This window comes from Mobula birostris, chromosome 28, assembly GCF_030028105.1.
Source record: "Mobula birostris isolate sMobBir1 chromosome 28, sMobBir1.hap1, whole genome shotgun sequence".
Lineage (NCBI taxonomy): Eukaryota > Metazoa > Chordata > Chondrichthyes > Myliobatiformes > Myliobatidae > Mobula > Mobula birostris.
In genome coordinates this window covers 30999140-31071228 of record NC_092397.1, presented here as the reverse complement: position 1 = coordinate 31071228, position 72089 = coordinate 30999140, and the positions used below count along the sequence as shown (strand labels likewise).

The window sequence follows — 72089 nt, the reverse complement described above, 5'->3', positions numbered from 1 at the left end:
CGGGTCCGTCAGACAGTCACGTCCCCTTTTCTCCCCGACGCAGCTCCCCACAATGTGAATAAATCGAGGAGAGATCAGACATATCTTCATATACAAAAAGGATCAATGGTGGTGCGTAGTGATCGAGAAGAGAAACTGAGGTTAGGTGAGTGACCAGGATGGAAATGAATGGCGGAAATGGCTCGAAAAGCCGAATAGCCTATTCCGACTTCTATTGTCCAGCTTCCAACATCCAACCTTTGTGATCAGAGTCTCAGACAGAAGAGATCATCGTTTATTTGACACTGGTGATGTAGCTCAGTGGAGGAGCGCATGTGTGAACTCCAGGGTAAAAACCCCGAATTTCCACATTGTTGTTTGTGAAGTTTGAAATCTGAGCGGAGAATCCCAGATGAAGAAATTTCCTGCACTATCGTTGACCTTTCATTGCCGTCGTAAAGGCGCCGCGTTAATCCTGTAACCCGTGGGATAGTTAAGAATGACTCCTTGCTGCATATCAGTCCTCCGTAGGGAAATTCTAAAAACACTCTCACTTTTAAGGAAGGGACGAAAGCTCGGCCGTGGTGTTCTGAACATTACAGCAACAACTACAGTTCTCATTGAAACCTACTGAATGTTGAAGAGCCAAGATTATGTGGACGTGGAGAAGATGATTCCTATGGTGGGGGAGTCCAGAACTAGAGGGAACAGCCTCAAAATTGAGGGGCGACCTTTTAGAGTGAGGTAAGGAGAATTTTGTTTTTAGCCAGAGAGTAACAAATCTGTGGAACGCTCAGCCGCAGACTGCGGTGGAGGCAAGAGTATGGGGTTGAGTGGGATCCGGGATCAGCCGGGATGGAATGGCGGAGCAGACTCGATGAGCTGAATGACCGATTTCTGCTCCTATGTCTTATGGTCTTATAGTCTAACTAACTCCCGATGAAGGGATGGTTTGAGGTCTGTGATTGTGATGCGGAAACTAAGTCAGCATCTAAACCCGCGAGTTCCGTTCACAGGGAGACCAGGTGAACTTCTGGTTCAACTTGGAAATCCAACATTCATTCAATGATCAGGACAGGATTAGAACTTCAATGGGACGTCGGGATTGAACGTAGTGATTCCCTAGTGTGGCTCAAAATGTCGTTATTGATAAGAAACCCCACAAGACTGATGAATTGCCCATGTTAACAATTAAATCAGATAAACCACATTCACTGGCAAATATCGGGAACGAGGTGAAAGATGGGGTAAAGCATAAACCACAAGGAGAGAATAACAGGGTGGTCCAGAACGTAAGGAAGAAAGAAACGAAAGTGGAGACAGAATTAACGACCGAAAATGATGTAAGTGGTTAGGAATAAGGGGGAAAGATGGAATTGATGCAACATGGACAGACACAGAGTGAGACCCAGACAAATACAGACATAGACACAGACCCAGACATATACAGACACAGACACAGACCCAGACATATACAGACACAGACACAGACCTAGACATGTACAGATACAGACAAGACCTAAACATATACGCACAGACACAGACATAAACAGAAACAGACACAGACATACAGACACAAACCCAGACATGTACAGACATAGACAAGACATAAACAGATACAGGCACCGACACAAACATAGACAGACACAGACACAGACACAGACTGAAATATAGACCCAGACATATACAGTTACGCAAAGACACACACCCATACCAACACACACAAACGCAAACACACACAGAATGATACGCGCGCATACACAAACAAACGCAAGTAGTTGCACGTCATTCATGGGAGAGCAATGTTGTTTATTTCCATAGCAGAGTGGCGCAGCGGAAGCGTGCTGGGCCCATAACCCAGAGGTCGATGGATCGAAACCATCCTCTGCTATCTCAACTGCTAACAACACAAATTTTCCGTCAGTGCGCTTTAAAACACAAGGCCATCCCATCATTGGTAGATGCAAGGCTGGACAGTACTTTTATATGTTATCCTTTTTAATTTTTGAGCAGGTTTCTGTTTGGTTGGAAAGATTAACCGATTGTGTATTGAGGTATCTTAATGTCATCTATTCTCTGCGGAATCTTGTATAAAAACAGAAAAATGCTGAAAACACGCAATGGGTAGGCAACATTCGCAGAAATAAGAGATTTGCTGTTTCCGGTGGATGCCCGTTCGTCCCAACTGGAAAAGAGAAAAAATAAACAAAATGCTGGAGGAATTTAGCAGGCCAGGCGGCATCTACGGAAAAGAGTACACCCGACGTTTCCGGCCGAGACCCTTCATCAGGACTGAAGAAAAAGATGAGAAGCCCTTGCAGAGCAGCTTCTCTCTCTGTCTCTCTCTCTCTCTCTCTCGATTTTAAAACCTATCTCTCTCTCTCTCCGTCTCTCTCTGTCTCTGTCTCTCTCTCTGTCTCTCTCTCTGTCTCTCTCTCTCTCTCTCTCTCTCTCTCTCTCTCTCTCTCTCTCTCTCTCTTCCAAACCGTTCCCTGCATCGATTACTCAGACAATAAATCCTGCTGGGGAATGCTCTTCATCCCAATGCACAATCAGGCACAAATTGGAGCGTGTCCTCTGGCCAGTGCTCGACAAAGAAGTAGTTGAATCGGACAGGATTCCCTTGACCTCTCCGGCCGCAGAGGAAGAAATGTAAAATGTCTGAAAAGCGCCGGTTTCGCAGTCCCCGAACAAATATCGGTTTGACCCCGTGAGACCTCGTGTGTTCGGACATCTGAATGACAGGTTTACTTTCGCGCTGGTTTCTCGTCACTGGTTAGTAAACCCGCCCGTCACGGACATGAACTTCTACTCCTCTAACTTTCGGTAATGTTTCATGCCTCCTTTACCATTTCCACTTTTCTTTTCCATCTCTCATTATTTTCCTACCTGCCCATCACCTCCCTCTGGTGTTCGTCACTGTTTTCATTCTTCCATGGCTTTCTGTCCTCTCCTACTAGATTCCCCCTCTCTAGCCCTGTATCTCATACACCAATCAACTTGCCAGCTCTTTACTTCACCGGCCCCTCTCACAGTTTCACCTTTCACCTTGTGTTTCTTCCCCCCTCCCCCACCTTCTAACTCTGACTCCTCGTCTTCTTTTCTCCATTCCTGTTGAAGTGTCTCGGCCCCAAACATCGACTATACCCTTTTCCATTTATTCTGCCTAGCCTGCTGAGTCCCTCTAAAATTGTATGTGTGTTGTCCAGATACAGGTGACGATCTCAACAGGCTTGCAGGTGAAGTTTTGTTTCTCCTGGACGGACTATTTGTGTTTCTGAATGGTGGTGCAGGGGCAGGTGTAGCTCATGTTCCGATTACAGGGATAAGTGTCTGCAGTGAGATCAGTGGGGAGGGATGAATGGACAAGGGAATCACAGAGAAAGTGATCCCGGCTGAAAGTGGAGAGTAGGGTGGGGCAAGGATGTGTTTAGTGCTAGAATTCCTTTGAAGATGGTGGAATTATGTAAAATGTTGCCCTGGAAAGGGACACACGGGGGTGATACGTAAGAACAAGGGGAACTGTAACCCTATTATGGCAGTGAGAAGATGTCTGAGAAATGGGGGTATATATGAGGGTGAGAGTAGCAGCAATGAGACAGGAAGGGAAATGCCGTTCGCTGAAGAAGGAAGACATCGCTGATAATCTGACAAGGAAACCCTCACCCTGGGAACAGATGTGGTGGAGGCGAATAAAAGGGACGGCATTTGTACAGTAGGCAGGGTGGGAAGAGGAATAACCAAGATAGCTGTGACAGTCAGTAGGTTTATAGGAAGATATCACTAGATAGTCTGTCTCCAGAGATGGAGACAAAACTATTGAGAAATCAGAGACAGGTGTCAAAAATGTGGAAGTGAATTTAAGGGCACGTGAAAAGTTGGAGTCAAAGTTGACGAAATTGTTTGAGCTCAGCATGGGTGCATGAAACAGCACCAATGCAGTCTTCAGTGTGGCACAGAAAGAGTTGAGAAAGGACACTCAGGAAAGGATAACGAAGACCTTCACCAGGATGCTCCACAGATTAGAGTATAGGAGGTCTGCGGAAGGTTTGAACAAACTTGTGTTCTCCCTGGGACCTCAGAAGCTGAGTGGAAACCCGATGGAGGTGTTTAAAATCATGAGAGGGTAGTCAGAATCTTTTCCCCATGGTAGAAATGCCAATAGGAGAGGACATGTTTATGATAGCAATGGAAGCAGAGAGTTGCTGGAGATTGCGAAGCTTTTAGATGAACATGTGAATATGAAGTGACTGGATGATAAACAGAAGGATGGAATTTAATATGAATTGGCATCAATATTAGTACAATATCATGGGCCGAATGGCCTTTCCAGTGCTAGACCTGTTTGTTTGTTCCATATTCCAAGAAAAGGAACATTAAACGTCATGAGTGAGATTAAGAAAATTCAATGGTATTTTACTGACTGTTAAAACAGGAAGTTTGCAGTGGAGAATGTAGGAGCTCTCAAAAATAAACGAGGGAATTTCTGCCAGAAGCCAAATTATGTGATTAAAATACTAAATAAGTACTTTGCATCTTTATATTGGTAGATGAAATTTAATGCAGACAATTGTGACGTGTTGTACATACATTTCGCAACACTGTATTCCATCTGCCACAATTCCCACTACAATCACATTGCTTCCTCAGCACTATCAAACCCCTCCACCTATCTTCATGTCATCCGTAAACAGAGCCATCAATTCCATTATCTAAATCGTTGACAAACAATGTGAAAAGCAGCAGTCTCAAACTGACCTCTGAAGAATACCACTAGCTCACTAGCAGCCAACCAGAAAAGGTCCGTTCTATTTCTTCATTGTCCCCTGCCTGTCAGCCATTCCTCTATCCATGCCAGTATCTTTCCTGTAATGCCATAGGGCTTTATCTTGTTAAGCAGTTCCATGTGTGGCACCTTATCAAACGCCTTCTGAAATTCCAAGTAAATGACATCCACTGCCTTTCGTTTGTCTATTTTGCTTGTTACTTTCTCGAAGAACTCTGACAGATTTGTTAGACAAGATTTCCCCATGAAGACTTTGACTTGTTTTATCATTAGTCTCCAAGTACCTTGAAACCGCATCCTTAATAATAGACTCCAACACTTTCCCAAGTACAGACATTCGGCTAACTGGCCTATGCTTTCCTTTCTTTTCCCTTCATCCCTTCTTAAAGAGTGGAGTGTGATTCCCAGTGTTCCAGTCCTCCAGAACCATGCCAGAATCAAGCGATTCTTGAAAGATCATTGCCAATGCATCAGTTATCTCCTGAATAACCTCTCTCAGGACTTTGGGTTGTAGTCCATCTGACCCAGGTGATTTATCCGCCTTAATGCTTTTGGGTCTGCCTAGCACTTTTTCCTTTGTAATAACAAAGGCACTCACACCTATTTCCTGACAGTCACAGATTCTAGCACACTGCTAGTGTCTTCCGCAATGAAGAAACAAGAAAAGTACTCATAAAGTTTATCTGCTATTTGTTTGTCCCCATTACTACCGCACTAGCATAGTTTTCCTGTGGTTCAATATCAATTCTCACCACTCTTTTACTTTTTAGATAACGGGAAAAAAAAAACGGGACAAGTTACTTATAGAACGATTATATCACCATCGGTCCATCATTCTGCAGGAGACTCAGGTACTGACTGTCTGCAGTGGTGTATGACGTCGAATGACGTCCCGAGCTGCTCTCCGACTGGTCAGTCTAATTCCTCACTCTGGTGCAGTTCATGTTCTATCCAGTTGAGGTCGCCATCCTCCGACAGACCGGAGAGCACAACACCCAGTGAATAATCACCCGGAATCGGACTGAAGTGGGAGTGATCCCTTCAAATTTCGAAGAGTTACACATCGTTTTCTGCCTATCGCATTATAAAAGCAGAAATAAAATATAAATATGATTATTACTGAACTTTCCAACAACAAGGAATTGGGCTGTAATAAGAGAACTTACTTCAGCTAATCTTCGAGCGAAGTAGGTGACTGAATCACTGGAGAAACCTGAGACACTTCTGGGGGAAGGACACGAGTAAAAGGCTCCAGTATTGCAGTCAACAAACACAAAATAATCCTATTTACCCATTTGTATTCTTATATATAGATGACAGAGCGAAATGCCAGGGGATGTTCCTTGTTAGTGTAGTGGTTGGTATCCCCGCCTGTCACGCGGGAGACCGGGGTTCAATTCCCCGACAGGGAGAATGTCATTTTCCTGCATTTGTATTCAAGAGGAATAATGAATTTTAAAAAGTAAATGCGGACAAGGAATTCGGTTTTGAAGTGATCATTTCTCTGGATATTGGAAAGGTGGAATATCCCGGCTGCTGTGAGCTCGAGAATGTAGCTCCGAGAAGAGAGCGACGTTGTGTTCAACCTCTTTCCTCAAATACAACCCGAGAGTCTGTATCTCAGCAGCATTCGTTGTTACACTCAGTGACGGAGTCTATCACTCCGAACACATTTAAACCGGTGCTGTTGTTGTCAGATATCAACTCCCACATGGTCCCACGACCTTAGTAAAGGAACTGACCAATATCAGTCCTGATGCAGAATCTCGTTCCGAAACGTCTACCGTTTACCCTTTCCCATCGATGCTGCCTGGCCTGCTGAGTTGTTTCAGCGTTTTGTGTGTGTTGCTTGGATTTCCAGTATCTGCAGATTTCTGTGGTTTGTAACCAATATTCCGAGAGCTCGTCATTTGCATCCTCATCTTGTTTTGGTATGCAAAAGGGGAAGCAGGCCCTTTAACGACCTTTCTTGCCGAGGTTGACTGCGCACTATCTGTAAACTTTCCTTTGCCAAGGCGCTACATGAACTTGACTTGCTGTAACTTCCAGACTCCCCACTTCCCTTCCCTCGTCAATGACAACACGGATTGTGGCTGCAGTTGATTTGCACAGAGAATTCGGCTCTCCTCAGTGACTAACTGAAGAGGAGGCCTGTTGAACTGTAATGGAGGCAGCTGTTATTTGCACCATTACTGCACAGAATGATCTCAGGCAGGACAGGAGAACAAGTGTCAAAACCAGCAAGAAAATAACCCTTGCCCACTGTACACTCCAGTTGCAGAATCTTCCGAGCAGGGAGTGAAGCTAATGAATAGACTTCCAAAGGTGATGATAGAGGGGCATGTCTCTCCTGCCCAAACGTCTTAACCTTAATTGCTTCGAACGGGATCTTCATGGCTAAAGTCGGTGATGTTCTCAGATATAGCAAGGATGTTTGTGCATCATTCCAGCCAATGATGGCACAACTACCTCCCCTCTCAGCCAACAGAAAGTTTAATTCTGAAAGGCCACATTGCAGCTTGCTCCCATTTTGTTAGAAATTTCATTGGTGACCAGACTTGTATCATGTAGCACTATAGCAGTGTCGTTAGCCAATCACTGCAACACTGGGGTCATACTGATGCTCTCTCGAGTCTGTCTGGTAGGTGTCCAGAACAGGAACACTACAATCCAGTTACACTCATCGGTCTCCTTCGTCCTTCAATGCTGGCAGGTGTTAGTATTTGCTGCTACGTACACCAAAGAACAATAACCGCTGGACAGGTCCTGTTCAGGCCAAATACCCCATTTAAAGGCAAAGGAATACCCTTGGCAAACGACAGTAGGCCTGCCAGCCAATACTGTAAATGCCATTAACAGAAGTTGCAGGATCACTGGTGAAATCGGCATTACACGTACCATAAGCTAAATCTGATCCCATTACTCAGTGGTTGCAGTAACAGACTTCACCCTTATCCTCATGAAGCGCTTCAGCGCTGAGGATTTATGCAGTCCATGATGAGAAGTTTATTGCCATCGTTCAAAGCAGTTCCACTGGCAAGTGTGATTTCTCTGGGCAGTGCGGTCCACTGCTCCCTTCACAGCTCTAATCTTCTTATCAAAGTGGTAAACAGAATCAAACACAGTACAACTGAGGGATGGGCTTTGTTGTAACTGTGCCTGGGGGAGGCAGGGGTACAGCGGGTTATAGACATTACTTGCTCCTCAGACTCTGTTACCGGTTGGTTCTTGTTAAACACTGAGGTAGATTGCTCTTTCTGTGCCTTTTCATTCTCTAACTTTAGTTCATATTTTTTGCTCTTACTGCGAGAATCATATAACTTTTTTTTTGCATTTCACTCTTCCAGTAAACAGTCACAGGGCATCTGCTAGCTTTATCCCATTTTTCTCCTTATATCTGTACTTCTGCAGGCACTCGCTTCTTCCATTCCACCCTCTTCTCAAGATATTTCCTACTTTCTGCTCCATAACGTGCCAACACACACGCCACCGGAGTCCTCCTGATGTCCAGGACAGGGACTGTCACGTGACCATCAGACACACAATCCAGGCGCTCACTCACACTTCAGAATTCACTTTCTCACTCAATCTCTTCTTTCATACATCATGGGATCGAATCCACCTCGAGGCAGTCTCTATCCATCATGTACCACTGGAATTCAATCCAACATGAGGCATTCTCTTTTCCCATCGACTCATGGGATTCAGCCCGGCCCGAGGCAGCTACTGTTTCCATCTGTTCACTCACCTGATTCGAGCCCAACTAATGCCCCTGTTTTACTGTTGCAGCTTTCCCACATTTGACAAAGGTGATCGACTACTCCACACAGGAGGAATTCTGTGTGAGGACTGATCGGCCAATGGGGCTGAATTCCTTTTCACTGTACAATAAAGTCTAGGGTTTGGTATCTCGGAGGGAACTCCATGTGTCCACGGTCACCATTAGCTGTAATCTGCAAACTCGCACTCGTTCTTCAAATAAACATTAGTTAGCTGTGCACAAGGAGAACGACATGGCTTCTGAAACAAACTGTTCTCAAATTTGAACAAAGAAATATCACGTTTTACAGAGTTTTTTATTCGGTGACTGATAATGACTAAATGGTAATCTTTCCCCCCTCCTCCACCCTCAATCTCCACTTTCCGCAGCGATTGCTGCCGATGCGACTCCCTTGTCCACGACGCTCCCTACTGATCCCCTTCCTGGTGCTTATCCTTGTAAACGTAATAAATGCCACATCTGCCCCTACACCACCTCCCTCACTACCATTCATTGCCCCAAGCAATCTGAGGCGACTCTTTCACCGGCAAGTATGTTGATGTCGCCTACCGTATCCAGTGGTCATGATGGGGTATCCTGTATATCAGAGAAACTTGACGTAGATTGGAATACCATCTCGTCAAATATCTTCGCTCCATCGGGAAGAAAACGTGGGATCTCCCGGTGGTCACTCATTTCAATTTTACCCTCTATTCCCATTCCGACATGTCAGACCATCGCCTCCTCTATTACTGCCATGAGTCCACACTCAGGTTGGAGGAGCAACACCTCATAGCCCGTGTGGGTAGGCTTCAGCCCGATGGCATGAACATCGATCTCCCAAACTTCTGGTAATTGCCCTCTCCTCTCCATTACCATTCCCCATTCTCCATTCCTGTTTCCCTCTCTTACCTTATCTCCTTACCAGTCCCTCACCCTTTCTTCCATGGTCTTCTATCCATTGCTATCATATTTCCCCTCCTCAATCCCTTTATCTCTTTTACCAATCAATTTCCCAGCTCTTTACTTCACCCTGCCCCCATTTCACCTGTCACCTACCACCTTGTACTTCTTCCTTCTCTCCCCACTTTCTTAATCTGACCTCCTTCTTTCCAGTCCTAATTAACCGTCTCAGCCCAAAACGTCATCTGTTTACTCTTTTCTATAGATGCTGCCGGGCATCCTGAGTTCCTCCAGCATTTTGTGTGCTTTGCTTTGGATTTCCAGCATCTGCAAATCTCCTCGTGTTTGCAATGGAACCTGTTTTTGTTCATATTCTCTGTGTCCTTCTTTAGTCAACATTCAAACCAAAATAATACAGTATTGATAGCCAGAAGTATCTGCACATTAAAAACAATGATAATTCAGAATTAGTAAAGGAGATATTACACTATAATCTGTCATTTGCTATAATCGTCATTATCTTGTCTTGGTATGTAAGTGAATCCAGTCCCCTTCTGTGAAAGGGAAGCTCTGCTTTTCAAAGACCTTTCTTGCCGAGAATGACTGCACACTATCTGAAATCTATCCTTACCTGAGCAATAACGTAACTCTTGCCTTGTTGCAAATTGCACTGGTTCACCAACTGAAAGGTCGGTCACTTGGCTCATTTCCGGGAACGGGATACAATGCATAACCTACCCTCTACTTGGACCACGCATGAACTGCTTAAAGAAACCCTTTTAGACATGGCTAACAAATACTGCCCTATCAAATCTATTGCTCCATTAGAGTCCCCAGGCAATGTTGGAGCGGTTCGAAGTTCAACAGTTCCAAGTACATTTATTATCAAAGTATATATACATTAAGCAAATTCGAGATTCGTCTCCTAACAAGCAGCCACAAAAACAAAGAAGCCCCCTCCCAAATCAAGTAAAAAAGACCGTCGAGCACCCAACATACAGAGAAGAAACAAATGCGAGCAAACAACATTCTGAACTGAATTCCGCCATCGAGCCCACAATTCAACGCGGAGCCGAGTGAACTTCGTGGAACAGTGATATGAGGGGCTCAGGTCTTGGTACCCTGTTATTTTCAGTTTGGTACGACACCAAAATCGATGTCCAAATGTCGGGTCTAATCGCCTCGATACGCTCTGGGGCCTGCACCTCGTCGCTTCGATCTGATCCCCGATTCGGCACGGCGATTAATTCTGGGTCCAAACATCGAGGACAGTCGAATCGGTTTGCGCTGGCGCCCGAACGTCACCACCTCCATTCGGCCTTCGGCACGGCGCTGAAATTGATTGAACCTTGAGTCCGACTCGCTCTTGGCGACCGGACCGTCTCCTCACCTCGCCTCGGTTCTGCCGCTGCGAATTACCTTAAAGACCTAAGGGAAGTTACAGATTATTACTTGCAGAGATCGTTCGCCGGAAAATGCTGAATTAAAAAAAATGCATTTCGTGTTTCTTTAGCGACCAGCCAGAAATCGCTTAAGTTCACCATCACTATCTTAAATCCGTTCTGAATCAACAGGCACAGTGATTATCCTGAAGTCACCCATAGTGATAACACTGTTTTTGCTCCTTCCTAGAATCTGTCTCTGTGACTGATGGGAATGAGGCTGTATAACATAAACCCATCAGATTAATTGCCGTCCTTAATTTTGCAGACTCACTCTTAATGCTTCTCACATTCAACTGAACACATCTCAATCCATCTGTGCTGTCGTTTATATTCCTGAGCTCCTGCCCATCCATCCATACAGTATTACTGTGCATGACATCTAACTTAGATTCAATCCCTCCATTCAGTGACTGGTGTTCTGGTTCATATTCCCCTGTCAATCTCGTTTCAACCCTCCCAGGGAGCAGTAATGAACTTTATGATACTGAACCCCCTCCAGTGAAGGTGCAAACTATCCCTCTTGTACAATTCATCCCTGCACCAGGAGAAGTCCCAGTGACACGGTAAATGCAAGCACACTTTTCCCTCGGAGGCTGGGTGGGACTCCAACTGGAGATCATGGGTTAAGGCTGGTTGATGATAAAGCTTAATGAGAACACAAGTGGAAAATTCTTCACTCAGATGGGGGTGTTGGAAGGAGCTGCCAACACGTGATGCATGCAAGTTTGATGTCAAATTTTAAGAGAAGTTTGGATCTGTACATGGATGGTAGGGTATGGAGGGATATGTTCCCAGTACAGGTCGATGAGAGCGGACGGTGTAAATTGTAAATGAATTGGCACAGACTAGATGGACAGAATGGCCTATTTCTGTGCTGTACTTTCTATGGTGCCATGAATCTATGATCCAGAATCCTGAAACCCTGCCCCGCCCCAGCTCCTCAGTCACCATTCATCTGCTCTAACTTTCTGTTCCTACCTCCTCTACCACACGGTACCGGGAGTAAGCCGGAGATTACAACCCTTCAGGTCCCGCTCTTTAACTTCTTCCCTAACTCTCTATATTCACAGTACAGAGCATCAGCTCTTTTCTACCTGTCCATTGGTACCGACGTGAGTCACCACCTCCGGCTGAATGAACACTGACCCCCTTGAGAGATTTCTATAGCTGCTCGGAGACGTCCCTGACCCTGACACCAGGGAGGGGACACTCCGGTTTACGATGGCGCTGGTGAAGCACAGCGAGCACTTGTAGGTATCAAACAAAGCCACTAACTAGTTTATTAATCTCAGATTTTCAGGTAGACGATCACTGCAATCAATAGGCTGTTGCTTGCCTTTTCAGCCGCCTATACGAACTGGAATTTTGCGGTGTGAACTGCAGTTTAGAAGATGCAGGACGGTTGTGCGTGGCGCATACGGAGCGAATCGAGGCGACGGGGCCCGGGCCGGAGAGTGAGACAATGTTTGGCCACTCCTGGAGCAGACTTGGAGGTGATTCCATGTGACAGAACTGAGGAGAGACAAGCGGTGGCAATGCAGAGTAGAAGTGGCGGGGCCTGGGCCCAGGCCTGCGAGCTAGCAAACACCTGAGTGATCGATCTAAGTGCCAGGTCAGCGTGTCGAGACCACAGGCAAGGGACGGGCCGGTTCATCTGGCTGCTCAGCGAGGTTTATTCGGATCTGCACTGGACTGAGGCTCCGGCCTGCAACTAACGGGCTGCTGCATCGGCTGCAGTGATGACTGGCCTCACAACATTTGACTCACTCTTGTGAACTTCATTTGTCAGCTGGCCTTTGTTGTTTACACGATTTGTTTTTATTTTCCAGCACTCTGGGTGTTTGATGGTCTGTTTTTTAATGGATTCCATTAGGGTTCTCTGTTCTCTGTCTGCCTATAGGGAGACTAATTTCCAGATTGTGTGTGGTACATATAATTCATCATAAATGTACTTTGAGCTTTGAACAGCATCGTTTTGTGGATATTCGGTAACAATCGAGTTACCCAGCGCTGTCATCATGCCTGACATGGCTCTTACACAGTGAGCCCAGAGTCACTCTCAGCTCCTCAGCTTCTCCTCCTTTCCGAGGGAAACAAAGCCAAACCATCCAGTTTTACCTCATCGCGGAAAGGCCACATGCCAGACAACATCCTGGTGAATCTGCTCTACACTGTCAGGAAGGTTCATTGCTGCTCCCCGGGGCTGGCGGGGGGATGGGGACCAGAGCACCAGGTCACAGACTACAGTGCAATCATGTTCGTCCGACAGTGCGTCCACCAGAACTGCAGACAGTCCTCCAGCGGTGTGGGAAACCAATATCACGCTGGTTCCTGAAACCTCTTTGTTAATCTAATATCTCTTTAGTTTCTGTCATTACCTGCCACTCCACCCACTAGACTCACTGTTCATTCCCGATGTAATTAAAATTTTCAGCGAGAAATCAGTTAATATTTCCATTCTCGGCATTAGCATTGTCCTGATGAGGGTTCCACCCAAATCGGCGTCTATTTCTGAACTCACCGACAGTCCAGTAGAACACTGTATATCTCAGTTTAGTTTTATATTTCGCTCTTTATTTCCCTTGGTAAGTATTTGTTATTTTCCTTTCCCTAGGCCCAGTGTGGAGATAAGGCTTTCTCCACACATACCCTCTCCCCGCCCCGGTCGAGCCTTTTTCATGATTTATTTGTAATATTTGGAGGATTCCCATTGGCTGCTCTGATTGACAATTTATTCTGCCCCCCGCCCCCCCCCCCCCCGAGGCTGGCACCTAACTGTCACGTGATACCCAGCGATTAACGAGTACAGTAGTTTAATGGTGACGTCACAGAGAACGCGCCCTGATCACGAGACTCGTTTCCTCGGCAACGGGCCGGGGAGCGGGAATGGAGAGGGACCGGAGACGCGCTTTTCGTGTTTTGTAACGGGGAGTCACGCAAGAAGCTTTGCTGAACTTTCCCAAGAAAAGAGCGACAGCACGGAGAGTTATTAGGAATGACAAAAGGGCGGCTTGAGGGGATTTTGCTGATTAGTTGGGAGGGAAACTGTTCTCACAGTGGTGTGGAAAATGCTAAATAAAATGAATCGTGTCAGAAGTTATAACCAGTATTAGTGGTGAATGAAAATTTGGCTGCAGTCGACAAAAAAAACTCAGAATAAATGTGAAACGTGTTTACAAAGATACATAGTCCTGACGAACAACACACACAAAATGCCTGAGGAACTCAGCAGGCCAGGCAGCATCTATGGAAAGGAGTACAGTCGACGTTTCGGGCCGAGACCTTTCGGCGGTTTGTGAAAGACTAGACTATATAGGGGATGAGTATTTTAGGAGACGAGAGCATCTTTTGGTGGACAATGGGAAGATCTAAGGGAAACGAGACGATTGAGAGTGCCTTGGATGATGACTTCAAGTTGGATTAATTGAAATCTGTTGTCAATAGGGCAACTACTACAGCCCAGGATAGGATAAGGGAATCTATCATATACTCCATCTGCCCGAGACAGCCCAAAAGAGGTTCTTTGAGTTTTATAAGAAGATCTGGAAGTTAGGGATCCTTCCAGGGGACTGGAAAAGGGCTGCGGTGCTGTCCATTCTTTGTTTCAGAGAGTAGAGAATTACTTCATCACTACTAATTTAACCTTAAACCTGTGTCCTCTTGTGGCACCCATTTCAGCCCTGGGGAAAAGCCTCTGACTATCCACACGATCAATGCCTCTCCTCATCTTATACCCCTCTATCAGGTCACCTCTCATCCTCCGTCGCTCCATGGAGAAAACGTCGAGTTCACTCAACCTATTCTCATAAGGCATGCTCCCCAATCCAGGCGACATACTTGTAAATCTCTTCTGCACCCTTTCTATGGCTTCAACAGTCTTCCTGTAGTGAGCCGACCAGAACTGAGCGCAATACTCCAAGTGTGGTCTGACCAGTTACCTATATATCTGCAACACTACCTCTCGGCTCCTAAATTCAATTCCACGATTGATGAAAGCCAATACACCGTACGCCTTCTTAACCACAGAGTCAACCTGTACAGCTGCTTTCAGTGTCCTATTTGACTCAGACCCCAAAATTCCTCTGATCCTCCACACTGCCAAGAGTCTTACCATTAATACTATATTCTACCATCATATTTGACCTACAAAACTGAACCACTTCACACTTATTTGGGTTGAACTCCATCTGCCACTGCCCAGCCCAGTTTTGCATCCTCAAAAAATTCAATCAGGCTCGTAAGGCATGACCTGTCCTTGAAAAAAGCCATGTTGACTACTCCTAATCATATTGTACCTATCCAAATGTTCACACATCCTCCCTCTCAGGATTTTCTCCAACAACTTACCAACTATTGAAGTAAGACTCACTGGTCTATAATTTCCTGGGCTATCTCTACTCCCTTTCTTTAATAAAAGCACAACATCAGCAACCCTCCAATCATCCAGAAGCTCTTCTGTTCCCATTGATGATGCAAAGATCATCGCCAGAGGCTCAGCAATCTCCTTCCTCGCCTGCCCACAGTAGCCTGGGGTACATCTCATTCGGTCCCAGCGGCTTATCCAACTTGTTGCTTTCCAAATGCTTCAGCACATCCTCTTTCTTAATATCTACATGCTCAAGCTTTTCAGTCTGCTGCAAGTCATCACTACAATCACCAATATCCTGTTTCATGCTGAATGCTGAAGTAAAGTATTCATTAAGTACCTCTGCTATTTCCTTCTGTTCCATTCATACTTTCCCACTGTCACTCTTGATAGGTCCTGTTCCTTCATTCCTTATTCTCTTGCTCTTCAAATACTTGCAGAATGCCTTGGAGTTTTCCTTAATCCTGCCCGCCAAGGCCTTCTCATGGCCCCTTCTGGCTGTCTTAATTTCATTCTTAAGCTCCTTCCTATTAGCCTTATAATCTTCTATATCTCTAACATTACCTAGCTCTCTAAACCTTTTGTAAACTTTCCTTTTCTTCTTGACTAGATTTATTGCAGCCTTTGTACACCACGGTTCCTGTACCCGACCATAACTTCCCTGTCTTCGTATGTTTTACTTGGATACTGTAACTTGTATGTTTTACAACTGGGCATTGTTTTTTCTTTTGGCCAGTCATTCAGAGTGGCGGTGAGTTGTGAAGAAATGTCATCAGAATTTGCAGACGCCTCACACCCAGGTGGGTGTTATGAGTCCAATATTGTTTAAACTGAGGATTAATGATATTTTGATGGCATTGGGTTCGGATAGATGGAGCTCGTCAGCCTCGGAATACTGTACAACTAAGAGAGGGAAAACTCTGATTTCAAACTCCTCTGCCTTGCGGCCATAGCCACTCATGGAAAAGGCTTCGGGAGTAAACCCTAAAGACAAATCTAGAGCTGGAGTCTCTAAGGCAGTCCGACGTTGCTTTCAACCTCGTTCTGGAAACTCCTGCGACGACACTGGTACCAAGCTGTATCGGCCCTTGCCCTTCCCTTGGACAACATCGGTGTCGTGGAGAAGGGAGACTTGCTGCATGGGCAACTGCCGGCCTTCCATAGAACTTTGCCCAGGCCTGCGGCCTGGAGAGGAGAAGCTAGACTTTCCAGGTGCAGATCCATGGTCTTTCGAGACTAACTGATGCCACCGATGATGTTGGGGCTGGGCTTGGTCTGGCTTTATGTGCAGATGATGGGGTCTGTGGGAAAGGGGTTGCAATGCCGCCTATGTGGTACGCTCTGTACAAACAGTGTTAACAGCAACGGAAGAATAGTCTCTGGCCTGGGTTTTAAATTTTCTGTGTCCAAATCAAAATGTGTGTGTTTACTCGGAAACATAGTGCGGATTATATTCACTTTACTGTGTATGAGTGTTTGCTGTCGAGTGTTCCTGTATTTAAATATATCGGGCTTTGGCTGATGTGCAGAGCAAATGTAAAGTGTTTGGAGGATAAACGTAAGCAGGTCATTAACTTTATGCTCTGTGAGGCTGGATAGGACTGTGGCTGATCCAGGGTGTTCTATTGACAATTTATTGTCCTTTAGTACAGGTTGTTTAATTTATAGAGAGACAGCTTATTCAGTTTTATATAGGTTGGATGTTCTACAGACCAGTGCGCTTTGAATCTGTAATGGAGCGTTCTGGACGACAGCTAGAGATGCATCGGAGGTTAAACAAGGCGAGATGTCTCTTGACCTGCCGAGAGAGAAACAAATGAGCCTTGCAAACTGGACTTGCTTAATAGAGTGAGGACGTCACATCTGACTAATTCTGTTTTAATGGGTTGTTGTGAATATAGCAGCAGAGCTGATAAATGTTTTCTGTAGATACTGAGAGAATAAGTGAGGGAGTATGGTTTTGGGGATTTGTGGACAAGTGGCCTGGCTAGGAGGTCCATTATGGAAATTTCCAGATGTGGAAATAGATTTGAGATTTCTAGAGGATAAACAAATTAAGTGTGTCCAGGACGGATTCCTGTCACAGTATGTGGACAGGCCGACTAGGGGGAATGCCATATTAGATCTAGTACTTGGTAATGAACCGGGTCAGGTCACAGATCTCTCAGTGGGTGAGCATCTGGGCGATAGTGACCATCCAATTCCTTTCATGTTCCTGATTTCCACCCATACCACCCTGGCCTTTAGCATTATCATGGAAAAGGATAGAATCAGAGAGGACAATCATTTTTTTAATTGGGGAAGGGCGAATTATAAGGCTATAAGGCTAGAAATTGCAGGTGTGAATTGGGATGATGTTTTTGCAGGGGAATGTACTATGGACATGTGATCGATGTTTAGAGATCTCTTGCGAGATGTAAGGGATAATTTTGTCCCGGTGAGGAAGGTAAAGAATGGTAGGGTGAAGGAACCATGGGTGATAAGTGAGGTGGAAAATCTAGTCAGGTGGAAGAAGGCAGCATACATGAGCTTAGGGAAGCAAGGATCAGATGGGTCTATCGCGGAATATAGGGAAGCAAGAAAGGAGCTTAAGAAGGGGCTGAGAAGAGCAAGAAAGGGACATGAGAAGGCCTTGGCGAGTAGGGTAAAAGAAAACCCCAAGGCATTCTTCAATTATGTGAAGAAAAAGAGGATGACAGGGGTGAAGGTAGAACCAATTAGAGATAAAGGTGGGAAGATGTGCCTGGAGGCTGTGGAAGTGAGCGAGGTCCTCAATGAATACTTCTATTCGGTATTCACCAATGAGCAGGAACTTGATGATGGTGAGGACAACATGAGTGAGGTTGATGTTCTGGAGCATGTTGATATTAAGGGAGAGGAGGTGTTGCAGTTGCTAAAATACATTAGGACCGATAAGTCCTGGGACCTGACAGCATATTCCCCAGGCTGCTCCACGAGGCGACGGAAGAGATTGCTGAGCCTCTGGCTAGGATGTTTATGTCGTCGTTGTCCACGGGAATGGTACCGGAGGATTGGAGGGAGGCGAATGTTGTCCCCTTGTTCACAAAAGTTAGTAGGGTTAGTCCGGATAATTATAGACCAGCGAGCCTTACGTCTGTGGTGGGAAAGCTGTTGGAAAAGATTCTTAGGGATAAGATCTCTAGGCATTTAGAGAATCATGGTCTGATCAGGGACAGTCAGCATGGCTTTGTGAAGGGCGGATCGTGTCTAACAAACCTGAATGAGTTCTTTGAGGAGGTGACCAGGCATATAGATGATGGAAGTGCAGTGGATGTGATCTATATGTATTCTAGTAATGCATTTGACAAGGTTCGACATGGTAGGCATATTCAGAAAGTCAGAAGGCATGGGATCCAGGGAAGCTTGGTCAGGTGGATTCAGAATTGGCTTGCCTGCAGAAGGCAGAGAGTCGTGGTGGAGGGACTACATTCAGATTGGAGGATTGTGACTAGTGGTGTCCCACAAGGATCTGTTCTGGGACCTCTACTTTTTGTGAGTTTTATTAACGACCTGGATGTGGGGGTAGAAGGGTGAGTTGGCAAGTTTGCAGACGACACAAAGGTTGGTGGTATTGTAGATAGTGTAGAGGATTGTCAAAGATTGCAGAGAGACATTGATAGGATGCAGAAGTGGGCTCAGAAGTGGCAGTTGGAGTTTAACCAGGAGAAGTGTGAGGTGGTACACTTTGGAAGGACAAACTCCAAGGCAGAGTGCAAAGTAAATGGCAGGATACTTGGTAATGAGGAGCAGAGGGGTCTGGGGGTACATGTCCACAGATCCTTGAAAGTTGCCTCACAGGTGGATAGGGTAGTTAAGAAAGCTTATGGGATGTTAGCTTTGATAAGTCGAGGGATAGAGTTTAAGGGTCGCGATGTAATGATGCAGCTGTATAAAACTCTGTTTAGGCCACACTTGGAGTACTGTGTCCAGTTCTGGTCGCCTCACTATAGGAAGGATGTGGAAGCATTGGAAAGGGTACAGAGGATATTTACCAGGATGCTGCCTGGTTTAGAGAGTATGCATTATGATCAGAGATTAAGGGAGTTAAGGCTCTTCTCTTTGGAGAGAAGGAGGATGAGAGGAGACCTGATAGAGGTGTACAAGATAATCAGAGGAATAGATAGAGTGGACAGCCAGCACCTCTTCCCCAGGACACCACTGCTCAATACAAGAGGACATGGCTTTAAGGTAAGGGGTGGGAAGTTCAAGCGGGATATCAGAGGAAGGTTTTTTACTCAGAGAGTGGTTGGTGCGTGGAATGCACTGCCTGAGTCAGTGGGCGAGGCAGATACACTAGTGAAGTTTAAGAGTCTGCTAGACAGGTATATGGACGAATTTAAGGTAGGGGCATATATGGGAAGCAGGGTTTGAGGGTTGGCACAACATTGTGGGCCGAAGGGCCTGTAACGTGCTGTACTATTCTATGTTCTATGTTCTATGTTCTATGTTCTAAATTCTTGAGAGGGTGAGAGGATGTCTGGTTATTTACTGCAGCAGTATTATTTCCTTTTTGCCTGTCTTTACAGACTGTTCTAAAAAGCCAGTTAGTAACCGGATGGGTTATTTATACCCTGGTTTAATGTTGTGGTGGGTAAAGGTTGTCTGTCTATACAGCAGGATTTATGGCCATTACCATTAGTCTGCAATGGGTTGAACAAGTTAAGTCAAACAGAGTTGTGATCTGCTCAGACACTACCTCGGTACTGCAGAGTTTGGAATCGAAGTCTTCAAGAAGCCACAGCCGATCTGTTGATGGATGTGTATTATGATCTATATGCTCTGAAATGTGTGGGAAGAACCCAGAACACAGAATATAGAAATTTATAGCACGTTACAAGCCCTTCGGCCCACAATGCCGTGCCGACCATGTAACATACTCCAAAAACTGCCTAGAATTTCCTTAGCACACAGCCCTCGATTTTCCTAAGCTTCATGTACCTATCTAAGAGGCTTTTATAAGCCCCTATTGTATCCGCCTCTGCCACCGCCGCCAGCAGTGCATTCCACGCACCCACCACTCTCTGTGTGAAAAACCTACCCCTGTCATCCCCTCAGTACTTATTTCCAAGCACCTTAAAACCATGCCCCCTCCAGTTAGCCATTTCACCCCCTGGAAAAAAAAAACTCTGGCTATCCACACGATCAACGCCGCTCATCGTCTTTTACACCTCTATCAGGTCACCTCTCGTCCGCCATCGCTGAAAGCAAAGCAGACACTAAGTCTGAGGTAGATATTATATTTCATGTCGGAAAGTATGAAGCCAAATGTTGCACTAGGTTGGAAAATAGCAGAAAGAGGTGATATTATTGTTTGTTTCCATCAGTATAAGGTTGGCACCTTTTGGAATAGAATAAGAGGGAAGATGTGTAGTTTATGAGACTAATAGAAACATAGAAACGTAGAAAATAGGTGCAGGAGTAGGCCATTTGGCCCTTCGAGCCTACACCGCCATTTATTATGATCATGGCTGATCATCCAACTCAGAACCCTGCACCAGCCTTCCCTCCATACCCCCTGATCCCCGTAGCCACAAGGGCCATATCTAACTCCCTCTTAAATATAGCCAATGAACTGGCCTCAACTGTTTCCTGTGGCAGAGAATTCCACAGATTCACCACTCTCTGAGTGAAGAAGTTTTTCCTAATCTCGGTCCTAAAAGGCTTCCCCTTTATCCTCAAACTGTGACCCCTCGTTCTGGACTTCCCCAACATCGGGAACAATCTTCCTGCATCTAGCCTGTCCAATCCCTTTAGGATTTTATACGTTTCAATCAGATCCCCCCTCAATCTTCTAAATTCCAACGTGTACAAGCCCAGTTCATCTAGTCTTTCTTCATATGAAAGTTCTGCCATCCCAGGAATCAATTTGGTGAACCTTCTTTGTACTCCCTCTATGGCAAGGATGTCTTTCCTCAGATTAGGGGACCAAAACTGCACACAATACTCCAGGTGTGGTCTCACCAAGGCCTTTTACAACTGCAGTAGTACCTCCCTGCTCCTGTACTCGAATCCTCTCGCTATAACTGCCAGCATACCATTCACCTTTTTCACCGCCTGCTGTACCTGCATGCCCACTTTCAATGACTGGTGTATAATGACACCCAGGTCTCGTTGCACCTCTCCTTTTCCTAATTGGCCACACTTCAGATAATAATCTGTTTTCCTATTTTTGCCACCAAAGTGGATAACTTCACATTTATCCACATTAAATTGCATCTGCCATGAATTTGCCCACTCACCCAACCTATCCAAGTCACCCTGCATCCTCTTAGCATCCTCCTCACAGCTAACACTGCCACCCAGCTTTGTGTCATCCGCAAACCTGGAGATGCTGCATTTAATTCCCTCATCCAAGTCATTAATATATATTGTAAACAACTGGGGTCCCAGCACTGAGCCTTGCGGTACCCCACTAGTCACTGCCTGCCATTCTGAAAAGGTCCCGTTTATTCCCACTCTTTGCTTCCTGTCTGCTAACCAATTCTCTATCCACATCAATACCTTACCCCCTATACCGTGTGCTTTAAGTTTGCACACTAATCTCCTGTGTGGGACATTGTTAAAAGCCTTTTGAAAATCCAAATATACCACATCCACTGGTTCTCCCCTATCCACTCTACTAGTTACCTCCTCAAAAAATTCTATGAGTTTCGTCAGACATGATTTTCCTTTCACAAATCCATGCTGACTTTGTCCGATGATTTCACCGCTTTCCAAATGTGCTGTTATCACATCCTTGATAACTGACTCCAGCTGTTTCCCCACCACCGACGTTAGGCTAACCGGTCTATAATTCCCCGGTTTCTCTCTGCCTTCCTTTTTAAAAAGTGGGGTTACATTAGCCACCCTCCAATCCTCAGGAACTAGTCCAGAATCTAACGAGTTTTGAAAAATTATCACTAATGAATCCTCTATTTCTTGGGCTACTTCCTTAAGCACTCTGGGATGCAGACCATCTGGCCCTGGGAATTTATCTGCCTTTAATCCCTTCAATTTACCCAACACCACTTCCCTACTAACATGTATTTCGCTCAGTTCCTCCATCTCACTGGGCACTCTGTCCCCTACTATTTCTTGAAGATTATTTATGTCCTCCTTAGTGAAGACAGAACCAAAGTAATTATTCAATTGGTCTGCCATGTCGTTCCTCCCCATAATCAATTCACTTGTTTCTGTCGGTAAGGGACCTACATTAGTCTTTGGCAGTCTTTTCCTTTTTACATATCTATAAAAGCTTTTACAGTTAGTTTTTATGTTCCCTGCAAGTTTTCTCCCATAATCTTTTTTCCCCTTCCTAATTAAGCCCTTTGCCCTCCTCTGCTGAACTCTGAATTTCTCCCAGTCCTCAGGTGAGCCACTTTTTCTGGCTAATTTGTATTCTTCTTCTTTGGAATTGATACTATCCCTAATTTCTCTTGTCAGCCACGGGTGCACTACCTTCGGACATACGGGTTTGCACTCCTCTTTGGAACTTGTTGTGTAGTAAGGGAATGTCTCGTGTGATTTTTGTAATGTCTCAGAGACGGTGGAACATGTGATCACGGTGTGCCACAGATATTCTTTGGAATGTTGGAAGCTGTTTAGGCATTTAATGGGTCGAGCTGTGGTGCGGAATTTTCAGGATATACTGGTACCTCAGGCCGGGACGGTTAAGTCGTGTAGGACCCTGGTGAATGTTTTAGTTAAAATAGATTTCTGATGTCGCATCTGATCCCCACCAAGTGTCCCTTCATACTCCATTACAGTAGGTGGCGCTAATGCACCTGATGGGAGAAAGTAGGAGGAGAGTGAAACAAGTCCGGGACGGCGGCCCCCCCTACCCTGCAGACGTCACCATTGCAGTCAGTCCCTGCTCACTGTTTCAGTGTCCTGGCACCCCGTCATTGAGAGCCCATTGGGGGCTCCCTCAGCACACGTAGATCCGTGTGACAGGAATAAGGCCCGGCTCCGCCTTCTCCAGGTCAGCTGGGAAACGGCAAACACCTTCGTCTCTGCTGCTGAGGCCCATATGGGGATCTTTGGGTTTGTCATCGCGATATGATGAAAACTTATCCCGCTGTAATATAGTTTTTCTCCGACCAAATGCCCCATGGATTTCAGGGCGAAAGGCCACTGAGCAAAACGTGGACTCTGCTTCTCCTTTCACAGATGCTGAGTATTTCCAGCAGTTTCTGCTTTTAGTTCAGGATCATTTCTGTTTGCCTGACTCTGGATCACTGCTACTCCTTTCACGTGTGGACATAGTTATTGTGTCAAAGTGGTTAAGGCGATGGATAACAAATCGATTATGTTGTCTCTGCATAGTTTTGAATCCTGACAAATTACCTGCCTCTTCATTTTTTGTTTTATATTCTTCGTGACTCTCTGATCCGTCTCACGGACACGGATTGTAAATGAACCGGTGCAAACACCAACATCTGGTCACCGTTTCTAAACCCAGGAAGAGCCGATTTATTCCAGTTTCTTTCAGGATGTCTCTGTGGCGCAACCGATCAGAGCCTTGCGCGTTACCGGAACATCAGTGGTCGAGGCCACTCATAGTCTCTGGAAATCCCGCTGCTTTTGTTGTCCGGTGTGTATGCTCCTATTTTATTTACTGAAAGCGATAACCACATATATAAAATAGAATACTATCACCACTTGTCTTTCTTTGCATGCAGTTTGCCATGAAATGAATGGACAGAACATGGAATATGAAACCAATACAAACTCTCATTTGGCACCAGTATATCTAACGTTTGCCCTGCAACCAATACGTGTTGCGGCGGTTCCATCGGGCACCAGCTCCTCTCTGCCCTCTGGTGGCAGGAGGCTATAACACAAGACCCAGCTCCTCTGTGCCCTCTGGTGGCAGGAGGCTATAACACAAGACCCAGCTCCTCTGTGCCCTCTGGTGGCCGGTGGCTATAACACAAGACCCAGACCACCACTGTCCTCTGTGGCAGGTGGCTGATTTATTGACTCACTGTGTCTCTCTCTGTCATTTTCCGACCCAGGAGTCCGGATGTTTCGTTCACGTCATCGTGCAAGTTAAATAAATTCACAACTTGACATCCTCACGACTCGGTTGACGGCATTCCGACTGCAGGGAACAATCTTTATTTGGGTAGTTAATGATCATTCCGTTTCAGTCTGCAAGAATGTGACAAGTGATTCCGATTTAAATCTTCTCTCTTTAATTTGACGTGGATGCGAATTTCCAAAAGTGTCCTGTTTCTATTCAGGACTAATGCGCAGTCTTGGGTTTGGTGAAATAGTTTCTTCATCCGCCGTTACGTCGGCCTTTTAAACTAATACTCTGAGTTTGAAATACTGTTGTTGCTCTCTGACTTAAACTCCTTAAATTTTAAAGGTCAATGGTGTGGGACCCACAGACAGTCACGTCTCCTTTTCTCCCTGACACAGCTCCCCACAATGAGAATAAATGGAGGAGAGGTCAGACATATCTTCAGATATTTCCTGAGGAGACGGAGGTCCTTTAACATCTGCCGGGCGATGCTCAGGATGTTCTACGAGTCTGTAGTGGCCACTGCTATCATGTTTGCTGTTGTGTGCTGCGGCAGCAGGTTGAGGGTAGCAGACACCAACAGAATCAACAAACTTATTCGTAAGGCCAGTGATGTTGTAGGGATGGAACTGGACTCTCTCACGGTGGTGTCTGAAAAGAGGATGCTGTCTAAGTTGCATGCCATCTTGGTCAATGTCTCCCATCCACTACATAATGTACTGGGTGGGCACAGGAGTACATTCAGCCAGAGACTCATTCCTCCAAGATGCAGCACAGAGCGTCATAGGAAGTCATTCCTGCCTGCGACCATCAAACATTACAACTCCCCCCTTGGAGGGTCAGACAACCTGAGCCGATAGGCTGGTCCTGGACTTATTTTATAATTTACATGCATAATTTACATACTACTATTTAACTATTTATGGTTCTATTACTATTTATTATTTATGGTGCAACTGTAACGAAAACCAATTTCCCGCTGGAATCAATAAAGTATGACTATGACTATGACTATGACTAGATACAAAAAGGATGAAAGGGCGTGCGTAATAATCGGGAAGAAAAACTGAGGTTAGATGAGCGACCACGATCGATATGAATGGCGGAATTGGCTCGAAAAGCCGAATAGCCTACTCCGACTTCTATTTTCAATCTTTGAACGTCCGACCTTTGTGATCAGAATCTCAGAGAGAAGATATCATCGTTCATTTGACAGTGGTGACGTGGCTTAGTGGAGGACCGCATGTGTGAAGTCCCATGTCCAAATCCCGCATTTCCACATTGTTGTTTGTGAAGTTTGAAATCTGGACGGAAAATCCCAGATGAGGAAATTTCCCGTTGGCCTTTCATTGCCGTCGTTGAGGAGAGGATGATTCCTATGGTGGGGGTGTCCAGAACTAGAGGGAACAGCCTCAAAATTGAGGGGAGACCTTTTAGACTGAGGTAAGGAGGATTTTGCTTTTAGCCTGAGAGTAACAAATCTGTGGAATGCTCAGCCGCAGACTGCGGTGGAGGCAAGTGTATGGGGTTGAGTGGATCTGGGATCAGCCGTGATCGTATGGCGGAGCAGACTCGATGAGCTGAATGACCGATTTCTGCTCCTATGTCTTATGGTCTTATGGTCTAACTAAATCCCGATGAAGGGGTGGTTTGAGGTACGGACTTGCGATGCGGAAACTTAGTCAGCATTTAAATCGGCGAGTTCCGTTCACAGGGAGACGAGGTGAACTTCTGGTTCAGCTTGAAATTCCAACATTTATTCAATGATCAGGACAGGATTGGAAATTCAATGGGACGTCGGGATTGAACGTCGTGATTCCCGAGTGTGGCTCAGAATGTCGTTATTGATAAGAAGCCCCACAAGAGGGATGAATTGTCCAAGTCAACAATTAAATAAGATAAACCACATTCACTGGCGAAATATCGGGAACGATGTGCAAGATGGGATAAAGCATAAACGACACGGAGAGAATAACTGGGTGGTCCAGAAAGTAAGGAAGAAAGAAACGAAAGTGGAGACAGAATTATCGACAGAAAGTGAAGTAAGTGGGTAGGAATAAGGGGGAAATGGAATTGATGCAACATGGACAGACACAGAAGGAGACCCAGACATAGAGAGACACAGACAAGACCTAACCATATACAGACACCGACACAGACATAGACAGAAACAGTCAGAGACAGAGATGCAGACATCATACAGACATAGACATACAGACACAAACCCAGACATTTACAGACATAGAGAAGACAAAGACAGATACAGGCACCGACACAAACATAGACAGACTCAGTCACAGACACAGACTGAAATATAGACCCAGACACATACAGATACGCAAAAACACACACCCATACCAACACACACAAACGCAAACACACACACAATGATACGTGCGCATACACAAACAAACGCAAGAGGTTGCACATCATTCATGGGAGAGCAATGTTGTTTTTTTTCCATAGCAGAGTGGCGCAGCGGAAGCGTGCTGGGCCCATAACCCAGAGGTCGATGGATCAAACCATCCTCTGCTATCTCAACTGCTAACAACAACAATTTTCTGTCAGTGCGCTTTAATACACGACGGCGTCCCATCATTGGTAGATGCAAGGAAATCCATTGGCTTTCGGCTGGACTGTACCTTTATATGTTATCCTTTTTTAATTTTTGCGGAGGTTTCTGTTTGGTTGGTAAGATTAACAGATTGAGGTAACTTAATGTCATCTATTCTCTGCAGAATAAACCCGTGTCTTGTATATAAAAAATGCTGGAAACACGCAGTGGGTAGGCAACATTTGCAGAAAGAAGAGATTTGATGTTTCCGGTGGATGCCCGTTCGTCCCAACTGGAAAAGAGAGAAAATAAACAAAATGCTGGAGGAACTGAGCAGGCCAGGCGGCATTTATGGAAAAGAGTACACTCAGCGTTTCTGGCAGAGACCTTTCATCAGGACTGGAGAAAAAGATGAGAAGACCTTGCAGAGGAGTCTCTCTCTCTCTCTCTCTCTCTCTCTCTCTCTCTCTCTCTCTCTCTCTCTGTCTCTCTCTCTCCTTCTCTCTCTCTCTCTCTCTCTCTCTCTCTCTGTCTCTCTCTGTCTCTCCACCCCCCCCCACCCCCCCCCTCCGCCCCCGCTTTCCAAATCGTTCCCTGCAACGATTACTCAGACAATAAATCCTGTTGGGGAATGTTCTTCATCCCAACGCACAATCAGGCACAAACGGGAGCGTGTCCTCTAGCCAGTGCTCGACAAAGAAGCAGCTGAATCGGAAAGGATTCCCGAGATCTCGCCGGTCGCAGGGGAACAAATGTAAAATGTCTGAAAAGTGCCGGTTTCGCAGTCCCCGAACGAATGTTGATTTGCCCCCGTGAAACCTCGTGTGTTCGGACATCTGAATGACAGATTTACTTCCGCACTGGTTTCTCGTAACTAGTTAATATACCCGCCCGTCACGGAAAACGGGTTTTCATTTCCCCGACGAGGAATTAGTTTTGCTATTTCCATACTAAATTTGATTTCAAACCGAATTTTCAAAGCAAAAAGAAAAGTGTTAAGGAGGTTAAGTCGGAGTTTGATGTTGAAATGATCTGTTCATCGGGGATGTGGCACAGTCCGGTCTGCAGTGACCCCGGGAAGGGAGAATCTCGCGATCGGTGTTCTGCTTCTTCAGATATCCCCTCAGCGACTCTGTATCTCAGCCCATTCAGCGGAACAATGTTCACTAAAATATTTGCTTCACCCACCTCTGCTATACTTTAAACTTTAAGCAAAGGCCGGTCTTACGCACGATTTAAGGAGTCCGGTTCAACGAGTTAGGAAGGAGGAAGAGAATGAAACCGACGCCTTCGCCGAGCTCAGGCCACCCGCCAGAGACTGAGTGAGATTCTCTCCTCCAACTCCGCGCCCAGAGCTCAGGGTGAAAGGTCATCGACCTGAAACGTGAACTCTGTTTCTCCCTCCGCAGACGCTGCCTGAGCTGTGGAATATTTCCGGCAGTTTCGGATTTCACTTCAGAAATTATCCTGTTTTTGCTTACCCCGGGATCGATACACTCCCCATACGTTCCGGGACACAGTGACCACATTCCATGTAAAATGCCCTTGTGCCTGGCCTGCCCAGTTGTGAGGAGTGTGTAGTCGTGGCCGAGTCGTTTGCAGATGCTGTCTAAGTTTATTGGGAGTTCCCCGCGAAGCTTCTAAATCGGACAAATATTTGTTCCTCACGTTTTCTTTTTATGGTGTCCTCGACTCTCTAATGGAAATCATTCATTCCCGCAGATTATGAAAATCGGTGTCCTAGCATCGACTAATAGTCAACATCGTCAAACGAAGAAATGGGCCATTAAATCCTTCTTTTACCCTCTGTCTTGGCGCAATCGGTGAGCGCGTTCGGCTGTTAACCGAGAGGTTGGTGGTTCGAGCCCAGCCAGGGTGTCTGGTGATCCAGCAGCTTTTTCGGTGCATTTCATTGTCTGCTGGGATAGTGGGTGGGGGTGGAATGGGGGATGCTCCCTTTCTGCTGCCGTACAGAGTTCAGTGGGGATTTAAATTGCTTTATTTTTTCCAGATACAATATGTGACAAAAAGCTTCTCTTTCATACCTTTCATAGACACCAAACTCTTAATATCTCTTCTTTCAGTTGGTCCTGACGCAGGGTCTCTGCCCGAAACGTCGACTGTACCTCTTCCTATGGATGCTGCCTGGCCTTTTGCGTTCACCAGCATTTTTTATGTGAGTTGCTTTCATAGACATCATATCATGACACACAGCATTGTCTGAGAACAAGGTTCATCATTAATTAAATGCAGAATAAAGTGAAACAGCCACAGAGAAAGCACAGTGCGGGAAAATAATAAGGTGGGGCGTCATAACGAGGGAGATTGTGAGGCGTCCATCTTTTTTCACGAGGAGACCATTCAAACTATGCTTCAGAACGTGGCACATGCTTTCTTTTCCGTGATCATTCTGCTGGAGTCTACTTGGTTTCATTCCACAAAAAAATTATCATGGTGTTCGGGAAGAGAACTGAACAAGGATCAAGTATGATCGCACTGGATGGTGGAGCAGACTCGGGGCCGAATGACTGTGGCCATCAGCCATTGTCTGTGTTGCACTGCTCAGTTGTGATATGCAGGAAGGTTTGGACCTGAACACTTCTGTATTTCAATTGGGGATGTAGCTCAGTGGAAGAGCGCAGGCTTTGCATGTATGAGGTCCCGGGTTCGATCCCCGGCATCTCCACGCCAGTGAGCTGGAATTTTGGACAATCATCAGGTTTGCAGTCGGCACAATGATCGTACAGCGGTACAGCGGCACACATAAACCTTGACGTTGAGTCTCACCGCGGACAAGACTAAAGAGATGATTCATTTGGAAGGTGCAGGCTGACCGCTCATTACCGCAAATAAACGGCTCCTCGAGAGAGACAGAGCGGACCACCAAACCCGCCGTCTGAACGCCACAGAGAACAGCAAGAAAGCGCACCGGTGTGTCCACTTCCTGAGGAGACTGAAGCCAGTGAGACTTCCCCAAACTCCATTCTAAAATGTTTTTATTTCACAGGAGCGTCATTGAAAGAGCTCTAACCACTTGCTAAACCGTAAGAATCGTAAGGAATCCGACGGCAAGTCCCTGCAGAGGAGAGAGAGGCTGCGACAGCAGTTCACTTTCACATTGAGATCCAGAGATTTGTGGTCCATTCAAAACTGACGGAATTCTGACCTTCATTGGATCATATGGACGGATGGGAAGGTGAATGAGACTCGGGAATGGACAAAATAAATCCCGGAGTGCGGGTGTGTTCTCCGGTTCACCTCAGACTGCGGTCGCTGCTGGTCACGTCGAGACTGACCGACGTAGCATCCACAAAATGCAGCAGGAACTCAACGGGCATCTGCGCACGAAATATGCACTGTTTCCTCCTCCCCAGAGATGCTGTCAGACCTGGTGACTTGCCCCGACATTCTGTGTTCTGGATTTGCAGCATCTGCAGAATCTCCTGTGTTTATAACCTAAATAACAGTCAGCAGGCAAAGAGAATCTCCCGCTTTATATTGTAGAGCACATCCACGGCTACAACTCGAAAGCCTATAAAAAAACTCCCATCGGGGTCTTCTTACCCGAACAGCTTCTTAATTCCCCCACAAGGATTCTACATCTCCCGATCCTGCTCCGCTCTCACTGAGATTCCATCCATCCAATTCCGGGCACTGATTTTCTTGTGAAAGGTCACCGAACTGAGCGTGAGTTCGGTTTCTCTTTTCACAGCCGCTAACATATCTGCTGAATATTTCCAGCAACTCCCGCTTTTAGTTCAGGATCAACCCCGTTTATTTGACTCCGGGATTTGAATCTACCTGTGAAGAACTTGTAGTCGTGGCCGAGTGGTTAAGGCGATGGACTAGAAATCCATTGGGGTTTCCCCGCGCAGATTCGAATCCTGCCGACTACGTGTTTATATCGGTTTTGACTCCCTGATCCCTCCCAGGGATACAGATTGTACAAAGCCAGTCGAAGCACCGATCTCTGTTCGCCGCCTTCAAAACCAGGAGGTGTCCATGTGTTTTGCTTTTATTCAGGTGGCCTCTACTATGCAATCGGTCAGCTGCTGTTCGGCTGTTATCCGAAATGGTGGTGTTCCAAACTATCCAGGCACGCTTTTGATCCAGTGGCCTTGGCTGTCCGTTTTGTGCTCTCCGTGCTGTACCTAATACATTCATTTAAAGATTTAAAAAAATCCACATATGGAAAACAGAACACTATCACGACCTGCCTTGCTTACATTCATGTTGACATAAACTTAATATATTGTACATGGACGATCAAACAACAGAAACTCTTACAGGGCACCAATGTATTTCATGTTTAATTTTATGTTATCGCCACTTGAACCAGAGGGATAAATTCATTCAACCTCACTCACACCAACACTGTTTCCACAACTCACTTTCAAACTCGACATTTCATGCTATCGACAATATTCCTTTGTTGTTATTGTTGTTATTATTATTATTACAACGTTTGTACTTTCTGAGCTCAAGCCAGTAAAACCAGAAGTCCGGGTGAACTGAAGTGTAACAGCGACAGGGGAAGCACAGTGCAGGTAAATAATAAGCTGCAGTATCATAACGAGGTGGACTGTGAGGTCAAACGTACACCTTATCGTACTAAGAAACCATTCAATAGACAAAACAGCTGGACTGAAACTATCCATGAGCTTGTGACACGTCCTTTCAGGCTTTTGTGCTTTCTGCCCGATGGAGGAGGGAAAGGAGCGGGGTTGTCTTTGGTCAGGAATCTGTCCGTTCGATATGACCGGAAATTGCATTTCCTGCAGCGGAGTCCTTGAAACTAACGGACTTGTTGGGACTAATGTTGTGTTTTTCATTTGGCCAACACTGCACCCAATAATTAAGAAAATTATTGAGAAAACCAGAGTAGGGAGGAAGAGGAAAATCCCCTTCATTCACCCACCCAGAAACAAAGTTCAGACAGGTGACCATTAAATAGGAAAGGTATGTCTTACTTTGGAAATAGAGCCGAACAACTAGAACAGAACCTAATTTCCCAAATAGAAACATCTAAACAGAATAGAGAGGGATAAAGTTCGAAATTATAACTCCACAAGGGATAACCACTCGGAAGAATAAATTCGCAACGATCAGTTTGATCCAGACGCAACACTCACCCCAACCCTCCAGCTTCATCCCATGGGAAAAATGCATCCCGATGAACACAAGTACTCTTCTCGACAGAGTGCCAAGCTCACCCCACAACACCAGCTCTAACTCCCACCACCCACCCTAACCCCCAACCTAATCCTAACATCCAAAGGATCACACACCCTAGTTAACCCTGGACACACCCCGAAAAAGGGACCTACTTAACACTGGGCCCCATGCTCCTTTTCTCCGCTCCTCCAAATGCGGAGGCCTACATCCACATTCCTTAGCCATATCCCTAAACATAAAAACTTCACCCATCCTACACACCCCCATAAACCTGAGCCCTCTCTCCACCGGGGGCCAAGTTTACACCACTTCATCATCAGACCGGGTGCTCTTTCAACTCCTCCCACCACCACAAAGTCCTGTGGCCCCTCCATCCAGCCATACACCTAAGTATAACACCTCCAACCCTCCTGCACACCCCCATAAACGTGGGCCCTCTCCCCATCAGAGAGCCAGTTTCACCCCACATCACCAGCACCACGACACCCCATAAACATTCCCAACCCTACACTTCACCCTAATTCTAACTTCCACTGGACTGCGCACCCAAACTAAACCGGACAGCACCCAAATAACTCAAGCCACACCCCACAAAAGGGCTTACCTGACAATCCTTTGCCCTACCCCTAAACGTAACATCTCCAACCCTCATACACACCCCCTTAAACCCACGCCCTCACCCCATCAAGGGGTCAAATTTACCTAATATCAGCAGCAGTTTGATTCCTGTTTCAGACCTGCCCCCTATTGCAAGGTCCCGCAGAAACCTTCACCCCGCCCCGCAAATGCAGTTGCCACTCCATCCCACCTCCCTTCGCCGTGAATCCTCCACCCCCATTACCTAACTCTACCCCGGGTCTGTCCCTCCCCACAGCTCCCCTCAATTAGCTACTGCACAGCCCCCAGATCACAGCACTCAGTCCCTATAAAACCCCCACCCCCAAAACACTATCCATAAGCAATAACTCCACCATTTTAACTTAAACTCCAGCACGGAGGTTAACGAGGAGGAAGATCCCAATAAAGGCAAGTCGGGGACCGAGACCATGACAACGTGGGCCAAAATCAAAGTGGCAGGGTGAAGTGATGCTGCATCTCCAGTACGAGATCTACAAACACTAGAGGGATAGTTTGCCCACTTCCCATATACCCGCATCCTGACCCATCTTCCGCTCTTTGCCCATTCTCCTAATCTCTCTAAGTCCTCCTGTAGACTCCCTATTTCCTCAAAACTACCTGCCCCTCCACTATTTCTGCATCGTCTGTAAAATTGGCAACAAAACCATCAATTCCACCGTCCAAATCATTGACATGTAACATACAAATAATCGGTCCCACCACAGACCCCTGTGGAACACCACTAGTGACTGGAAAAGGCTCTCTTTACTCTCTCTCTTTGCTTTGTGCCAATCAGCCACTGCTTTATCCATGCTGGTATCTCTCCTGTATCACCATCGGCGCGTAGCTTGTTAAGCAGCCTCCTGTATGGCATGGCACCTTGTCAAAGGCCATCTGACAATCCAAGTACACAACATCAACCGATTCTCCCTTGTCTATCTTGCTTGTTATTTCTTCAACGAATTCCAACAGTTTTGTCAGGCAAGATATTCCCTTCAGAAAACAATGCTGATTGCGGTCTTTTTACTCTTGCAGTTCCTTAGCTCTATGCAAAATGGTTCAACATCTTCTGACCCTATGTCACTTCTTTCTAATGCTTTGATTTCATTCTTTACCAACAGGGCAACACCATCCACTATGCCTTCCTGCCTGTCCTTTTGATACAATGTGTATCCTTAGATATTAAGCTCCCAGATATAATCTTTCAGCCATAATTCAGTGATGCCTGCAGCATAATACATGCCATTCTCTAACTGTGGTACAAATTCACCAATCTTATTATGTATACTGCACACATTCAAATACATCAACTTTAGTCTTGTATGCTCATTTTTTGATTTTGTCCCCCCTTTATGTTGGAAATCACCCCGTTGACTGCAATTTTGCCCTACCATCAGCCTTTCCTTACTAAGAGTCTCTCTACACATTGACTGTGTTTGTAAACTACCTCGTGTTCTGCACTCTCACTCCGTTTCCCATCCCACTGTCAAGTTAGTTTCAAACCATCCGAGCTGTATCTCTGCTTAGTGCAGAAGGTGGTGCTGAGGTATAAGACCAGCCATGACCTTATCGAACCATGGAGCAGGCGCAAGGGTCTGAATGAGACAAGAATCAGGAGCAGAAGCAGCAGAGGGCAGTGACGTATCGAGGGAAGAAATATTGCTCAGCATCATAGCAAACAGATAATTCACCTGGCGCTGATAAACACATCCAGGCCGGTTCAGAGGAGGATGGGTGGAAACAGCAGAGACTCTGCACATCATTTCCCAATCTCTCTGGCTGCGGGAGGATTGAAGGCTGCTGACATTGTGTCCATGTTTACAAAGGCAAATGGGGATGGGCTGAGTAATTACCGGCCGGTCAACTTCCAGGCAGTGCTCAGAGGATTGCTGGAGATAATTCCGAGCGACACCGGGAATCATTGCTGAGAGAAGATTTATTCTCAACATCGGAAGGTTGGATGCTGTTTGATTATTTTTCAGGAGAGTTCGTGAAGAGAGTGAAGTTTAATCCTGGCAAGTGTGAGGTTAAATGTGAAGGGAACATACACATTTAATGGCAGGACCCTTACAGCATTAACGCACAGATTGATCAGGGGGTCTAAGTTGCAGCACAGACAGGCAGAGTGGTAAAGAATGTGTACGGTATGTTCGCCGTCATCATCAGAAACACAGAATACAAGGGTCAGGAAGTCCGGACTCAGATGTAGAGTTTCTGCTCAGGCTACATTTGGAGTGTCGTGTGCAGTTCTAGTTGCAGGAGGAATGTGGAGGCTTTGCAGAGGGTTCAGGAGAGATTTATCAGGATGCTGCCTGGCCTGGGGAGGATGTGCTGTGAGGACCAGAAGGACAAAATTGGATTGCTTCTTCTGGAGCATTGGACCTGAGGAGAGACCTGACAGGATTTGATAAAACTCTGAAAAGCATTGTTAGGTTCCACAGTGCGCATCTTTTTTTTTTTCTGAGAGTTCACACATCACATACTTGAGGACATAGCTTTAAGGGGAGAGGAGTAAAATTTAAAGTAGATGTTTTACAGAGTGGTGGGTGCATGGATCACACTGCCTGGGATGGGAGTGGTAGCAAAGTTGTCAGCTTTTTAATACCAGATCAATTTGCAGGAATTGGGGGATATGGATCCTGTGCAGGCAGAAGGGATCAGTTTAATTTGGAATCATAGTCGGCTGAATGTCCTGTTCCTATCCACAACTGTTTGATGTCTGTACAGTGTGCTTGATGTCATCCACATGGATGTCAGCGACGTGTTAGATAAAACCCACAGCGCAGAGCGATCCCATAGGATCTAAGGCAAAGTACAAATGGATCCCACTCTGTCTCGGTGAGAGGGAGTGAGGGAAACTCTGCTGTCAGTGTGGGCACCTGATGAAGGAGTTTGCAGATGTGACAATACTTGTCCGTGTGGGAGATCGTGAGGAGGGAAGCTGAAGACTGCAGGAAAGGCCAGTGGATTCAGCAGGTGGGCAGGCAGGAGGCACATGGAATTTAATCTGGGGAACTGAGGAGATACAGGTGGGGAAGACAAACAAGGCCGGGGACACACAGTACATGGAGGAATATGGAGAAGTGTGCAGGGGCAGAGGGACCCTGGAGAACATGAGGACACGTCCCTGACAGCAGTCAGCAGTCATTTGATGGGTGAAGAAGGCATAGAGCAGACCTGCATTTGTTGTCTGAAGGCACAGTGTGCCAGAGCAGGGAACTCTACTGGAAATGCATAAACGGAAGTGGGGTCTCAGATGTAGCACTGGTCACCACACCACAGGGACATACAGAAACACACACATCCGAATTATGAGCAGGAGTTCCCATTCAGACCCTCCTACCTGCTCTGTCATTTAATGAGGTCATGGCTGGTGCCACTTCAATATTAAACTCCTTGTTCCTGCCTGCCTGCCTCCACCGCCACCACCATCAGAGACTATGAAGTTTATTTCCCAAACTGTACTGTAGTATTTGTACAATTGTAATTCTGCCCATTGTAAATTAGCACCTGATGTAAGCCCCCATGTCAATTTTTGGAATTGATGGCTTCTTCTCCTGATCCGATACTGAGAGAAATGTTAGTGGATACTGTATGTCTTTTGAGTACCTCATGTCACGGAGAGGCAGCACAGCTCCTGTTCCACTCAATGAACATGACCCTTAGTTATGAATGCATGTTGGGGCTAAACGGTCGAGTTGTTGAGTGTGCTGTAAGAGGTCTATACATTTGGAAAGTGGGTTAACAGTGCAGTGTCTACCCCTCAATTGTACTGAGTTTGATTCTGTTTACCACTTTGATAAGAAGATTAGAGCTGTGAAGGGAGCACTGGACCGCACTGCCCAGAGAAATCACACTTGCCAATGGAACTGCTTTGAACGATGGCAATAAACTTCTCATCATGGACTGCATAAATCCTCAGCGCTGAAGCTGCTTCATGAGGATGAGGGTGAAGTCTGTTACTGCAACTACGGGGTGATGAGATTAGATTTAGGTAACAGTACGTGCAATGTCCATGTCACCAGTGATCCTGTAACCTCTGTTAATGGCACTTACAGTAGTGGATGGCAGGCTCACTGCTGTTTGCCAAGGGTATCCCCTTTGGCTTTAAATTGAGCCTTTGTCCTGAACAAAAGCTGTCAAATATTTACTGATATTTGGAGTCTGTAGCAGAAAATACTGACACCAGCGAGCATTGAAGGACGAAGGAGACTGATGATTGTTACTGGATTGTAGTGTTCCTATTCTGGGGACCTACCAGACGGGATCGTGAGAACATCAGTATGACCCCAGTGTTGCAGTGATCGGCTAACAACACTGCTGTAGTGCTACATGATACAAGTCTGGTCATCAAAGACATTTCTAACAAAGTGGCAGCAAGCTGCATCATGGCCTTTCAAATCTGAACAGCATTAAACTTCCTGTTGGCCAAGAGGCGAGGCACTTGTGTCATTATTGGACTGAAATGATGCAAAACATCTTTGATATATCTGAGAACATCGCCGATTTTATCAGTGCGGATCCGGTTCGAACAGGGGTGTCAAACTACCGGCCCGCGGGATGATTTGTGGAATAAAAGTATATTCACGACCATTTATTATGCATCTGTACGGCAGCCGCTCCAGCTCCCACCGCTGTCTGTGCCGCCTGCTGCGCCGGCAGCTGTTGTGTGTACTTAGAAAACAATAGGCGGCAGTTAACCGCCCGCTGTGCATAAGCACCTTCCACCCTGCTCTGAAGACCACGAGGGCCCCACTTACGTCGTCAGACACAGTATGAGCAGTCAGAGTACTCAGGCAAGTAACACCTGTAGCAAGGCTGCTGTGGTTCAAAATGCTTTCCAAGAAAATAAAAGTTGTCATCGAAGGTCAGATAGTCAACGATAATTGGAAAGCTCGTTGTTCTTCTGTGAGGACAACAGCAAACCTGTGTGTCTGATCTGCTCGCAACAAGCGGCTGTGGCAAACGACTGCAATATCAAATGACACTATGAGACGTCACACGGAGAAAACTATGACATGTACGCATGGAGATGTGGTTTTCTGGGAATCACAGCGGCAGGTCAGCAGGTAGTGTTGAGCGGAAAGTAGAGATGAGGTTGCGGAACGCAGCCACGTTAATGAGCACGGTGGCACCGAGAGGCTGAAGTGTGTTTATATCAGTGCAGGGTGCAGAACTGTTAAGGCAGACGTACTTAGCGCCTGAATTAGTACATGGCGCGGTGATTCGTTGATTACAGAGATCTGGGTGACAGAAGGACTGGACTGGTTTCTAACCAGTCTAGGATTCATATGATTCAGACAGTCCAGAGGAGGCTAAAAGAGATTCCGGAGCAGCTCTGCTGATGAGGAACAATGTCACAGCGGCGAGGAAATCTCGCTGGCACTTGCAGTAAGCCAATGTCACAGCCACGGATTCGGCAACGCACTAGATCGGGCAATTGCGCTCGTGAATATGCACATGTCAGCTAATTATTATTTAATTGCGATAGTACTTAACTCCATTCATTCCATCGTACAATTTGCCGAGACTTGAAACAGTGCAGCAGCGCTTCACTGCCTGTTTGCATTCGGCCTTTGCTGAGAAATTGGACAGTCGGGTCAATTGACTCTGAAGACGAGCGGTATTCGTTTTATTCTTAATTGTTATTTTAAGCAGCAGTGTTGGCTTCATTCACCATTTGAGACTTTTAGCTAACGGCCAGAGTGTTTATTGCTTCCTTTTCCCTTTCACACTGTTCACATTAAATTCTGTGAAATATCGATCTGCTTCAGTGTCTCTCACCTCACACTTGGGCCATATCCGAACCCGGTGACAGGAAGTCTCAAACCACACAATGATGGACCCAGCAGAGAGAGAGAGCAGCTGACCTTGGCCATGAGATTCATTGGTCAGAGTGATTCGGCGAGGCAACAATGTTCCGTTAGAATTCCTATGTATAAACCCTTTTCTCTGTCTCCATCGTGACAGAAGGATCTTGCAAAGTTTGAACAGTGACGTTTTGACATTGGTGGCTTCAGGAGAGGGTAACTTTACTCTCAGTGCGTCTCCAGACTCTATATTCCCAGAGTCTCGAGTCTACATATCTAATTCTCTAGTCTATATTGAGTTGCTTCAATATCCATTCTAAGCTTTTCAAGTCACAAATACCCAGGTTCCCAGCTTTGTGGTTCCATGACTCAGGTCTGCATAACAAATGAGCACTTCAAGTAAGCTCTTCAATTGATTCAACAAATCATCATTGACGTCAGTAGTGTAAATTCTGGAAAAGCCATACTCCAAAAGCTGACCCCTGTCTGGAGTGTGCAGATACACAAGTAAAGTAACCTCATGGTGAAAGTCATGGTACAGTCATGGTGCAGACTGGGAAAACTGAATTGTCATGTAGCAAATTAAACAGATCTATAGAGAAATAGCTAGCATAGCGATGAAAGAAACCTATCTATGCTGTCTTGATCTGGAAATTAAGTTCATATTCTAATTGCCTCTGGAATAAATTGTGAAAGATAAAACACTATAAGATTTGAAAAGGTTCCTTCTCTTCGTTTCAAGTTTCATGTTTTCAAGGTTTCCCAAGAGCTTTTCTTTATGTTCCTAAACGTTTTATTTTTCCGGTTGTTTCCAAGGCTTATTCATGTGTTCAGGGTTTCTCAATGTCCTCCCCACCTCGTGAACACCGAAGTCTCTCTCTCTGCCCCGCCTACGGGTTCTTGATCTCAGCCTACTGGGGTTCCCAGGTGTCTCAGTCTCTCGGGATCGCCGAGTCGCCCTTCCTCTCGAGTTCCTCGTGCCTCCCTCTAAAGTTCCCAAGGTCTCTCGAGTCATTCCTGGCTCTCGCGTTTTCAGGTTTTCCTGCGCCATCAGGTGCCAGCTATCGGGATGGGGTGGTCCTGTAGTGACTGCTTCAGGCATGTGCGGGGCATCAGAGAGCATTGGGCTCTAAGGTTTTTAGACCACCAGAATTGTTTATTGTTGATTAACAACAGTTATCAATGGTCTAACAGCTCCTTTCGTCTTTCTCGAGCGACTCGCTCTTTGTAATGTGGTTTCCTGTGCTTTCTGTTTAAGTTTGTTATGTTAATTTTCATAGGCTCCGGGATTCTGTTATTTTATTGTTGAAGCAGATGCCCGATCAGCTCCAACCGGACAGCTCTCATTTTGTGAATGATCCCTCTGACGGTGTCACTTGGTCGAGCTACCTCTGTAAAAGCTCTTGTTTCTGTCTCTCCATGGCCGTCTTTGCCTCCGAGATTGGCAGTGCACACCATGGCAATTGTCTACCAGCATCACTGAAGGACATCTTGGGCAAGTCTCTCATCGGGGACTTCTAGCGCACACAGGTTATGGTGCCTCAGGGGATGCGCATAGAGAGGGGGGTCCTGTCGCAACCACGGATTCGACAGCGCATCAGATTCGGCATTTACGATCGTGAATATGCAAGTGTCAGCTAGTTATTATTTCATTGTGATAGTATTTAACTCCATTCATTCCGTCGTAGAATTTGCCGAGTCTTGGACACAGTACAACAACTCTTTGCTGCCTGTTTGCATTCGGCCTTTGCTGAGAAATTGGCCAGTCAAGTCAATTGACTCTGAAGACTAGCGGTATTCGTTTTATTCTTAGTTGTTCTTTTCAGGCGCAGTGTAGGCTTAGTTCACCATTTGAGGGTTTTAGCTAACGGCCGTGTTTGGCCTCCTGTTTATTGTTTTCTTTCCCGTTTAACACTATTCTCAAAAAAGTCTGTGAAATATCAACCTGCTTCAGTGTCTCTGACTCCGCACTTGGGCCATATCTGAACCCGGTGACACAGAATGCGGGTAGAATTTAGGAATAGCATAGCTGTACTCACTGTGAATCGATTACACTGTCAACTTCCGTGTAGCCCGGAAGACAGACGAACAGATAAATCGGCAGATTATAGGCTGATGTAAAAACAACAGCGGAGCTGTAGCGTTTGAATAATCTGCCCAGAATAACTGGGACACCCTTACAGTCCCAGGCTTGATTGGACATTTTTTTTTACGCGTGTTCAGGAAGAAACAGTATGTAGATGGTGCACCGGGGAGAGAGACATACCCGATTGGCATTGGAATAGGGCCCAGCAAGATGAGTTTCACTGCGAGAGATTTAATGATCATAATTCTGGAGGTTGTCAGATGGTCGTTGAAGAGGACATGATGGGAACTGCATGTGGATGAACGTAAACTTAGGAATGCGAATTGCAGCCGAATTGGGCAGGAATCGTAGAGAGCGGTCTGAGAGCTGAATGTGTTGGTTAAATCCATGCCTGGCATGTGAGCGTCACTGACAGTCCAGCCGGTCAGATTTCAGGGCTTCCCTGTCCCTGTGAGGGAGGGAGAGAAGTCTGGTGACATTCAGGAGCTCAGAGTAATGGGAGATATTGCATTTTTTTAAAAATAAAAACCGTCATATGTCCTGTTTAGCAGCACAAATTGGATGGATCTAGGGGGAAAACATAGTACTACGGAAACAGCAGCACCACTCCAGGACAAAGGCGGGAGTGTTTGCATAGTTAGAAGGTGAGATACAAAATGAACACTTTTCATTGGTGTTTACCAAGGGAAACGTCAGGGAGGAAAGCGAGATCAGGAAAGGGTAGGCTGATATTCTAAGATGTGTTGATTCTAAGGAGGAGATTGTGTTGGGTCTCTCAAAGAGTGTTAAGGTGGGTAAATCCTTCGGGGGGGTTTAGTCCATTGGGGGCCACAGACCACATGCATGCAGACATGCAGTTTCAACTGGCATCATGGTCAACAGACACAGAGTGAACCGGGGGGACTCTTCCTGTGCTGTACTGTTCACTGTTTATTGATGAATGATCACAGCACCATTGGGCAAAGGATCAAATGGAGAGAGTGACGAAACCCTTATTTCTGCTTTGACTGTGGTTCTCATCTGGGACACATAGCCTGCCGAGCTGATGGGAACAACCATTCAGTGTGTTCAAAGAGGAACTGGACAGGTCCTTCGAGGAAATAGCATGCCGAGCTGTGGGAAGAGACTGGGAAATGGACAGTAGGAATGTAGTACCAAAAGCTTGTATATAATACATTGGTTTACTAGTCTACCCCATTCCACAGTGATCTTTTGTCCACTAATGGTCTGAAAAACTCAGTGTAGTCTCCAGGAGACTTCTAATCTACCCAAGTGTATATGGTCAGTTCGTGTAATAAGGACACACTTCTGTAAAGGTCTGCCACTACCTTCCAAGCACACTGAGCTGCCGGAGCACAACACAGGTCAGTAAAGACACAGACCAGCACAAGACTCTGATACAAGTACAAAGTTTTATCAAAACGTTCCACCGATGACAAAAGCACAGCACTCTACCTTTGACCTATAGACATCATCAGCATCTTACGGTAAGGGCAAAAGCATTTAAAACACGAGGCACCGCACTGTAAGAAGATACATCTTTACAACAGCCCGCACCGCTCTGTAAGGGCACAGACCTCTACAACTGTTGGCAGGAAGTTATTAAGACACAGGCCTTGATAATCGTTGATACAAAGACTTTCACAGTGACTGACCAGTACTGAAGTGACAGAGATTGTTATTATACGTAGACACTTAACTGGCTTTGCGCTGTGTAATCAGAGAACTGTAGCATTCCTGGAAATATCTTACATTTAACAATAATAAACCCCACTTTGTTCTCCACTCTATGACAGGGACACAGACCCCAGCAACCACAATACAACTCTGTGGGGACACAGTTTTCCAGTAGCATCCATTTGCTGTACAGATAAAGACAGACATGACACAGTGAAGACACGATCAAACACAGACCAAACTCCGCACACTGTACACCAGCCACTTGCAACACTGAAAACACACAGAACAAAGTAATTTGCAATATATAGACCTTCGGTACGGGGACGTAGACCTATAAAATTCTTAGCGCTGTGTGAGTGCACACAGACCTGAACCCACCTTACATTGTACTCCACCGTTGAAGACTAGTACAACCCCAGCGCTTCAAGCACTGAAACTTGTACAACCCTGATAGTGGAGAGCAATACGTGGCCACGGTCAATCACCTCCCTCCAACTGGGATTCTTTCAGGATGGAAGAGAGATTTCACGAAGAGGAAACTAGAGATATTGTGTGCTTCACTTTGCAGAGGTTTTTTAAGTTTCAGCAGGAGAAAAAGGAACAGAAAGGTAGGAATGTTATAGAATGTTGTAAAAGCAACAGATAGTGTGTGACTGTAGTTTCCACAATGTTGACTGGGTTCGTACTGTAGAGGCTTAGAGGAACAGAATTTGTTCGCACCCCGGAACGACTTACCAACATTCACAGCCAATTCTACGCAAGTTTGTGCAAATGTCTTTTCGAACGTTGACAAACTTGTGTAGATGTACAGAGATTATCCTGACTGGTTGCATCATGATCTGTATGGAAACACCAATGCCACTGAGTGAAGTGGACCGTAAAAAGTTGCGGATGCAGCCAGTCCAGCATAGGTAAAGCCCTCCCCACTATGAGCACAGCTGTACGGAGCATTGCCGAAGGAAAGCAGCATCATCATCAAGGACCCCATCATCCAGGCGATATTCGTTTCTCGATGCTGCCATCAAGAAATTATGCGAGCCCTCACGTCCGATAGTACCAGGTTCAGGAATAGCCATTACGCTTCAACGATCAGGCTTTTAAAACAGGGGATAGTTTTACTCACCCTAAGGATGAGCTCACAATATAACTCTGAAAATCGTCTTCTCCAGATAACCATGAAATACAGAATCAAACAGCAACAATATCGTTGAATGAAAAGTCATCACCTCTCGCACGCAAGGAAAAAGAATTGGAACTCGCAAACCCCAAAATCCCAACGCCACCCTCGCACAACTGTAAGTGATCTCCCACCCGTACACAACATCTGAAATATCAAACCTCTAATCCCCAAGTTCCTCCTACACAGAAAACAGCGTCAATATACATCAAACACCTAACACCTCCCCCGCACATAAAAATCTAACAGATCTAACACGGCTAACACAGGAAAAAAAAAAAACGCCAACAAGAATATTAGCCTTCAACACCACCCCCACTCAGAAAGTAGCAAATAGCCAAGAACGTAAACACAGAGAAAAAAAACCTTAAGGAGACCAATATAAATTACCGTCCGCACTAACTATCTTGCATATCTTCGAACTTCGAAAATCAGCGAGGAAGTCACGGAGTCCTGCCGTGGGGCCTTCATAGACGAAGACTGGGCTCTTTCTCTTTGCTGGAGGCGGCCTCCCGACCTCCTGGCCGACGCACCCTCCCATGGGGAGTGACCAAAATTGTCACATACAAAACGGGCACCTCACTTGACAGAATAAAGAAACAGGTTCCACCGAGACTCGAACTCGGATCGCTGGATTCAGAGTCCAGAGTGCTCACCATTACACCATGGAACCACAGGTATTTACTGTGAACGATCGTAAGAAACTGAATCGCAAGCTAGCGTGTAGTGACACGTGTGAACTTTGACAATAAATTTATTTTAAACATTGCACTTCCTAGAGCAGGTTTCGTGAGGAGAGATTGAGTATGACAAGAGCTTTTCTCTTTGTAGGGAAGCAGGATCGGTAACAAAAAAAAACATAAAAAAAAAACAACTGGAAGAGACCAATATAAACTACCGTCCACACCACCAATCACATATGCCTCATAATTTCGAAAACAGCCTCTGTCAGCGTCAAGCAGAGCGACAGCTCAAACTCAGTCCTTCCGTGGGGCCTCCCTCCACCGAGACCCGACCTGCCGACCTTCGGGCAAAGCGGCCCTTCGACCTTCCCCCCCCCGACGCGGAGTGATCAAAATGTTCACGAACATTCCAGTATGTTCACAAATGGACACGTCACTTGGCAGAACCAGGAAATAATTTCCACCGAGACTCGAACTCGGATCGCTGGATTCAAAGTCCAGAGTGCTCACCATTACACCATGGAACCACAGGTATTCGCTATGAACGACCACAAGAAGATGCATCTTAGGGTAGTATGTGGGAACACGTGTAAATTTTGACAGTAAATTTAAGTTGAACTTCATAAATGATGTGTTGTGAGGACATGTTGAGGATGGGAATAGTTTTCTCTTTGGAGAGAAGCAGGATGAGAGGTGACTTAAAAGAGGTATATAAGATGCTGGAAGGCAAATATCGAGTAGACAGAGTATTTGTCTGGGAGCGGAAGTGGCAAAACCGAGTTTAGATAATTTCAAGGTGATAGAGGAATTTAAAAAAATGGAAAATGCTTTAGATAATTTGTTATACACAGAAAATGAATGGCATTCGCATCTAGGGGTAGTGTCAGAAGCAGATATATTCGAGACATTTCAGAGACCTTGCACTGGGGCATGAGCCTTGCAACTGATGATTTTCTGTGGGAAACTATTTTGACAGCCGTCATTGCCAAATAAGGACACAACCTTGGGGTATTTATTAATCTGAGGGCAATCTGATGAGAACTCTGTTTGTCAGGAAACGGGGAGAGTGGAGACTGTGAGCTGCTGAGATTGGGTAAACTCACATCTGACCTGTGGGATTCATTTAAAGTTGAGCAGTTCAGTAATGTTGAAAATTCAGCCAAAAAGGAAAATGAATCTTGAGGAAAGTTTAGGAAGTGGATATTGGACAATGCCCTCGATAAATATACAGCAATATGCAAATTAAACAGAGAATCTGTAGTGCCGAATGATGCTGGTGAGTGGGAATGATTTAGCAAAGCAAAACTGGGGAAATACCAATGCAATTTGCACACACATTAAAAACAAGAGGGACATCACAGAGCAGGTCGGAAAGTAGAACAACTCAGGGGCAGAGGAGAGAACGTATGCCTGGAGCCTGAGGAAGTGGGGAAAGCACGAAATGAATATTTCACGTCAGTATTCCTCAAACAAAAAGCGATGCAGTAAAGAATTTTCAGAAAGGATACTCTGCTATTCCAGTGCACGTTGACAACAAGCTGCGGGAGCGTTGGGACTCTCACCAGGACTGGATGGGATACATCCCCGGCTATTGAGTGAATGAGGCAAGATAGCAGATATCTGGAAACTTCACAGAGATCTTTGTAGTCTCTTTTTAATTGCACATTTTTTTATTTCAAAAGTACTTTATCCAAAAATAAAATTATGCACAATAAACCATTCAATAACTCTCAATCCTTCAGAGGTGTTTCCATTCCAGGCTCCATATTTGCACTTTTAGCCACCCAAGTGGCTGTCTGTTGTTTACTCTTTCCACACCATATTTGAGGGGCATACTCCCCGCTCCCGACCCCTCCCACTCCCGCGGGAGAAGAACCCTAAACAGTGCTCCATCCCCACCGGGCCCTTGCGGTGGCTGCACCGAGTTTCAGTGCGTCCCTCAGCACGTACTCCTGCAGCCGAGAATGTGCCAGTCGGCAGCATTCTCCCAAGGACATCTCTACGTTCTTGTAGACCATCAAGTTTCGGGCCGAGCAAAGAGCGTCTTTCATTGAGTTGATAATCTGCCAGCAGCACCGGATGTTGGTCTCCGTGTGCGTCCCCGGGAACAGCCCGTAGATCAGAGAGTCCTCTGTTACACAGCTGCTGGGGATGAAGGAGGGATGAAGGAGGGATTTGACTGAGAGAGCCCCTCTCACCGCCAGCCAGGCGAGGTCCTGGTGCCTGTTGGTGAGATCTGGCGATGGGCCTCCAATTCCTAATGTTCTCCCTTTCCCCTTCTGATTGTAGATGAGGGTGATGATGCCCTTCCTCATGGACTCTGACTTGCAGCCGGCCAGAAGCATGGCGTTGTACACTTCCAGCAGGTCTGGGCCCATCCAGTTCCACAGAACCGAGTACAACTCAGCCGGTAAGCCGTCGCTTCAGGAGTTTTACTCGACTCAAAGGAGCGGACGGAGCCTGTCAGCTTGTCCAGGGTCAGTGACTGGTCCAGACTCTCTCGCATGCCGTCGTCTAAGACCTCTGATAGCGGTCAGGAAGCTGCGAGAGGCTGTTGAGTCTGTGAACTTTTCGCCGTGCAGACCGGCAGAGAAGGTCCTGCAGATCCTCAATATGTCGGTCTGCGAGGGCGGAACTGAGCCGTCCTCTTCCATAAGGTTGTGGATCACAGAGCTCCCCCTGTGCACCTTCTGGAAGAAGAAGAGTGAGCACGTCTCGTCCTGCTCCACGGTTTGGACCCTTGATCGGAAGATGATCTTGGAGGATTCGGCGGCGAGGTGCTGGGCTTGCCGGCCCTTCACCTCTCGCAGTTCCTCCCTGATATCCACCCCGTTCGACTGGAGAAGGAAAAGTTGCTGCAACTCTCTCTGGAATTTACACAGTTCCTACTGCTCCTGCCTTGCTTTCTGGATACCCCTGCCCATGAAGAACCTGTTGATGTTCTCCTTGATGGCTTCCCACCAGAGAACCGGGGAATCAAAGAAGGCTTTCAAGGTTCTCCAACCTCTATCCTCCCTCTCTAGTTCCTCGATGTTCTCTGGGATCAGCAGCTTTACGTTCAGCTTCCACGCAGAGTGAGGAATGATCCGACAGAAAGCAGCTCGGGGACTGATCGAGTCACATGGAACTATGGGAGACACCTCAGTACTCCAAACATTTGCAACGTTATTGAGCGATGGTGGTATAGTGGTGAGCATAGCTGCCTTCCAAGCAGTTGTCCCGGATTCGATTCCCGGCCATCGCAGGTTGTACAATTTAGAGTACTTAACAAATAAACCTCTGACATAGACACGATCTACGTAGAACTGCAAGGGCCAATTAATCACGGTGTGAGTGTAAAATTGATTCATTAATTATCATTCACTGTCTCGTGCATTAGGAATGGAATTAACATCCCTCAAGAGTTTCCCGTTAAATCCTTTTCAGAATCTATTGCATATTCTACAAGAAAGGACACTTCACAGGAAGGATCGGCAGAATTTGTAAAGCGTTGCCGGCCGGGTTGTTGCCTGATTAAAGTGTTTGAGCTGGTTTGCCTTCTTTGGAGTGTTAGAGCCTGAGAGGAAATTGACCGAATTATGAAGTATAAAGCTATGAGAGACATAGATTGGGCAGATAGTCAGGATTGGTTTCCTAGGGTAGGAATTTGAAATTCTAGCGGGGACGAAATTTAATGTTGAAGTGGGCGAGCGTTTAAAGAACTAAGAACATAAGAAATAGGAGTCGGCCATTCGGCCCATCGAGCCTGCCCCGCCATTCAATAAGATCATAGCTGTTCTGTCCTTAAACTCAGCTCCATCTACCCTCCTTTCCCCATAAACCTTAATTCCATAACTATGTAAAAACCTATCTAACTACATCTGAAATATATTTAGTGAAGAAGCTTCAACTGTTTCCCTGGGCAGAGAATTCCACAGATTCGCCACTCTCTGGGAAAAAACAGTTTCTCCTCATCTCCGTCCTAAATCTTCTCCCCTGAATCTTGAGGCATTATCCCCTAGCTGTAGTCTCACCTAGCAATGGAAACAACTTTTCTACTTTTATCGTATCTATCCCTTTCAAAAGTTTGTATGTTTCTATAAGATTCCCTAATATTCTTCTGAATTCCAGTGTGTATAGTCCCAGGCGACTCAATCTCTCCTCATAGGTTAACCGCTTTATCGCTCGAATCCTGGTGAACCTCCTCTGCACTGCCTCCAAAGCCAGTATAACCTTCCCCAAATATGAAGACCAGAACTGCATACAACACTCCAGGTGCGGCCTTACCAGTACGCTGTGTAGTTGCAGCATGACCTTCCTGGTCGTGAATTCAATCCCTCTATCAATGAAGGCCAACATTCCGTTTGCCTTCTTAATAACCTGTTGTACCTGCAAGCCAACTTTTTGCGATTCATGCACAAGCACTGACAAGTCCCTCTGCACAACAGCATGCTGCAATCTTTCACTATTTAAATAATAATCTGCTCTTCTATTATTCCTTCCAAAGTGGACAATCTCGCATTTACTAACGTTGTATTCCGTCTACCAGACCTTGGCCCACTCATTTAACATATCTATATCCCTCTGCAGGCTCTCCACATCCTCTGTACAATTTGCTTCTCCACTCAATTTAGTGTCATCAGTAAATTTTGCTACACTACACACAGTCCCCTCTTACAAATCATCAATATAAATGCTAAACAGCTGCGGGCCCAGCACCAACCCCTGCGGCACCCCACTCACCACTGACTGCCAACCAGAGATACATCCACTCAGACCAACTCTCTGCCTTCTATTGGTTAACCAATCCACTATCCATTCCAATACACTTCCTCCGACTCCAGGCATCTGTATCTTATTTATAATTGTCTTGTACAGCAGCTTATCGAACGCCTTCTGGAAATCCAAGTATACGACATCCACCTGTTCCCCTCTATCCGCTGCACTCATTATTTCCTCAAAGAACTCCAGTAAGTTTGTCAAACAGGTCTTGTTCTTTCTGAATCCATGCTGCGTCTGTCTAATGGAACCACTCCTTTCTGAATGTTTTGCTATTTCTTCCTTAATGAAAGCATCAAGCAATTTCCCGACTACAGATGTTAAGCTAACTGGCCTAACTGGCCCGTCCTTTGCCTACGTTCTTTTTCAAAAAGTGGCGTGACATTTGCTGTCTTCCAATCCGCTAGCGACCTGCCCAGAGCGTGGGAAATGTTGGTAAATGATTGGCAACACGTCTGATGTAACTTCCGCCAATGTCATGCCCTCAGCACCCTGGGATGCCTCCCATCAGGACCAGGACTTACCTATCCTCAGGCGCTCTAATTTGCTCATCACTATCTCTTTAGTGACAGTGATTTTATCAAGGTCCTCGCCTCCCATTTCGTCCATAACGTCATTCTTTGGCATATTAGTCCTGTCCTCCACCGTGAAGACCGACACAAAATAGTCGTTCAATACCTCAGCCATTTCCTTATCACCCAAAATCAATTTCCCCTTCCCGTCTTCCAAGGGACCTACGTTGACTTTAGCCACCCTACTTTTGTTGGCTGTTTTTATATTTTGTGCTAATTTACTTTCATACTCTATCTTCCCTTTCCTTATTTCTTGTTTAGTTGTTCTTTGTTGCTTTTTAAAGTTTTCCCAACCTTCCAGTCTCCCACTACTCTTTGCGACTTTGTACACATGAGCTTTTAATTTGATACTATCTTTTATTCCGCACACTTACTCTCCTTACTTTTGATTGGAATATACTTTTGTTGAGCACTGTGAAAAACCTCTTTAAAAGTATTCTACTGTTCCTCAACTGTCCTACCAAATAGCCCGTTCCCCCAACCCACATTCGACAGCTCCTCTCTCATCCTTTCGTAGTCTCCCTTGTTCAAGCATCATACACTAATTTTAGATCTAACTGTTTCATCCTCCATCTGTATGCGAAATTCAATCATACTATGATAACTCTTTCCAAGAGGATTCCTGTTCGTTAATCGTTAATCTTACCTGTCTCATTGCACAGGACTAGATCTAAGATAGCATTTTCCCTTGTAGGTTCACTAACATGCTGCTCAAGAAAGCCATCATGGATGCATTCTATGAAGTTCTCCTCAAGATTTCCTTCACCAACCTGATTCACCCAATCTATGTGGAAGTTAAAGTACCCCATAACAACTGCCGATCCATTCTTACAAACCTCTGTTGTTTCTTGGTTAATCGCCTCTGCCTCTGCAATATTTTTATTAGGTGGCCTGTAGACAGCTCCCACCAGTGCACCAGTGATTTGTTTCACTTTACTATTCTTAATCTCTACCCAGATAGACTCCACAATCTGCTCCGTAGATCTTATATCGTCTCTCAGAATCGCCCTGATCTCATCCTTATTCAAGAGCGCCACCCGACCTTCTTTGCATATCTTCCCGTATTACCTGATACCCTTGTATACTTAATCCCCAGTCATCCCCACCCTGCAACCAAGTTTCTTTAATGGCCACTAAATCACATGCCTTGGTACTGTTCTGTGCCACAAGTTTACTAACCTTGTTTCTAATAACTATGCCATTTAAAGAAGATGTGCGCGTCACGTTTTTAGACAGAGTGGGGCGGGTGCTTGGAACGGGCTGCCAGGTTCAGAGACGGAGGGATGTACGTTGTGTTTAGATAGGCTCATGAATATGTAAGAGTGGAGCGATATGGACAGAGGCCCAAAGAGAAAATCTACAGATGATGGAAATCCAAGCAACACAGAAAATTTTGGAATAACGCAGCAGGCCAGCCAGCATCTGTGGGAAAAAAATACAGTCGACGTATCGGAGCGAGTTCTATCATCCGAAATGGAGAAAAAAAAACGACGAAGAATCAGGGTTAGACGGTGAGGGGAGGGGAAGAAGAAACACGAGGTGATAGGTGAAACTGGCGGGGGGAAGGGTGGCTGGTAAATTAAGGACCTGAAACTTTGATTGATGAAAGAGATACTGGGCTGGAAAACAGGGAAGGAGAAGAGACCATGAAAGAAAGAAAAAGGGACAGAACACCAGAGGGAGGTGATGGGTGGGTAACAGATAATGTCAGGGAGGGAAAAGAGAATCGGGCTTCGTGAAGGATGGGACATTACCAGAAGTTTGAGAAATCGATGTTCATACCATCAGGTTGGAAGCTACCCAGCCGAAGATAATGTGTTGTTGTTCCTCCAAACTGAGTGTGGCTTCATCACGACAATACAGGAGGACATGCGCTGTCATGTCGGAATTGGAATGGGAAGCGGAATTTAAATGCATGGGCACTGGGAGCTCTCGCTTGTTTTGGTGGAGGGAGTGTAGGTGCTCAGTGAAGTGGTCTCCAATCTGTATTGGGTCTCACCGATATACAGGAGGCTGCACCGGGAGGACTGGATGCAGTAGATGACACTAAAAGATTCACAGCTGAAGTGGTTCCTTACCTGGAAGGATTACTTGGGGCCCTGAATGATAACGAGGGCGGATGTGTCGGGGCAGGTGTAACACTTGTTTCACTTGCAAAGATAAGTGCCAAGAGAGATCAGTGGGAGGGACCAACGCACATGGGATCCCTGCAGAGAGCAGAACGTCGGGGGGGGGGGGGGGGAAGATGTGTTTGGTGGTGGGATCCCGCCGGAGATGGCGGAACTTACAGAGAATTGTGTGCTAGAGCGAAGGGTGGGGAGAGGTAGGTGAGGACAAGACGAACCCTCTGTCCGGGGGAGGGAGCGAGGATGGGGTGGGGGTAGACGTGAGCAAAATGGAAGAGATTCTGTTGAGAGCAGCTTTCATGGTGGAGGAAGGAGAGCCCCTTTCTTTGAAAAAAGACGATATCCCCTTTGTTCTTGAATGAAACGACTTACCCTGAGGGCAGATGCGGCGGAGACGGAGGAATTGAGAGAAGGGGCTAGCATTTTTACATGTAACGGGGTGCGAAGCGGTATAGTCCAGGTAGCTGAGAGAGTCTGTGTGGTTATAATAGACATCAGTAGACAACCTGTCTTCAGAGATAGAGACAGAGAGATGGAGAAAACGGAGGGAGCTGTCGGATATGGGACAGGTAAACTTTTGGGCAGGGTGGAAGTTGCAGGCAAAGCTGATGAAGTGGACGAGTTCCACATGGATGCAGAAAGAGGTAGATATGCAGTCATTTATATAGTGTAAGGAAAGTTAGGGAGCGACACCAGTGTAGGCTTGGAACATAGACTGTTCCACGTAGCCGACACACAGGCAGGCACAGCTGGGACCCATGCCAGTGTCCATGGCTCACATTGTGCTGAAAGGAAGTGGGAGGACAAGTTCCGCCAGACGGAGGTGAATGGTGGTGGAGGGGAGCTGGTTGGGTCTGGTATCCCGATGGAAGTGGAGAGCTTTGAGACCTTCCTGGTGGTGGGGCCGGGGGCGGGGGGCGGGGGGGGGCGGTGGGTTGCTGGACGTGTATTGGGATTGGACATCCATAGTAAAAATAAAATGAACGAGGACATATGTGGGATGAAACCAATTCGACTACAACTGAATGATCGAGGACCCAAAATTAAATCAAAACCACGACATTAGACCCGATAAGTACGTTAGTTCCAAGGATGTCGCTGGAGGAAACACACACTTATAGTCAAAGAGAAGTGGATATTATACGCTCCTGACAGAAAGCTATCATACCCCCGGATATTCTCTCATTTGCCTTCTTCTATCCGGCTGAAGGTACAAGACAGCACGTACTACAGGCTCGTGGATAGCTTCAACCCCGCTGTTATGTCTGTTGAGTGGTGCCCAAGTACAATAAGATGGAGCCTTGATCTCACAATCTACCCCGTTACGATGCGGCACCTGATTATTTACCCGCACTGTGCTTTCTTTGTGGCCCTTACATTTTATTCTGCATTCTGTTATTGCTTAACATTGTTCTCTCTCTATTCACTGTTCAATGATCTGATCTCTCTGAACAGCGTGAAAGCGAAGCTTTTCACCGTATCTCGGTATGTGACAAAAATCATTTTAATTTCCACTGAACGTGATGCGACAGAGCAGGGAACGCCGGTCTCCGGACAGCTCAGCGCTTCCCGGTGGGCAATACAACGCGCAGCAAAAGCTGCTGGATCACCAGCGTCCCTGGGTGGGCTCGAACCACCAACCTTTCGGTTAACAGCCGAACGCGCTCACCGATTGCGCCACAGAGACAAGCGAGAAAAAGGCTTTAATAAATGGTCCATTCCGGCGTTGGAAGATGGTGACTAACAATCGATGCTGTGACTCGGCTTTTTACAATCTGAATGAATGGTTTGCATCAGAAGGTGACGGACAACATCAAACAGAAAACAGTGGAACCACATATTGGTCAGATTTAGAAGGGGAAATACCAAAGTAAGTTCCCAGTGCATCGCCAAAACATTCGGCCACGAGTACACACTCCTCAAAGAAGGACATTTTACATGGGATGTAATCACTGTGTCCCGGGACGGATGAGGACAGCATCGATCCCGGGGTCAGAGAAACAGGACTGCTCCTGAACTGAAAGCTGAAACAGCCGGAAATACTGCACAGTTTAGGCAGCGTCTGTGGAGGGAGAAACCGAGTTCACGTTTCAGGTCGATGACCTTTCACAGCTCCAAGCTCGCAGTCAGACGGAAGGAGTCTCCCGGAGTCTCTGCAGGGTGGCCTGAGCTGGGTGAAGGCATCGATTCCACTCACCCTCTCCTTTCTGACTCTTTGAACTGTAAACCTTAAATCGAGCACAAGAACAGCCTTTTTTTAACTTTTAAAATGTGGCAGAGGCAGATGAAGCAAATATTGTTCCACGTCACCGCGTGTTACGTCGAATAACTCTGTGATACAGAGTCGCTGAGGGGAGATTTCACAAAGCAGAAAACAAAGTGCCTCTCGGGTGACTCTCACTCCCGGGGTCACTACAGACCGACTGCTCCGTATCCCCAAAGAACCGATCACTTCAACTCCAAACTCGGACTTAACCTCTTTAACCTCCAGAAGTTTTCGGATGACTCCGCCATTGTTGGATGCATCAGCAAGGGAGATGAGGCTGAGTACAGGGCTACGGTAGGAAACTTTGTCATATGGTGTGAGCAGAATTATCTGCACTTAATGTGGAAAATGTTTTCCATACACCACATAATGTACTGGGTGGGCAGAGGAGTACATTCAGTCAGAGATTCATTCCTCTGAGATGCAACACTGAGCGTCATAGGAAGGCATTCCTGCTTGTGGCCATCAAAGTTTACAACTCCTCCCTTGGAGGATCAGACATCCTGAGCCAATAGGCTGGTCCTGGACTTATTTCATAATTTACTGTTATAATTTACATATTACTATTTAACTATTTATGGCTCTATTACTAGTTATTATTTACGGAACAACTGTACGAAAACCAATTTCCCCTGAGATTAATAAATTATGACTATGAGTATGACTATGACTATTTAACCCTTTTCAAATTACTTGGTAAATTCGAGTTGCAATTACATTTAATATGTAAACAGCAAAACCATTTCCCTGTCGGGGAAATTAACCCCCGTCCTCCCCGTGACAGACGGGGATACTAACCACTAAACGAGCGAGAAACCAATGCAAAAGTGCGATCTGTCGCTGGCATGTCCGGGTATAGTATAGCTTAAAGGGTCACCCCGGTGTTTGTTCGTTGACTATGGTATCGACGCTTTTACACAGACACTTCCTCCCGTCCGAACGGAGAGGGCTCGGAATCGTTTCCGATTCAGCGGATCAATGTGTAAAGCACTGTCCAGATGCGACGCACCCATTCCGGCCTGATTGTGTGTTGGGGTGAGGAGCATTCATCAGTAGAATTTATTGGCTGATTAACTGATGTAAGAAAATATTTTCCAGATTTTCCACTTTGCCCACATTGGTAAGTCTGATCACCTGGCTCGACTCCTACTCCCTAAGTATAGGCAGATGCTGAATTCTGCTGAATCAGTAGTGAGGATTAAAACGGGTATTGACAAGGGAGGTGCAGGGGCGCTTGCAGGACAGTTTTGAATCTGTGGACAGGACTGTATTCAGGGATTCATCTAAGAGCCTTAATGAGTACGCCACAGTGTCACTGACTTCATTAAAATCTGTGTGGATGAGTGTGTGCCTAGGAAACCATATTGTACATACTGGAACCAAAAGCCGATGAAACAGAAATGTCCATCTTCGACCATTGCACACATGTAATTTAAACTCTTTTGTCATTTCTCCTTCCATTATTCAACTGAAAGCCGGTGGATTCCCTTGTATCTCCAGCTTTAAAACGCACTGATAACTGATGAACAGCAGAAGATGGTTTCGATCCGGCGTCCTCGGGGTTATGGGCCCGTCACAGTTCCACTGCGGCACTCTGCTACATAGAGTCATTGGAATTGCTGTGCAATGAATGTTGTGCAATGTTTTTGAATTTCCCTAGGATACAACAACGGCTTCTCCCGCATGTTACAGGCTTATCCGCGCTTCAACGACGGAAATGAATGCCGAGCACAGAGCAATTTCCTCATCTGGGAATGAACCCGAGACTTCGTACATGTAAAGCATGTGCTCGCCCACTGAACTACATCTGCACAAGGACTGCTACATCTCTTTGCATCTCCAATTTTTGATATTTTCCCCGTTTAGAAAATATGCCACATTTATTTCTACTACTGAAGTGCATGACCATGCATTTCACAACATTGTATTTCATTTGCCACTCACTTGTCCATTCTCCTCATCTGTCCAAGTCCTTCTGCAGCCTACCTGTTTCATCAACACTACCTGCCCCTCCGCCAATCTTCGTATCATTAGCGAAGATGGGAACAAAGTCATTTATTCCATCATCTAAACCATTGATATGCAGCATAAAAAGAAGTGGTCAGAGCACTGACCACTGCGGAACACAAGTCAGTGGCAGCCAAGCGCAAAAGGATACTTATATTTCTACTTGCTTTCTCCTACCAACCAGCCAATGCTCTAACCATGCCAGTTGCTTTGATTTAATACTATGGGCTCTTAACTTGGTAAGCAGCCTCATGTGTTACATCTTCTCAAAAGCTATCTTAAAGTACAAATAAACAACTTTCACTACATCCCCTTTATCTATCCTACGTGCAGTCTCCTCAAAGAATTCCAGCAGGTTCGTCAAGCAAGTTTTCCCCTTAAGGAAAACATGCTGACTTTCCTTTTTTGTCCCATGTTATTCCATAACCTCATTCTTAGAAGCAAATGTGTAGCAAAACACAAAGGCTGGACGTTGACCAACAGGAAACAGAAGTTGGAGTGGGCGATTCCGCCTTTCGAGTCCGCTCCACTATTCATTGCAGTGGACAGGATTCGAACCTGCGTGGAGACAACCCAAAATGGATTTCCAGTCCGTCACCTTCACCACTTTCTCCACATGCGACAGGGTCAGCAGAGATCCGGAGTCAGAGAAACAGAGTTGACCCTGAACTAAACGCAGAAACTGCTGGATATACTCAGCGGATACGACAACATCAGTGAAGCGAGAAACAGGGTTCATATTTTGCTAGGTGACCTTTCACCCTAAACTCCATGCGGGTACTCAGGCGGAGAGAAACTCAATTATCGGCGCAGGGATCCTTCACATCACGACTACAATCCCCAAGATCCACATGTGGGCCTCTGCAGCAGCAGCAATGTTTTTTGCCGTTTCCAAGCTGTCCTGGAGAAGGCGGAGCCGGGCCTAATTCCGTAACCACTGCTCTACGTGTGCGGAGCGAGCTCCCACCGCGCTCTCAATGACGGAGCTCCAGGACCCAAGTACTGATGGAGGTGGTAAGGTCTGCAGGGTTGCAGGGCGGGCATTCGGACTTGTTTCACTCTTCACTCTCCTCCCCCTTTCTGAGCCATCCAACAAGCTGACTGGGCCGCTTCAGAGGGCGGTCACCAGGTAACAACGCTGGTGTGGACTGGATTCACAGCCAGCGGAAAACGGGTAAGGACGGCGGGTTGTCTGCTCCCAGCGTTCAATAATCTGAGAAAAGCCAGAGTATAAACAATAAATCGCGTGGAATCGGAACTCAGAGAGCACATTCAAAGTCCAAAGTAATATCATTATCAAAGTGCGAATGTGTCTCCATACATTACACTAGGGATTCATTTACTTGCTGGCCTTCACAGTAGATCTGAGAAATACAACAGTATCAATAAACGAAGACCTACACACAAGTAGAATGGCAAACAAGCAATGTGAAAATAAGTAAATTAATAACAAGCAAACAAACAAATAAACAAACAAATAAATAAACAAATAAATACAAAAAAAAAACAAATACATATGTGCCTGTATATGGGCGGACTGGGCCTGTGAGCCGCGGCCTTCCCTAGCGGGCGTCCTTCGTCGGGGTGGTCACTGGGGGTCTGTCGAGAGATGATCTCGTTGGGCTGTGAGGTCTGGACTATAAACATGCATCTTTGTATTTTACTGATAATCTCCGTGTGCTTGTCGACTTGTATGTGCGCGGACTAGGCATCAATCTCGGTGTCGCGGAGGGTGGGGTCGCGGTGGTGATCGTCGGGACTCTTAAATTCCTTGAACGTGCTTTTTTCAGTCTGTTGGTAATGTGTTTTAGCACCTGGATGCGCTCGGATAGCACCGAGTTCTGGTGGCCACATTATGGAGAGGACATGATTATACCAGGATGCGCGCGGAGAAGGTTTACCGGGATATTGCCCGGGCGCTCAGGATGAGGCTTTTCATTCCAGAATAATCTGCTCTCCGGGTGAGGATTTTCATTCTGGAACATTCCCTTCTCTCAGCTCCTCCGTCTCCACCCCATCTGCTCTCAGAATCTGGTTTTCATGCTAAAAAGAAAGAGATGACCTGTTTTTAAAAGAAAGGGGCTTCCTTTCCTCCACCATCAACGCAGCCTCAACCGCATCTTTTCCATTTCACGCACTTCTGCTCGAACCCCATCCTCCCGTCACTTTACCAGGGATAGGGATCCTCCTGTCCTCACCTACCACCACACCAGCCTCCGTGTCCAGCAAATAATTCCCCGTAACTTCCACCATTCCCAATGGGATCCCACCACCAAGCACATCTTTCCCTCCCCCGCATCGCCCGACCCCACTTTCTGACTCCAGGAAGATGATGTATATTATTGTAAGTTTAAACAAATGTCTAACAACTCTCTTGAGATAATATTACATTTTTTGAATCATAATTGGAATTGAGCCCATCTTCCCTCCTCACGGAAAATGGCAATTGTAGTGTCTATTCTAAAACCTGGGAACACCCCCTTGCCCCGTCAGATCCTTCTAGTAATAGACCAATATTATTGACGTCCCATTTATGTAAATTTATGGACCGTGTGGTATTTGAGCGATTGGGCTATATTTGGGAAAAGAGATATGACGTAGTGTTGTTAAAATACTGGATAAATTTGAGGGTCAAGCACTGGTTCCATGCCACATATCTCAAATCAGTCAATATTTTTCTGGATAAAACTCAACAGCTACCTTAACGCAGTGAGCTTCCAATCTATATGGCCTCCTGTACTGCCGTGATGAGGCCACACTCGGCTAGAAGGAACAACACCTTATATTCCGTCTGGGAAGCCTTAAATTTGATGGCATGAACATGGATTTCTTGATTTTCCAGTCATGTTCTCCCGTCCCTCATCATTCCCCATCCCCTTTATTCCCTCTCGCAATATCTGCGTGCCTGGCCATCGCCTCCCTCTGGTCCTTCTCCCTCTTTTTTTTTCTTCGATGGCCTTTTGTTCTATCCCTCTTCTCCCGCCCTGTATCTGTTTCACCCATAAAATTCCCAACTCTTTATTTTATTTTCCCCCCGTCCCGGTTTAACCTGTCACGTCGTGCTTCTCTACTTCCCCTCCCACCTGTTAAATTTACTCATCTCTTTTTATCCAGTCCTGCCAAAGGGTCTCAGCCTGAAACGTCGACTGTACTTCTATCCATAGATGCTGCCTGGCCTGCAGAGTTCCTCCAGCATTTTGTGTCTGTTGCTTGGAGTTCCAGTGTCTGCAGATTCTCTCTTGTTTATTACTCAATGTCAACAGGCATTTCATATGACAATTGTCAAAGTCCCACTCAGTTAGAAATATAGATATTGTTACACGAGCGTGGTGGTGGATGAATCCAAGTGCAGAACACGGGCACGGGGGTAGAGTCGGGAGGCGTTGATGCCATGGCGGGCGGGAATCGGTTTCCAGGAGAGTCTTTACCCGGGGTCTTATGTTTGAAGAGAATGCAGGAGCGATGCTAGACTTAGAACTGTCAGTCCGAAGAACCATGAAACGAGGTTACTCACACCGGAGTCGACCAACGAACTGGCAGCTCCTTGTTGTGACCACTGGGTCTTTATCCTGAATTTTCTGATGGAAAGCAGTTGTCTGTAGTTAGTGCAACCTGGGAATTTAACCAATTTACCCCTGGGATCAATAAAGTATGGCTATGACTATGACGACTATGAATGATTGGAATTTAAACGAGGAGATCGAGGCCGAATTCCTGAGGTAAATAGCACTGGGGTAGATTGCCACAAGGGACCATGACAGTTCTCCTCCCTGAACGGGAGCCACCAGGCGATCCGCCAGGCCTGTCTGGATGGTCCCGATGAAAATCCTGGATGAGGGAAGGGTCTAGGATGAAGGAGCGGGGGACCCAGGAACGCTCTTCTGGACCGTATCCTTCCCAGTCTACCAGGTATTGGAAACCCCTGCCTCGACGGCGCACATCCAGTAGTCGTTGGCCGGTGTATGCCGGATGGTTATCGATGATACGGGCAGGTGGGGGATTCTCAGCCGGAGGACACAAGGGGCTGACGGAAACTGGCTTTAAATGGGAAACATGAAAATTCGGGTAGATGCACATAGGTCTTGGCAGTTTCAGGCGGACCGCTGTGGGATTGATTACAGTTTCGACTTTGAATAGTCCCAGGAAGCGAGGGACGCGTTTCCTATGCTCGTTCTTGAGAGGGATGTCCTCGGATGAAAGCCACACCATCTGCCCCGGTTGGTACTTAGGCGCTGGAATACAGTGTCGGACGGCCGTCTTTTTATTGCGATTTGCTGCTCTGAGTGGGGCCGTGCATGTCTCCTCCCAAACCTTAAAGCACCGATCGTATATAGTCCTAAACCGACGGTACTGCAATCTCCTCTTCGTGCGCGGGGAACAGCGAGGATTGGTACACGAGGGAGGACTCGAATGTGGACCTTACAATGGCAGTGCTCACCACAGAGTTTTGGACGTACTCAACTCACGGGAAGTGGTCGCTCCAGGTCCACGGGTTGTTTGCCGTTACGGAACATAGCGTCGCCTCCAAGTCTTGGTTGACGCGTTCCGTCTGCCCGTTCGTCTGGGGGTGGAAGCCGGATGACAGACTGACCGATGCACCTAAGGCTTGACCGAAGGCCTGCCATACCTGCGAGACGAACTGGGGACCTCGATCGGTGACGATGTCCGCGGGGATTCCGTGGAGGCGGAAGACTTGGTGGACGAGAAGATCTGCGTTTTTTTGCGAGGGAGGGGGTTTAGGGAGGGCTACGAAGTGCACGTCCTTGGAGAACCGTTTTACCTCGGTGAGTACGGTGGTGCTTCCATGTGAAGAGGCTAGACCGGTGACGAAGTCTAGGGCGATGTGCGACCAGGGACAGGCAGAGGACGAAGTAAACCCGCAATGGCCGATGTGATGCTTTTCCCCGAGCACAGATGGAACATGCTGAGACATAATAACGTGTATCCGCCTCCATGGACGGCCACCAAGAGCGTTTTTTTTTTCAGGAGCGCTAGGATCCGATCACTCCCGGGGTGGCAGGCGAACCGAGATGTGTGTCCCCACTGGAAAACCTGAGACCTGACGGAAACGGGCACATACAGGCGATCGCCAGTTCCATTGCCGTTATTTTACTTTGGACGGGATCACCCAAGTGAGGGTGGCAACCACACAGGATGGTGGGAGGATAGTGCCTGGGCTTGAATTGTCCGCCTTGGAGTCGTATTGGCGGGAAGCGCGTCCTGCTTTCTGTTCTTGGACCCTGAACAGTATGTGAGGGAAAACTTGAATAGTCCGAAAGATAACACCCAACGGGCCTGGCGGGAGTTCAAACGTTTGGCGGTCTGAATATACCCCAGGTTTTCATGATCAGTCCACACCACAAACGCAGTTGTATTTTCCTCCTTATTGCCAACTCAAGCTGCAAGTCCACATTTGGGGAATACTGCACAAAGACACCTAACTCCATTTGTATCTCTAATATCTAAATTTTCTCCTGACTTAAAAAAAATCTGTTACTTAGAAAATGCAATACTTGTAAAATAATTGAATGATCTTTATTGTCATTATACATAGGTACAATGAAACTCTGTTTGTCTTCCTCTCAGGCAATTAAATAAAGCGGTAAATAAAAGCAAGACAATAATAGAAACTCAGTATTAACTAGATATGTAACAGAAAATAAGTTGCAGTAGCACCAGCATATCACAGTAATGCACAAAGTGCCGTTAGTGCAAGTATTTGAGACCTTGTTTGTGCATGTGTGTGCTCACAGTTTCGGACATTGTTCTGTGGGAGTGGTGTGATGGAGGCCACAGCTCTGGGATAGAAGCTGTTCCTCAGTCTATTTGTGTCAGGCTTTTAGTGTCCTGAACCTTTTGCTGGACGGCAGCGGGTCAAACAGGGTGTGGCCGGGGTGTGTGGTGTCTCTGGTTATGTTGATTGTTTTCGTCCTGAGTCCGCTGGAAAAGATGGTGTCCAATCCTGGGAGCTCCATCCCGACAATTCGCCGGGCCGCCTTCTCCACGCGATGCAGGTCTTGTCGCTCAGCGGCTGTGCAGCTGGCATACCACACTGTGGCGCTGTTGGTCAAGATGGTTTGAATTGTGCCTCGGTAGAAGTTAAGCAGCAGCTCTTCTGGAAGTTTGGCCTGTTTCAGCTTTCTGAGGAAGAAGAGCCTTTGTTGTGCTTTTTTTTTTTGCAAGCAGCGAGGTGTTGGTGGTCCATTTCAGATGTTTTGACAACATAACTCCAAGGACCTTTAGGTTTTCCTCACTTTCCACTACCTCTCCATGTATATGGAAGGGGCTGTGTACTCTGTCCTTTGATCTCCTGGAGTCAATGATCATCTCTTTTGTTTTACAAGTGTTAAGCACCAGGTCGTTGTCCTTACACCACTCCGTCAGATGATCCACCTCAAACCTGTAGGCTGTTTCATCCTCGTCCGAGATCAGGCCAACCACTGTGGTATCGTCCGCAATTTTATTTATGGAGTTGGAGGTGTAGATGGTGGTGCAGTCATGTATGAAGAGTGTGTAGAGCATAGGGCTCAGCACACAGCCCTGCGGGGTGCCTATTTTTAAGATGAGGGTGGTGGGTGTGTGCTTACAATGACCCATGAGCACAGGGAGGAAACAAGGCCAAGAGTGTTCCGTTTCCTAACCAGTTTATGGGGGACAACAGTGTTAAATGCAGAACTGAAGTCCACTAATAACATCCTCACATAAGTGTTCAGTTCCTCCAAGTGAGTCAGAGCAATCTGGAGGGCTGTTGTGATTGCATCCTCTGTGGAGTGGTTTGCCCGGTAGGCAGACTGGTGCTTGTCCAGATCAGGTGGGGTTATAGCCTTAATGTGTGAGAGCACATGTCTCTCAAAGCACTTCATGGCTGTGGGTGTCAGCGCGACAGGGCGATAGTCATTCAGGCACTTCACAGCTGATTTCTTGGCCACTGGGATGGTAGCGGAGGTTTTAAGGCATATTAGAACAACAGCTTGTTGCAGTGAGAGGTTAAATATACTTGTAAACACCTCATCAAGCTGGTCGGCACATGCTTTCAGTACCCGGCCGGGCACTCCGTCTGGGCCAGCTGCCTTTCTCGCATTCGCTTTCCTCAGGGTGGATCTCACCTGGTGTTGCTTAAGGACCAGTGTGGACTCATCGCCAGGTGGGTGGATGAGTGGAGCAGCCTCCTCCCTCTGAGTATCAAAGCGGGCAAAGAACTGGTTTAGGACATCAGGCAGTGTGGCGTCATCATCTGGCAGCAGATTATTGGTTTTGTAGTCTGTCAGCGCTTTGATGCCTTTCCACATACTGCGGAGGTTGTTGATGTCAAACTGATTTTCAATGCGTAATTTGTATTTGCGCTTTGCATCCCTGATGCCCCTGCGGAGATTCCCCTGTCCTTCTCTGTAGGCTTGTTAGTCTCCTGGCCTGAAGGCTGCATCGAGCTCCCTGATTAGCGCCCTCGCATTGCAGTTCACCAATGGCTTTTGATTGGGAAACGCCTTAATTGTCTTTTGTGTTCAGTGCAAAACTTAAGATATACCAGGACTGAACCAACATATTTGTCCAGGTCCATTCCCTTTGCAAACAAGCCCCAATCTGTGATGTCAAAGCAGTCCTGTAGCATTCAGATGGCTTCCTCAGATCACACATGTACTGTCCTGATAGTTGGTTTTACTCTGCAGATCTGAGGTCTGTAAGCTGTGGTCAATGTGAGGGAGATATGGCCTGATTGTCCTAGGTGTGCAGATGGGGTCGCTTTGAATGCTCCTAGAATATTTATGTAGACTTGATCTAGTGTGTTATATTGTCGTGTCGGGGAATTCACATATTTTGTAAAATTTGGGCATGACCAGTTTAAAATCTGTGTGATTGAAGTCCCCTGCTACAATGATCACTCCGTCCGGGTGAGCCATGAGCTGTTCTTTGGCGCTATCATGTAGCTTTTCCAATGTTAACTTAGCTTTAGCTTGCGGGGAAACGTATACAGCCATAATTATTATCGTCGTGAATTCCCTCGGGAGAAAGAACGGTCTACACTTTACCGCGAGGAGCTCCAAGTCCGTGCAGCAGCGTTTATTCACAATGTTCAGGACCGTGCACCAATTATTGTTTACGTAGACACACAGACCTCCTCCTCTGCTCTTCCCGGAGTCCTTCGTGCAGTCGCCCCTGTGAATAGAGCAGCCAACCAGCTCGATAACAGCGTCAGGTACAGTTCGGTTCAGTCAGTTCTCCGTGATGATAATCGCACAATGAGAAATGGTTCTCTCTCTAATCTCATCCATCTTGTTAGGGAGGGATCTGGCGTTAGCGAAAAACGAGCTTGGTACTGCTAGTCTGTACGGGTTAGCCTTTAGCCTGGCCCGTAGCCCGACCCGCTTTCCCCGCTTTTGTTTCCTCTCCCTCCACAGCCTGCGCCGCTTCGCCGGCGGAATGGTAATTCCGAAGGGCTTCGCGGTGCGTAGAATTTCCGGAGGGAAGAGAGTTGTGTTAACTCCGGGATCTGTGTAGTGTTCTCCAATGAACAGTAGCTGGGTTTGATTGTAACTGATTAGAACTGCTACTATACTTGAGGTACTTGGCAGAACTAAGAAAAATACAGGGCCGCGAGTGTGCCGAGCCGCTGCTGCGTCCGCAAGCGCCGCCATCTTTCCAGAGAAACTAATCTCAATGCTTAATAATGGACTCCAACATTATGTTAATCACTGAAATCAGGCCAAATGGCTGTTTCCCTCTTACATTATGAAAACAAAAGTGGAGAGGTAGTACAATTTTCCACTTTCCCGAAACATTTCTGAATCAAGTGATTCTTGAATGGACTCAACTAATGCTTCGACCAGCTTTTCAGCTACCTCTTCCGCAACTCTGTGATGAAGTCCATCTGGTCCAGATGAGTTGTCTACCTTCAGATGCTTCTGTAACGCTCAGTTATATTGGCTCGTATATGTCTGGGGGAAATCCCACCCAGCACCTGCCTCAACGCTTCCCACGGAGTCGGTTGCCGCCCGAATCAATCCCAAACAGCAATCATCAGCCAGCACACCCAGTACGTTTTACCAAGTATGTTTTATAGATATTACTAAGTCTATGACATTAATATAAATTCGACGCAGAAAAGGAAGTAATGAAAAAAAGGCGCCAAGACTTATCAAAGTCCAACTTCTTCGCGCGCGACCGTTGGAGCTCAATCGATTCCTGACGACCATCCTAATCCTGTCGACTCACGGCTCGGGACCACCCGGAATGATCGACCGAAGCCTTTCCGCACGTCCGCCTTCCTCCTCGTCTCTCAACCGACTTTCCGTCTCTCCTCCGACTCCCCGTCTCTCCTCCGACTCCCCGTTTCACCACCGTCCTCCCCGTCTCTCCACCATCCTCCCCGTCTCTCCTCCGACTCCCCGTCTCTCCTCCGACTCCCCGTATCTCCTCCGACTCTCCGTCACTCCACCGTTCTCCTCGTCTCTCCTCCGACTCGGCGTCTCTCCTCCGTCCTTCCCGTCTCTCCTCCGACTCCCCGTCTCTCCTCCAACCTCCCGTCTCTCCTCCGACTTCCCGCCAAAAACCCCGTCCGCCGTCCTCCCCGTCTCTCTTAAGACTCCCCGTCTCTCCTCCTACTCCCCGTCTCTCCACCGACTCCCTGTCTCTCCTCCGACTCCCCGTCTCTCCTCAGTCCTCCCCGTCTCTCTTCCGACTCCCCGGCAAAACGCCGTCCCCAGTCATATGAGACAGCATTATCATCCGAGAACAAAACGATACATGAACACCCATTGGCTAATAGCACCCTGCTGTCTGTATTAACCCAAACAAATGTCTAGCTAGAGACTTTCTCAGCATTTAACATAACAACGAAGCAGTCCCCAGTATAACATAACGAAGAAGCCATTTTAAATTTAACATACAAAAATGACAGATCCCGTACACTCCCATTTCACAAGCGCATTAGCCTGTTCAGTTATGGGAGGCGACGGGACGATACAAAGTGACCGGGGCGTCGAGGCGAGGAAAAGGCGGATACGCGGGACAAACATGTTCAAAAGTCTGGGGAATGTATCGTCCCAGGATTAACTCGGTTGTGGGATGCAGATGCAGACACGGTATCTCTGGCCATGGAGAACAACGACTTGATCATTCTTTCTGCTGAAAGTGAAATTAACAGTGAGCGGTGGAATGCCAATGCTGAGCCTACATATTTTGACAGTTCTGAGGATCTCTCCCTCTGCGATAGACTGGGACAACAGTGTTCACCTTGACACACCAGGGACAAGGAGTGCATGATGATTCGATCATGTAAAGAATGCAAAACAGCACTCAAGAGGGAAATCAGGAGAGCGAAAGGAAAATATAAGGTTGCTCTGGCAGATAAGAGGACGGAGGATGCCAAAGACTTCTGCAAACATATGGAGAGCAAAAGGATAACAAGGGACAACATTGACCTTCTTGTTGGTCAGCGTGGCCATTTGTAAATAGGTCCAATTGAGATTGGGGAGATCTTAAATGAATTTTTTCCAATTTTGTTTTTCCGAGGCAACGGACACACAGTCTATATATCTAGGTAAAACATTAATGAGTTCATGGACACTATACTAATTACAACCGAGGAGGCAAATTGGGGTGTGAATACCACATGGCCTTGTAAAGTGCCCCCTTTGTCCTTGTTGAAGGCTAGCGTAAAGTTAGCAAGGGCCATCGCAGATAGATTTCAAATATCCTTAACCACGGGCGATGTTCAGTCGGTTTGTTGTTCTGTTGTTTAAGAAAGGTTCCATGAAATTAAAAGCATCTGATTCTGATGTCAGTAATGGGCAAATTAATGGAATATTCTCGAGAACTAGACAGATTAAGTATGTATATATTTGGATAGACAGAGCCTGATTAGAGACAGTCAACGTAGCTTTGACTACGTTGGGGATCAGGCAGGAACTGGATACTGATTGTGGATGATCAGCCATGATCACAGTGAACGGCGGTGCTGGCTCGAAGGGCCGAATGGTCTACTCCTGCACCTATTGTCTATTGTCCATTGTCTTTGTTCATATTAGCTTTATGTCTATAGAGCTTTTCGAGCAGCTTACAAGAATAGTTGACGAGGAAGACTACACTGGATCTTTGGACCCAAGTGTAGAGTGAAGCAGACCCAGAAGGATTAAACAAAACTAAGCATTTTCTTAACAAAAGAGACAATACAGCAGAATTTATAAGCTCTTGGATAGCTCAGAATAAGTCCTCTAGAAATTTACTGGGCAGGGACCAGGGCCGCCGACACCCAAGAGTTTAGCACGGACACAACTCATACACACCAGGGCAGCAAAAAATCCGTGCCCAGCTATATAACACCCCAAAACCTTGACAAGCTTACAAGAAGCCATTCTAATAAGAGACACTCAATTTGACATCTGCAAAGTCTCCAGGAGAACTAATTGGAAGTATCCAAATACAGATGCAACTTAAATGTAATCTAACTCTAACAGATATACCCGAACCGGAACAGTACGTTGTCATTACATTTAGCAAAACGCAGGGAATAGAGGAACAACTCAAAGCCCTCAGAATACTCTACCAACGATCCGAGGTTGTGACAGATGGAGCTGGACATACGGCCTAACTGTGGTCTTTCTGTCAAGAAATGCAAGGTCCTGTTACAGAGAAATCTGTTGAGCCCAAAGAAGACATTTTAGTCACCAGCGTTTTGGGATGGTTGTGTTAAACGATGAACTGCACTGGGGATCAACAGCATCCTGGCGTCTGAGGAGCCATTTTCCAGGTGGGCTAAGGTGGATTGAGGTGCAAATGATGTAGCATTACCAATGGACCGATTTGAGCGATCGGGAAAGGGTTCAATAGATGAAGAGGATGGAACTTAATGCGATCCATAACCAGCTACTCAAAGCATGTCATTTTTGTTGAAATGAGCGCCGCAGAACGATAGGTATTAATTCAGGTTACTGTCGCCCTCGTGGGCACCGGGTTAATGGCAACTGCCTTGAAGCTGGAGCGGACAGAACACTCTTCTAAAGAGATGTCGAAGTTGTCTGTTAGAATCTCTGTTAACAGGGCTGCTTAGTTACCCAGCATCGGACGCTGAGTGTTTTCAGGCCCCGCAGCTTTACGCGGGTTCACCTTTGCGAGGATTGCCCTCACATCAGCTGCGGCCAGTGGCAGTACAGCTCCTCAGGGAGAAGGGGTTTTCTCGCTGCCATGTCGTTCTGTACATCAAACTGTGCATAAAAGACATTCAGCCTACCACGCAGAGAGGCGTCACTGCTGCGGCTGCGCAAGTTGGAGTTGCATCCATTATGATCTGAATACCCTGCCACCTGCACAGGTAGTTCTGGTCTCCTTATTTGACTCAACATGTACGGGTTTTCAGCGGATAATCACCAGGTTGCTTCGGAAATGAAGTTGCAAAACCTATGATGGAGAGATTGAGTTGCCTTGGACTATACTCGGTGGAATCCAGGAAATTCAAAGGACATCTTATAGAAACACAGAATCCTCAGAGAAGGATAGATAAGACAGAAAGAGGAAAATTGCTTCCTGCTAAATGAGACCATAACGACGGGACATAGCTCAAGGACCAGAGGAAAACAATTAGGAAGTGGTGCTTTTCTCAGAGAACGGCGCATCAGCAGAACAATGTGCCCGGGGGAGAAATGGGATTTAACTGGTCAAATATATTTAACACAGAGTTAGATAACCGATTGCACAGAGGGAATTGGGGTTACAGGGAAAGGGTAAATCTGTGTACCTGAGGACTCGGGCAGATCAGCCATGATATTATTGAATTGGACTTCGAGTACGGGTTCGAATTCTAGTTGGACTTCTAGTCGGGTTGGAATTCAAGTTCGAGTTCGAATTTGAGTTGGACTTCGAGTTCGGGTTCGAATTCGAGTTCGACTTCGAGTTGGACTTCGAGTTCGGGTTCGAATCCGAGTTCGAGCTCGAAATCGACTTCGGGTTCGACTTCGAGTTCGGGTTCGAATTCGAAATCGAGTGCGAATTCGAGTTGGACTTCGAGTTCGGGTTCGAATTTGAGTTCGAGTTAGACTTCGAGGTGGACGTCGAGTTCGGGTTCGATTTCGAGTTCGAGTTCGACTTCGAGTTGGACGTCGAGTTCGGGTTCGAATTCGAGTTCGAGTTCCAAATCGAATTCGGTTTCGAATTCGAATTCTACTTCTAGTTGGACTTTGAGTTCCGGTGCGAATTCGATATCGAGTTCGAATTCGAGTTGGACTTCGAGTTCGGGTTCGATTTCTAGTTGGACTTCGAGTTCGGGTTCGAATTCAAGTTCGAGTTCGAATTCGAGTTGGACTTCGAGTTTTGGTTCGACTTCTACTTGGACTTCGAGTTCGTGTTCGAACTCGAGTTCGGGTTCGACTTCGAGTTGGACTTCGAGATCAGGATAGAATTCGAGTTTGAGTTCTATATCGAGTTCGGGTTCGACTTCTAGTTGGACTTCGAGTTCGGGTTCGAATTCGAGTTCGAGTTCGAATTCGAGTTGGACTGTGAGTTCGGTTTCGATTTCGAGTTCGAGTTCGACATCGAGTTGGACTTAGAGTTCGGGTTCGAATTCCAGCGAGTTCGAAATCGAGTTCGGGTTCGACTTCTAGTTGAACTTCGAGTTCGGGTTCGAATTCGTGTTCAAGTTCGAATTCGAACTCGGTTTTGTGTTCCGGTTCGAGTTCGAGTTCGAATTTGAGTTAGATTTCGAGTTCGAGTACGGCTTCGACTTCGAGTCCGACGTTGAGTTGACTTCGAAATCGGGTTCGGATTCTAGTTTGAGTTCGAATTCGAGTTCGAGTTCGAAATCAAGTTCGACTTCGAGTTCGAATTCGACTTCTAGTTGGACTTTGAGTTCCGGTTCTAATTCGATTTGGAGTTCGAAATCCAGTTCGGGTTCGACTTCTAGTTGGACTTCGAGTTCGTGTTCGAATTCTAGTTCGAGTTCGACCTCGAGTTGGACTTAGAGTTCGGGTTCGAATTCCAGTTCGAGTTCGAAATTGAGTTCGGGTTCGACTTCTAGTTGAACTTCGAGTTCGGGTTCGTATTCGAGTTCGAGTTCGAAATCGAGTTCGGCTTCGACTTCTAGTTGGACTTTGAGTTCGGTTTCGAATTCGTGTTCGAGTTCGAATTCGAGTTCGGTTTCGTGTTCCGGTTCGAGTTCGAGTTCGAGTTCGACGTTGAGTTCGGGTTCGAATACGAATTCGGGTTCGAATTCTCGTTGGACTTCGAGTGGGTTTTCGAATTCGAGTTGGACTTCGAGTTCGGAATCGAGTTCATGTTCAACTTTTAGTTGGATATCTAGTTCGGGTTCGAATTCGAGCTCGAGTTCGGGTTCGAGTTCGGTTTCGAGTTCGGGTTCGAGTTCGGTTTCGAGTTCGAGTTCGAGTTCGAGTTCGAATTCGACTTCTAGTTGAACTTTGAGTTCCGGCTCGAATTAAATTTCGAGTTCGAATTCGAGTTGCTCCTGATCCTGTTGACAGCATCGAGAAGCGAGGATCACCTGGATGATGGGGTCCTTGATGATGGATGCTAGTTTCCTGTGACAGTTCTGCTTGTACATGTGCTCTGTGGTGGGGAGGACTGTACTAGTGACCCATCTACAGCTTCTCAGTTGGTGTTCCGTTCCAGGGAATTAGTGTTTTTAAACCAGATCAGTCAGGTTATTCTGCAGTATACACCTATTGAACATCATGATTTTTTTAGATGACGCTAAATCTGCACAAACTTACATAGTATAAGCTGTAAATGCTGGTAAATCTTTCCAGGATGTCAACAAATTCCGCTCCTCATTTCTCCACGCTAAGATAATTTCAGTCAATATTGGGAAAATACAGACACAGACTACATTTTTTTTTACATCTTTCCATAACCTACTTACTTTTCTGTTTCTCTTTTTGCCGGTGCCATTTAAAAAAAAAATAACAAATTTGGAAATTGAAGCACACATCATTCAAGGTTCTCAGTGATTGCATCCTGAAATATGGCCAGTGGATGGAGGAGTCTGGTGGTAGCCATGAACTGCAGTCCATTATCAGGGTTGTACAGTTCCCTGTCCTTGCATCGCTGTGGTTGTACTAGTGTTTAACGGTGGAGTAGAGTGCTGTGTCTGTACAGGTGCCGATGCTCACTGCTCAGTGATTTGAGTTTTATTGGTCTGTGTCCTGGAAGTGAAGGTCTAGATGTTGTAAAGTTCATTGTTCCTGTAGTCAACTGCTGACTTTTCTTGTACAGCAACATATGTAAGCATGTTTATACCAGAGACAGACCCTCCCCTTCCCTTCCAGTACGGGACAGATGTTGTTAAGATCTGTGTCCTTCCAGTATGGTGCCGGCAGCTTAAACATCATATTTAACTGCAAGTGGTCTGTGTCCCCCCGTGGACTAAATCCCCCAAAGGACTTACACATCTAAGTGGCCTGACAGTCGCAACAGCACTTCCTGTTTCGTATCAGCACACCAGAAAATATCACCATACTCCCTTTCTGATCTCGCTTTTCTCCCTGTCCTACATCTTAGTGAACGCCAGTGAATGCAAAGTATTAATTTTCTACCTCGCATGCTAACTCCGGCTCCAGGCATCACCAGCCACGTTTGTCCTTGAGTTTTCCTGTCCTCTCCCATCTATACTGTTGTTTTCTGTGTCTGCATCAGACAAACTTGTACCCATTCATACTGCTGACTGAAGATATATCTGGTACAGCGCACTCTGCTGATAAATGGTGTGACCTTTCCCTTGCTTCCTGTATGTTCCTCCAAGACGCGGCCCAATTTCATCTTCCTGAAGCTTACATATGACACCTCTTACATGTTCAAACAAATACAATATTTCTCATCACATTAAATTCCTTCACCATCCTGTCCTTCTCTACCTTACTGATAGGGACAGGGAACTCCTGGATTCTGACCAACTGGACTGTAAGTTACTCTCACATGTTTTAAATGTCACTCTTGTGGAAAACCTGGGCATGTGGCATCGAATTGTTTTGCTACGAAAAAGGAGAAAGAGAAAACCCCAACTGGTCCCGTACTGGAAGGGAAGGGGAGGGTCTGTATCTGGTATAAACATGCTTACATATGTTGCTGTACAAGAAAAGTCAGCAGTTGACAACGGATAAAATACCGCTGAGGAAGGGGGGTTTCGAACAGTGTTCAGGAAGGACACGATAGGTTTATTTCAAATGGGTTCGTGACTGTGAAGGAGGGGTCAAACCCAGCCCCAGTTAGAACATGGAGAGATACTGGAGCTTTCCAGTCACTGATATTAACGAACGTTTTGGAATTCGGTCCTGAGACAGAGACTGGGGAAGTAAACATCATTAAGGGCA

The 72089-nt window shown here is 46.3% G+C and overlaps 7 non-coding genes across 7 annotated transcripts; 4 read left to right on the top strand and 3 right to left on the bottom strand.

Annotated features, from left to right (window-relative positions):
- The first annotated feature begins 1798 nt into the window (after positions 1–1798).
- Positions 1799–1870, top strand: trnam-cau (transfer RNA methionine (anticodon CAU)). The gene has a single exon. It is a non-coding gene; the product is annotated as a tRNA-Met (tRNA).
- Positions 1871–29435: 27565 nt separating this feature from the next.
- trnaa-ugc (transfer RNA alanine (anticodon UGC)) lies at positions 29436–29507 on the top strand. The gene has a single exon. It is a non-coding gene; the product is annotated as a tRNA-Ala (tRNA).
- Positions 29508–30635: 1128 nt separating this feature from the next.
- trnas-aga (transfer RNA serine (anticodon AGA)) lies at positions 30636–30717 on the top strand. The gene has a single exon. It is a non-coding gene; the product is annotated as a tRNA-Ser (tRNA).
- A 13251-nt stretch (positions 30718–43968) lies between these two features.
- On the bottom strand, positions 43969–44040 carry trnaq-cug (transfer RNA glutamine (anticodon CUG)). Its single transcript has one exon. It is a non-coding gene; the product is annotated as a tRNA-Gln (tRNA).
- A 465-nt stretch (positions 44041–44505) lies between these two features.
- Positions 44506–44577, bottom strand: trnaq-uug (transfer RNA glutamine (anticodon UUG)). The gene has a single exon. It is a non-coding gene; the product is annotated as a tRNA-Gln (tRNA).
- A 2645-nt stretch (positions 44578–47222) lies between these two features.
- On the top strand, positions 47223–47294 carry trnag-ucc (transfer RNA glycine (anticodon UCC)). The gene has a single exon. It is a non-coding gene; the product is annotated as a tRNA-Gly (tRNA).
- Positions 47295–53119: 5825 nt separating this feature from the next.
- Positions 53120–53193, bottom strand: trnan-guu (transfer RNA asparagine (anticodon GUU)). The gene has a single exon. It is a non-coding gene; the product is annotated as a tRNA-Asn (tRNA).
- Between the last annotated feature and the right edge of the window lie 18896 nt (positions 53194–72089).